The sequence below is a fragment of the Leucoraja erinacea genome, chromosome 1 (assembly GCF_028641065.1).
Source record: "Leucoraja erinacea ecotype New England chromosome 1, Leri_hhj_1, whole genome shotgun sequence".
Lineage (NCBI taxonomy): Eukaryota > Metazoa > Chordata > Chondrichthyes > Rajiformes > Rajidae > Leucoraja > Leucoraja erinaceus.
In genome coordinates, this window is record NC_073377.1 from 27,191,673 (window position 1) to 27,261,458 (window position 69,786).

Here is a 69,786-nt window from a genome sequence, read left to right on the forward strand (position 1 = left end):
GTTTGCTATGTCGCTCTTCAAGGGAGATGCTAAATGCATTTCGTTGTCTCTGTACTGTACACTGACAATGACAATTAAAATTGAATCTTAATCTTGAGCAAAGTTTTTTTGTTTCCTCTGGGTATGTGAATACTCAGGAAATGACAATAAAGATATACAATACAATACAATACAATCCATGAGATTTTGAAAGTGAATGCTTACCTGCATCTTGGAATTCATTTCATCCCTCTTTAAGAGCCTTGTAAATGCATGTTGGAATAGAAAAAAAGACACAAAGTGCTGGAGTAACTCAGTGGGTCATGCAGCGTCTCTGGGGAACATGGATAGTTCGGGTCGGGTACTTCGATGGGGTTGGGACAGAACATTTCTTCAGATCCATGTTCTCTAGAGATGCTGCCTGACACTGAGTTTCTCCAGATTTTTTTTGTAAACCAACAATCTGCTGTTCCTTGTGTCTACCTACAATGCACACTCATGCATATATATACATATAATTTCACAGAAGTGGGTGAAAAATATACATCTTTGTGGAATCCCTTTCTTTCTTTGAAACATCCATAGAATTTGCAAGAAAGCCACACACACGCACACACTCGCACACACACGCATATTGCTAGAAAGCTATATCTATATACACATATATATATATATATATATATATATATATATATATTTATATATATATATTTATATACACACATATATATTGCAAGCGATATATATATATATATATATGCACACATTATACATATATATTTTGAAAGAAAGCTATATATACATATAAAGCTATGTATACACACATTTACGCTAATCTAGCATTAAACCCATTTTCTCAACAGCTTCAGAGAACATAGAAGGTAGAGCACAGGAACAAGCCCTTCAGTTCACAGTGTCCGTGCCAATCATGATGCCAAGTTAAACACATCTCTTGAGCCATATTACTTTCCCTGCATATCTACATGCCTTTCCAAAAGTCTCTTCAATGACACTGCTGTATTTGCTTCCATCACCAACACTGGCAGCATGTTCCAGGCACTCATCACTGTGTGTTAAAAACCTTCCCTGCACATTTCTTTTAACCCTTACCCCTCTTTTAAAGCTATGCCCTTGAAGTTCAGCAGAAGGTCACTCCGACACATCACGGCCTTGCTCGACATCAGGCCTGGCTCGCCCACTGTGGAACCTGGAACTCATCCAAAGAGGGAAGTTTCCGGCCCTTGGTCAACTTGTGGAGCATAGAGGCGGGCGTTGGAGTCGGGCAGAGGACCAGGGTTAGCAGACAAACTCCAGGACACAGTACAGTGCCTGGGTGGTGGAGTGGACCGCTGGAAGCCCTGCAGCAGCCTGGGGCTCATCTGGACTGGGTGCCATTCCAAGGGGCTTCGCCCATGGACGGGACACAGCCTGTAGTGGCATGGAGCAGTAGAGCATCATTGGAGGACACCAATGGTCATGCTTGGTCAAGTCGACCCTGCAACGCACCAAGACAATGGGCCTACATGGTCAAGTTAAGAACTCTACACCTGTAACAACTGGGACGTGAAAATGAAGCTAAGTCTGGTGACTCTGTATACGGTCTCAGTGTAACCATATAACCATGTAACAATTACAGCACGGAAACAGGCCATCTCGACCCTTCTAGTCCGTGCCAAACACATAATCTCCCCTAGTCCCATATACCTGCGCTCAGACCATAACCCTCCATTCCCTTCCCGTCCATATAACTATCCAATTTATTTTTAAATGATAAAATCGAACCTGCCTCCACCACCTTTACTGGAAGCTCATTCCACACAGCCACCACTCTCTGAGTAAAGAAGTTCCCCCTCATGTTACCCCTAAACTTCAGTCCCTTAATTCTCAAGTCATGTCCCCTTGTTTGAATCTTCCCTTCTCTCAGTGGGAAAAGCTTTTCCACGTCAACTCTGTCTATCCCTCTCATCATTTTAAAAACCTCTATCAAGTCCCCCCTTAACCTTCTGCGCTCCAAAGAATAAAGCCCTAACTTGTTCAACCTTTCTCTGTAACTTAGTTGCTGAAACCCAGGCAACATTCTAGTAAATCTCCTCTGTACTCTCTCTATTTTGTTGACATCCTTCCTATAATTAGGCGACCAAAATTGTACACCATACTCCAGAATTGGCCTCACCAATGCCTTGTACAATTTTAACATTACATCCCAACTTCTATACTCAATGCTCTGATTTATAAAGGCCAGCACACCAAAAGCTTTCTTTACCACCCTATCTACATGAGATTCCACTTTCAGGGAACTGTGCACAGTTATTCCCAGATCCCTCTGTTCACCTACATTCTTGAATTCCGTACCATTTACCATGTACGTCCTATTTTGATTTGTCCTGCCAAGATGTAGCACCTCACACTTATCAGCATTAAACTCCATCTGCCATTTTTCAGCCTACTCTTCCAACTGTACTACTATTACACACATGTACTGTATCTGTGATGCTTATCTAAGAGGTATCGATGAGCTTACGCATAGTGAAACCTGTCCTAAACTGTATACAAAAATGAATTTCATCGTACCTTGGTTATCCCTCGACAAAAGCTTTTCACTGTAGCTCGGTACACGTGATGATACGGTCTTTATTCTTTGGAGCGCAGAAGGTTAAGGGGGACTTGATAGAGGTCTTTAAAATGATGAGAGGGATAGACAGAGTTGACGTGGATAAGCTTTTCCCATTGAGAGTAGGGAAGATTCAAACAAGGGGACATGACTTGAGAATTAAGGGACAGAAGTTTAGGGGTAACATGAGTGGGATCTTCTTTACTCAGAGAGTGGTAGCTGTGTGGAATGAGCTTCCAGTGGAAGTGGTGGAGGCAGGTTCGATTTTATCATTTAAAAATAAATTGGATAGGTATATGGATGGGAAAGGAATGGAGGGTTATGGTCTGAGTGCAGGTAGATGGGACTAGGGGAAAATAAGTGTTCGGCACGGACTTGTAAGGCCGAGATGGCCTGTTTCCGTGGTTATATGGTTATAAACTAAACTAAACTAAACTGAACTGAACTGTATATGTGACAAATAAACTACCATTGAACCATTGAGCAACATTGAACCATTGAACATGCAGTCTTTGATATATCCACCCTGGAAAAAAGGTTCTGATAGACTAAGCCTCTCATAATTTCACAAACTTCCATCCGATTTCCATTCAGCCTCCAACACTATAGAGAAAACAATCCAAGTTTGTTCAACCTCTCCTTACAGATAATGCCCTCTAATCCTCCACTAAAGTTTGCAATGAAGCCTGTGGAAGATCTCAGTGACTGCTCTCTTCCATAACGTGCCATTACCCAGGTTTGCCTATGCTCTAGAATGCTTCTTAGCACTACTGGAGGCTCAGTGTACCTTTCCTCTGTCAAGTGTTGACCAGCTTTACCTATTGCAGGTTGGCTTTAAGTGGCCTTTGCTGCTCACTATATTGCTCCTGGCAATTCTAAATTTCAGCAATTTAGCTCAAGGCTGCTGTCAGAGATATGTTATCCAATTCCTCAACATTGCAGAAATTGTCCCAGATTTTTTTTTTTTTTTTTGCTTTAGGTATTCTGCTGCATAAAATATGTGTGGTCAGCAATCCTTATTCAATGTTCTTTCAATAGTTTCTGCTGTGAATTATGGTTGATACTTTATCATGGCCAAATGTGCTGAAATGTACAAAATACTGTATGTAGTTTACATCCATAGACTACAAAATTAATGGGTTGGCTGCACCAAAAGGATAAGATTGATTTCAGCATCAAGACTCAAAAGTTGTGTTTTGGGAGCAGAAACACTCAATGTACAAATCCTAGCCAAACATTCATGGCTCAGCTGCAACCATCAGATAACCTCCAAATTCAGATAATAGGTTGCTTATTCTTATGCTTCTCTGAAGCATCATCCACTCTCTTACAGACGATCTCCTACAGGCTTTGGGCGTTCATAAACACTACACATCATGGTGCTGAGGAAGAGATGGTTGAGTGCATCACGTTCCTTGGTGAGAGTATCACCTGCAACCTGTCCTTGACCAACCACAACTACGGCCTAGAAAACATATCAACACCCACCTCCACTTCTGCAGAAGACTAAGGAAATTCGGCATGCTTCCAATAACACTTGCCAACATCAACTGTTGCACTGTAGATAGATACATCACTACTTAGTTTGGCAACAGCTCTGCCCAAGACAGCAAAAAATTGCCGAAGGGTGGTTGATGTAGCCCATGAAGGGTGGTTGATGTAGCCCACTCCATCACACAGCCCAGCCTACAGCCCATTGATTCTATTTACACTTCTTGTTGCCTCAAAAAAGCACCCAACATAATCTAGGACCATTTTCACCTCAGTGGGCATAAGATACAAAATTTGAAAACATGTACCACAAGATGTAGGAACAGCTTCTTCCTTCTATTATATTGCTACTGAATATACCTCTCATAAGCTAAGGTGTAGTCTCAATGTCCCTACCTACCTCATTGTAGCCCTTGCACTTTTCTTTTATCTGCACCTTCTCTGTTGCTGTAACATTGTGATACAATATTCTGCACTCAGGTATTTTTTTCGCCTTCCAATACTAGTGGTGCTTTCATATGTTTTGATTGTACTCACGGATAGTATGATTTGACTGGATAGCCTGCAAACAAAGTTTGCTGTATTTACTGTATTCACTATATTTAGGTACAAGTAACAATGATAAAACAATTCCAATGTAAATACCAATGCTGATGATACAAAAGTTAGTGGTTTTGAAGATAGTGAAGATGGTTGTGAACGATTGCAGCAGGATCTGGATCGATTGGCCAGGTGGGCGGAGGAATGGTTGATGGAATTTAATACAGAGACGTGTGAGGTGTTGCATTTTGGGACATTGAACATGGGCAGGACCTACACAGTAAATGGTAGGCCTCTGGGTAGTGTTGCAGAGCAGAGGGATCTAGGTGTACAGGTGCATGGTTCCTTGAAGGTTGAATCGCAGGTAGGTAAGGTGGTCAAAAATGCTTTTGACACTTTGGCCTTCATCAGTCAGAGTAATGAGTATAGAAGTTGGGAGGTCATGTTGCAGTTATATAAGATGCTGGCAAAACCGCATTTAGAATATTGTGTTCAGTTCTGGGCACCATGTTATAAGAAAGATATTGTCAAGCTTGAAAGGGTTCAGAAAAGATTTATGTTGCCAGGACTAGAGGGTGTGAGCTATGGGGAGGGGTTGTGTAGGCTGGGTCTCTATTCCATGGAACACTGGAGGATGAGGCGAGATCTTATAGGGGTATAATAAAATCATGAGAGGAATAGATCGCGTAGATGCAGAGTCTTTTGCCCAGAGTAGGGGAATCGAGGACCAGAGGACAAAGATTCAATGTGAAGGGGAAAGGATTTAATAGGAATCCGAGGGGTAACTTTCACACAAAGGGTGGTGGATGTATGGAACAAGCTGCCAGAGGAGGTAGTTGTGTCTGGGTTAATCGTATTGTTTAAGAAACAGTTAGACAGGTACATGGATAGGACACGTTTGGAGGGATATGGACCAAGCACAAGCAAGTTGTACTAGTGTAGCTGGGACATTGTTGGCTGATGTGGGCGAGTTGGTCCGAAGGGGCTGTTTTCACACTGTATCACTCTAGGACTCTATGACCTATTAAAGCATCAACCAGGTGATAGGCACAAAAGCTGGAGTAACTCAGCGGGACAGGCAGCATCTCTGGAGAGAAGGAATGGGTGACGTTTTGGGTCGAGACCCATCATCAGCTTTTTGTGTCTATATTCCGTTTAATCCAGCATTTGCAGTTTCTTCTTACACATCAACCAGATGACCTATTTTACACCTTACCCACAAGGCCACTCTGACCTTCCTCTTTCATAGATAGAGTAATTGAGTCATACAGCAAGGAAATAGGCCCTTCAGCCCAACTTGCCCATACAGCTAATATGCCCCATCTATGCTAGTCTGATCTGGCCTTGTTTGACCCATTTCCCTCTAAACCTTTCCTGTCCATTTACCTGTCTAAATGTCTTTCAAATTATGTTATAGTACCAGCCTCAACTATTTCCTCTGGCAGCTGTATCCATATACACAGCACCCTCTCCATGAAAAAGTTGCCAATCAGGTTCATATTAAATCTTTCCCCTCTTACTTTAAACCTATATCCTCTGGTTCCCGATTCCCCTATTCTGGTCAAAAGACATTCATCCTGTCTATTCCCATCATGATCTTGTACACCTCTATAAGATCACCCCACAACCTCCTGGCCCCAAGGAATAAAATCCTAATGACATCCTTCCAAAAGGAGGGTGACAAAAACTAAAGAGTCAAGTCAAGAGTCAAGAGTCAATTTAATTGTCATTTGGACCCCTGGAGGTCCAAACGAAATGCCGTTTCTGCAGCCATACATTACACACAAATAGACCCCAGACACAACATAATTACATTTAACATAAACATCCATCACATAACTGTGATGGAAGGCCAAAAAAACTTATCTCTCCACTGCACTCTCCCCCCCCCCGATGTCAGAGTCAAAGTCAAAGCCCCCGGCTGGCGATGGCGATTGTCCCGCGGCCATTGAAGCCACGCCGGGTGGTGCGAGGTCGCACACCGGGTCTTGGTGTTGGAGCCCCCGGTGTGTGCTCGCAAAGTCCCGCGGCCGTTCCAGCCGCGCGGGGCAATGGTGTTAGGCCCCGCTCCAGGAGCTCTTCAACCCCGCAACACGGGCGGGAGAATTCGCCGTTGCAGGAGCCCCGAAAAGCGGTCTCCCTCCAGGGAGCCGCGCGGGGTCATCCGAGCCGTCCGCAGACCCGCAGTAGCAGCCTCCGACTCAGCAGCACCAGCAGCGGCAGCGCTCCTCCACCGCTCCACCCGCTCCGGTCTCGGCCAGCTCCACGATGGCAACGGTGAGTCGGCACCAGAGTCCCCGGCTTCTTCCCGTTGGAGGCCGCTCCTCGTTGCGGCCTCAACGACACCTGAGACCCGACGAGAAAAGGTCGGGTCTCCAGTGCAGGGAGAGATTCAAAAGTTTCCCCCCCCCTCCCACCCCCACCCCCATCCCCCCACACACACACCCCAACATAAAATAACAAAAACTACATAAAAACACAGACAAAAAATAATAAAAACGCGGACAGGCTGCAGAGGCCGCTGCTGGCCAGAGCCGCGCCGCCTACCGGAGTAAACACAATAATCCAAATGCCTCCTCACCAATGACTCATAAACCATAACATAACGTCCACATTTCTATACTCAATACCCTGATGAAGGCCAATATACTAGAAGCCTTCTTGACCATCCTGTGATTCCACTTTCAGGGAGCATTGCACCTTCACTCCCAATTCTCTCTGCTCTACAACATTCTCCAGGGCCCTACCATTTACTGTCAAGGTCATCCCAAAAAGCAACATCTCACACTTATCTGCATTAAACACTATGAACCATTCCTCAAATCACTTTCCCAGCTGATTACCATCTTCATTATCTACGATACCATCCACTTTAGTATCATCTGCAAACTTAAGGGCCTGTCCCACTAACGTGTCCTTGGCACGCAAATTATGCGACCTCGTGGTAGCGTTGAGCCGCGACGGTCCTGCGAAGGTCGCTCGTGATTTCATGCGTACGCACAGCCGTCTGGAGCGCGTGACGTAATTTGAAGATGGACACAAAGCTGGAGTAACTCAGCGGGACTGGCAGCATCTCTGGAGAGAAGGAATGGGTGGCGTTTCGTGTCGAGACCCTTCTTCAGTCTGAAAAGAAGGGTCTTGACCCGAAACATCACCCATTGCTTCTCTCCAGAGATGCTGCCGGTCCCGCTGAGTTACTCCAGCATTTTGTGACCATCTTCAATTTTCTTGGCTTCGCTCTGGGAGTAGCCGTGAGTCCCAGGCCGAGTTCGGCGATCGTTTGCCTGCTTCTGCTGCTGTTGGAGGTGAGACGTTGCGTCGCGCCATGATCCTGGGCCTGTCCCCCTTTGGCCATCAGTCCCGCGACAGGCCATTGGCGCGTGAAGATTTTGTCGCTACAAAAATTTCGGAGCCCCGCACGATGTCGACACAGAACAACATACCTCTCTGCGCTTCTCCGTGGAATATAGAAACATAGAAACATAGAAATTAGGTGCAGGAGTAGGCCATTCAGCCCTTCGAGCCTGCACCGCCATTCAATATGATCATGGCTGATCATCCAACTCAGTATCCCGTACCTGCCTTCTCTCCATACCCTCTGATCCCCTTAGCCACAAGGGCCACATCTAATTCTCTCTTAAATATAGCCAATGAACTGGCCTCGACTACCCTCTGTGGCAGAGAGTTCCAGAGATTCACCACTCTCTGTGTGAAAAAAGTTCTTCTCACCTCGGTTTTAAAGGATTTCCCCCTTATCCTTAAGCTGTGACCCCTTGTCCTGGACTTCCCTAACATCGGGAACAATCTTCCTGCATCTAGCCTGTCCACCCCCTTAAGAATTTTGTAAGTTTGCCCATCAACGCGGCCACGAGGTCACGTAATTTGCGTGCCAAGGACACGTAAGTGGGACAGGCCCTTTACTTAACTTACCTTATACATTCTCATCCAAATCATTGATGTAAACCACAAAAGGCAATAGGCATAGCACTGATCCCTGAGGCACCCCACTAGTCACAGTCCTCCGAATCAAATAACCTCTTGAGTTGCTCCATCATTCAATATGATCATGGCTGTTCGACCTTGGCTTATCTTTCACTTTCTTGCTCAGTTCCAACACTCATCACCTAAATAGGGGGCGGCACGATGGCACAAAGGCAGAGTTGCTGCCTTACACCGTCAGAGACCCGGGCTCGATCCTGACTATGGGTGCTGGTCTGTACAGAGTGTGTCCGTTCTCACCATGACTTGCGTGGGTTTTCCTCCGGGATCTTCGGTTTCCGCCCACACTCCAAAGACGTACAGGTTTGTAGGTTAATTGGCTTGGTATAATTGTAAATCGTCCCTAATGTGTGAAGGATAGTGTAAGTGTGCGTGGATCGCTGATCGGCATAGACTCGGTGGGCCGAAAGGCCTGTTTACGTTCTGTATCTTTAAACTAAACTAAACTAAAACTAAGTTGAAAAATCTGTGGTCAAGTAAATCCACACACCTAGGAAGCTGGGATTCATTGGACATTGGCCAAGTGGAAGATCAAATCCACATCAAATCCCACCTTGCCAATCAATTGGTCAAACCAGGAAAAACATCTGGAATATCACAGTAAGGGAATGACTAACCCCCATCAGCAGACCAGGAACCCAGAGAAGCCACCTGCAACCAGCCACAAACAAAACAAATAATGTTTGGAACTTGGACAAGTAAATGGAATATAAGTTAACTATGAACTTTGTGTGTGAGGGTGTACATAAAGCTGTGTTTGCATGGGATCTGACTTGTGTCCTTTTATTTAACTTGAAAGTATAAAAGTCTAGGTAAAGCATACTTAACCGAGATATTGGTCCAAATGCTCAGAAAGACCAGGAACCACTAATTCATCTATCGCCACTTTCAGTAAATTCAATGACTCAGCCTCCATAGCTCTTCAGAGATTTCCAAAAAAATTTCCTCTCCCTCTGATCTTAACATCTGACCAAATAAACAGAATTGTTTGGCCCTTGTTCCAGATTCTTCCAAGAATGGAAACAGTTTCTCATCATCTCTCCTCTCAAAATTCTTTGATTTTGATAAACCTTTCCCCATACTTATAAACACCTTTTAGTATAGGCTAAATATGAACTATCATTCCCAGAAATCAACTTCTCTGAATTATCTCCAATGCTGGTACATCCATTCTTGAACAAAGAGAGAACAAATGTTTACACAAAACATTTATGTTTACACAAAGCATTTATGTTTACACCCCATCCTCTGTACTACATTGATCAAGTTGGTATGGATTATGCCCTGAAGTTCATCTGTTTCGTGTTTCTTTAAACTTGATGATCTGATAAAAAGTGTCAAAGGTTATGGGAGAAGGCAGGAGAATGGGGTTGAGAAGGAAAAATAGAGTGGCCATGATTAAATAGCGGAGCAGAATCGATGGGCGAATGTCCTAATTCTGCTCCTATGTCTTATGGTCTTATGGATATGTCACAAAATGCCCAGTGTAGTGACAGATTTTATATTGTCTCAAGGATTTAGTCCTGATAGTCACTTGAATTGATGGTCGAGGATCAGAAGGTAATCTATACGCACTCACGAACTCTCCACGACACATTCAATGCCAACAAAAGATAAATCTTCCAAAAACAGTTTCATGGTTAATAATTTCTTTATTGTAGTAGTACAAACAGTAAGATAATCATAAAGGCTTCTTCTTGTATAAGTACATTCCAATCATATGACCATGCTCGTGCATGGTCAATAACGATGTCTCTTCCCCGATCTTCTTCAAACTAAACTAAAAGCTACTAGGGAGTCTGCGCGAGAATCCCAGCCGCAAACACGCCTCAGACTATGTATAAATCCCACCCACATAATTACAGGCAGATAAAATTTAAAGGCAACTGGTTATAGTTATAACATACTGAGTTAAGCTAAATGGCTACTACACCTAGTTAAAGCTAAGATTAAAATTTGAAGGCCTGGTGAATTAATTTGTTTTTTGGCAATCCTGTACTTTCATGATTACCGGAGATTTTTGAAAAAAATTAAATCCTAGATTATTTAATTAACTGACAATAAATTACACAGGTGGTGGGATTTATACTCAGAACATTTTTGTTGTTTAATCTTCTTGACTACTAGTCAAGTAACGTAACCACTTTGCAAAGATCCTGTTTCTTTATAAACTCTGAGGTTCAGAAATTAGGCTCCATGGTACAATCATAGTGTCAATAGGAAGGTATATGAATACTTTATTGTCACATATAATTGAATTGAATAGAATGCCTTTTATTGTCATTCAAACAACTTGGCTTGAACGAAATTGCATTTCTACATGTGACCTACGGCGCTGCCCTTTTGTTCTCCCCCCAAACCCTCCCTCAGCGGTTCCCCACCCCAGGTCCCCATTGTCCTTTCCCCGCCCCCCCCCCCCCCCCCCATTGTCCATTTGTTCCCCCCCCCCCCCCCCCCCCCCCCGCCCCCGATGTCCATTGTTCTCCCCCCACCTCCTTCACGGTAGTCCCCCCACGCCGGGTCCTCCATTGTTCTTCCCCTACCCCCAGACGGTAGTCCTCCACGCTCCATCGACCGTCAACCGCGGGTCATCTTGCAAAGCATCGCTGCCATCACGAGTAAAGATACTAGCTCCTGTAGTATCTTTGGTCGCGAGGCTTCAGCATCGCTGAGGCCCCATCATCGCGAGGCTTCACCACTGCTGATACCTCACCGCCGTTGCTGTTTCACCGCCGCCGATGCCTCACCGCAGTCGACGCCCCATTTCACGCCTCCATCGTGCCGACCCGGATTCCGACCCACTAGGTCCCAGCCAGGCCCTGGCACGGGCTTCTACGCGGCGATGGGGGAGGCATCGAGATCGCTGCGCTTCGTTAAAGACCTCCGGACCAAACAGTAGTGCTATAATAGTGCTATACAGTGTGGTAACAGGTCCTTCATCCATGCCGACACACATGTCGATCAGCTTGCCTAATCAAGGGCCCCCCTTGCCTGCACTGGACCCATATTACTTCAAATCATTTCTATCCATGTACTTACCCGTAGATAGGGTGGCACAGTGGCACAGCAGTAGAGTTTCTGCCTTACAGTGGTTGCAGTGCCAGAGACCCAGGTTTGATCCCAACTACTGGTGCTGTCTGTGCGGAGTTTGTACGTTTTCCCCGTGACCGTGTGGGTTTTCTCTGAGATCTTCAGCTTCCTCCCACATTCCAAAGACATACAGGTTTTCAGGTTAATTGGTTTGGTATGAATATAAAATTGTCCCTAGTGTGTGTAACCAGATGTAGCCAGAGTGAAGTGGTCGTGGTCTAGCGCGATATCACACGATATAACGGGGGAGTAGACAAAGAGTTCCCACGGTACTCGGCATTTCTGTTATTTGTGCAAGTGACTTGTCCGTCTCCCGAGCTTTCCCGTTAAATCTTGAATGAACATTGTAAACTGTCAAGTGTAATTAAATCATCACGTGGCACAAATGACGTCACTTTTTTTTCACACACTATAAATATCCTCCCTTGGTTGAATTGGCTCATTTGGAGACATGCCTATACTAATGCCGTGACTTTACTGTAGGAAGATGCCACATTACTTAGGAGAGAGGGGGAGAGAGACAGAGAGAGAGGCACAGAGGCAGTGTGATGTACTTCGGGGTGACTGGCGGAAGAGAAAGAGCGCACATGACCTTGGTCTATCTGTGTGTGTGGGAGCGAAGAGAGACTAAGCAGAATACATCGGTCTTATTGTGTGTGGGGGGAGAAAGAGAGAGGTGGGGGAGGGGGAGAAAGAGAAAGGTGGGGGAGGGGGAGAAAGAGAAGGGTGGAGGGAGAGAGAGCAATGAGGGGAGACGTATATACACACACAAAGCAGAGTTTTACTGTGTATGTGGGAGACACAGATGGACTGAACACAGTACCTCAGTCTTACTGTGTGTGGGAGAGGGGGAGAAAGAGACGTACACTCACAGAGGCAGAATCTCTCAGCCTGTGTGAGAGGCAGGGAGGGAGAGAGAGAGAGGCACACACAAGGTGGATGTGAAATCTCACCTGCCTGTTTCAGTGACAGACACCCCCATCTGTCTCCCCCTCCTCTCCCCTCGACTCCCCCACCTTTCCCTCCCAACTCCAGTCCCGTCCCGACCCCCTGAGAAACTGAAGGGAGCAACAATCAACTGCTGCCTGCCCGCTGAGTTAAAGAGTTCCCATGGTAGTAAGACGATGTTAGTTGCGCCCAAGTTTAAAGTCAGCGCAGAATCCTTGATAATCAAAAACTGTCTGAATCAGCAAGTTAGACACAAAATGCTGGAGTAACTCAGCAGGCCAAGCAGCAGAGGCTGCTTTGTGGGGCACCGGCAGCGGCGACTTCTCCCGCCCGAATTGTGGGGTTGAAAGTGACCTGGAGGGGGGCCCTACAATGCCCGGCGCGGCCTTAATTTGCCGCGGACTAGCGCCCGCCGGGGGCTTTGACCTCGACTTCGGGAGGGAAATGGAATGCAGGGGAGAGACAAGAACTTTGCCTTCCATCACAGTGAGGAGGAGAGCCACTGTGATGGATGTTTATGTGAATAGTGTTGGTGTGTGTTTTGGTTCTTTTATTGTATGGCTGCAGAAACTACATTTCGTTTGAACCTCATGTGAGGTTCAAATGACAAATAAAGGTATTGTATTGTATTGTATTGTATTGATCTCTGGAGAAAAGGAATGGATTCCATTTTTGGTCGGGACCCTTCTTTGGGATGATTGTAGGGGGGAACTGGAAGCAAGAAAAGACCGGGACAAATCAGGGCCAACAACAGATGACCTCAGCAGGGTATTTTGAAGAGGGGTCCCGACCCGAAATGTCGCCTAACCCTTTCCTCCAGAGATGCTGCCTGACCCACTGAGTCACTCCAGCACTTTATGTCTATATTTGGTTCCCTGATAGGCCAATTGTTGGCTAGGGATAGTGTGATCCCAAGAGAGAACCATCGTTGCAAACCTTGGACTGGTTAACCAACATTTACTGCATGGGGGGGGGGGGGGGGGGGGGCAGGAGGGGGTGGGCGGGGGGGGGGAGAGAGAGAGAGAGTGTAAGTTACCTAAAATTAAATAATTCAATGTTCATAGTGAACACAGACACAAAATGTTGCAGTAACTCAATGGGTCAGGCAACATCTCTGGAGAAAATGAACAGGTGGCGTTTGTGTCTATCTTAAGTAAAAACCAGCATCCGCAGTTCCTTTCTACACAATGGATCTCAGTGTCAAGTCTCTGACTCCCATTGGCAGGCCATTCGGCCCACAGCCCGCCCAGCGATGACTAACCCATGTCACAGGGGGATGGTGTGAAGGCGGAGTTAGACAGAGCTTGATTAATGTTACGGTTGGGGAATGGGCCATAATATGGACAGGGAAACGCTGTTATTCGTGACGCCCCCTCCTCCCTTTCCCAGCTGTTCTCAATCACACCCCTGGCCACACAAAAAATTATACTTTAAGAAGGAATACACGGAACATTTAAACTGAGAACGCTTCTAACAGAGTGAGCCATGTGAGCACTTTGATCATTCTCCCTGTATTTGCTTTTGACAAAATAGTCGGAAAAAAATGTTTAAAAGTGTTCATACCTTTTGCTATGGCTAATTGGCCCTTACCTCTGCGAAAATAGTCTGATATTCGTAGGTGAAATGTCACCAACAATAATAGATTCTATTATTAATTGACTAATAATTGACTCTATTAGCGGAAAGATGCAATTCTGATCTAATATTATAAGTGCCTCTGTCTTTGGAAGCAACACCAGCAATTTATTAAATCTGACTACATGCGGCACAGTGGTAGAGTTGCTGCCTCACAGCCCCAGAGACCGGGGTTCGATCCTGACCATGGGTGCACCGGTTTCCTCTCACACTCCAGAGATTATAGGTTTGTAAGTTAATCGGCTTCAGTAACATTGTAAAATTGTCCCTGGAGTGTATAAGAATAGGTGGTCGGCGCGGACTCAGTGGGCCGAAGGGCCTGTTTCCGCGCTATATCTCTAAAATCTGAAGTTAGGTAATGTCTAAAGGAACTGCAGATGCTGGTTAATACGCACAAAAGGACACAAAATGTTGGTGTAACTCAGCAGGTAAGTCAGATCTGGGAAGAAAAACATAAAAAGCTGGAGTAAGTCAGCGTGTCAGGCAGCATCTGTGGAGAAAAAGAATAGGTGGCGATTCGAATCGGAACCCTTCTTCAGACATCCTAATCGGAATTGAGTCTGAAGATGTGTCTCGTCCCGAAACATCACCTATTTTTCTCCAGAGATGCTGCTTGACCTGCTGAGTTACTCCAGCTTTTTGTGTCTGTCTTCATTTTAAACCAGCATGTGCAGTTCACTCCTTTACACGGGTCTCTGGAGAACATTGATTGGTAGCGTTCCGGACCCTGCTTCGGAAAGGCATCGATCGCTGGTCGGCGAGGACTCCGAGCTGTATCTCTCAAAGAAGTACATGTGAAAAATTTCTCACGGACCATAAAAATGCGGGACTTTTCAGTAAAGTCCCTTTTAAAGATTAGTTATTTTCTTGAATCCCATTAACACAACTCATGAATAAGTTGATGTCCATATGCGGATGCAAATCTTTATTTTTTAAATTCAATCCCACAGAAGACAATTTTTACTCACCTTCTGTCCCCTCTGTCCAGCTTCCGGGTTCACCGTTCGCAGGAGTTCCCACGGTACACGCAAGAGTCAGTACGGATATCGCACTGGCCACTACGTGCATATAATGTTGCAATGTTCAACCACAAGTGTACAAGTCACTCTTGGAGAAATTCAAGCTTGTTTGAATTTTCTCCCGAGTCACCAAGTTACACGAGTGCCTGCCGTTAGCGCCACGGTGGTCCACGAATGCCGTACGGTTATCGCAAGAGGTTCCCACGATGTTCAACTTTGGTTACCTCTTGTGTCAAGAAAGGGGTTTAAGAATCTCTCCACGAATGTCTGCAAAACAAATAACCTTGTTATTGACTTCAAGAAGTGGATGGAATGCACACTCCAATCTGCATCAATGATGCTTCATGTCGATAGCTTCAAGTATTAAAGATGCATGCAGTCTACAGCTTTGAGTTTTTAGGTGAAAACACATCACCAACAATTAGACCCGGTTTAACAACATTGATGCTGTGGCCAAGAAAACATACCAACCCTTCTACTTCCTCAGAAGGCACCTTGTCCATGCCAATTAAGATGCCCCATTTAAGCTAGTCCCATTTGCCATGTGTGGCCTATCCCCCTCTAAACCTTTCCTCTACATGTACCTGTCCATGTACATGTATTTTAACTGCTGTTATAGTATCTGCCTCAACTACCTCCTCTGGCAACTTTGCTCCATACACCCACAGTGAAACACATACATATGAAACACCATGAAACACATATATTTCACTGTGTAAAGGTTGCTCCTCAGGTTCATTTTAAATCTTGCTCCTCTCACCTTAAACATATGTCCTCTTGTTTTTGATTTCCTCTACCCTGCACACTTCCTAAACAATCTTCTGCGCTCTTGCAATAAACATATAATTTTACTTCAACAAACAACAATCCACTTTTTGCAAGGTATTTCCATGGAGGTCTGTAAAATCGTTGGTGAAGATTTGATTCCAGAGGGTAAAGTGAGTAGAGCCTATTGTGCATTTTGGGAGTCCGGTATTACTGATTGTTTTTTAACTGACATTTGATCGTGTATTGGCATGGGAAAATTCCAATTTTATGAATGCATTTTAATCTTCTTGCTCCTTGACTTGCAAAATCAATAATACATATTTTTCATTGTTACAGCTGAAATTATAGACTTTGAAGCCTCCACACAATCTCCCAATTTTGTCAGCCTTAGGCACAACCACCATTGCCTATTCTCACTAGTAAGTTTTCCTCAGCACATCATTTTATCTTAGTTTATAAAGAGTCTCATTTTGACTCTTTAGGACATACGGAACTGGTCTGGGTCTGCAACACACCTGCTTTACAACTGGTCTGATGCAAACATACTGTGTGTTTTTCAGTGTAATTGCTTTCAAATCTATCATTATATATTTGGAAACTAAGTATCAAGGCACAACCTTATTGATGTTGAAAACTCTCTTCCAATCTAGCTTGAGTTAATTGATCTATTCCTTCCCCATTAAATATATTTTTAGCTTACTGCACTAATGAGTAGTTGGACGTTATCTGCGATGTTGCACTTTGCTCTCTATCTGCCTTAGTGAAACTTCAGCACGTAGGTTTTTAGTATGATTATACTTTTCAACTTCAGTATTTTACCCGATTAAGTGGCTTGACGCATTATCTGTGCAACAACAATTCAGCAAATCATTGCGTTGTCCATTAATCAGCAGCTTTACACAAAAATCTATACATTTCCTCTCATTACTGATATTAGTCAATAAATGTTATATACCAAGTTCATCTTTTTTTCTGAATGGACTTTCCAAGTTTGACGTTTCCATGTTTTTTGTGCGATCAATACAAACTGAAATTGTGTTTGGTTGCTTGTATTAGACTTGCAACTGTTAAAATGCATTATTTTGGTAACTAAACAATTTGGTATTCTAAACAATAGCAGCTCACTGAACAGGTCTTAATATGTTGATCTCATTGTCATATTAAATTGCCTTTCAATGGTTCGCTGACTTGGAACTGTAGTTTCACCCATGTGGTTGACTAAATTCTCTAAAATACTTGGATGCCATTTCCATTGTCAGATCAATTTCTATCTGCAAGTTTGAATGTCAAGTAATGCCTGATTAACAGCTTTGACTTAATTCTTTCACTTAACATTTCACACAGAAATCTTTTGCACAAGGCATGATTCAAAAAGGCACTAAATATTACAATGCAATAATAAGTTATTTACAGAACCATTATCCATCCATCCATCCATCCATCCATCCATCCATCCATCCATCCATCCATCCATCCATCCATCCATCCTCCATCCATCTATCCTCCATCCATCCATCCATCCATCCATCCATCCATCCATCCATCCATCCATCCATCCATCCATCCATCCATCCATCCATCCATCCATCCATCCATCCATCCATCCATCCATCCATCCATCATCCATCCATCCATCCATCCATCCATCCATCCATCCATCCATCCATCCATCCATCCATCCATCCATCCATCCTTCCATCCATCTATCCTTCTATCTATCCTATCTATCCCATTATATCCATCCATCCATCCATCCATCCATCCATCCATCCATCCATCCATCCATCCATCCATCCATCCATCCATCCATCCATCCATCCATCCATCCATACATCTATCCTTCTAGCCATCTATCCTATCTATCTATCCTTCTATCTATCTAGACTATTACTAAAACTCTCATCTTGACCACTTCCGGTCTATGTTGTAATTAAATTTGCACAAAAACTATACCCTATATCGCTAGGATGTTTCCGCCACCTGACTAACCGTTCGCCTCTGCTCCAAGCGCACCAAGTTTTGTTCCAATTGGTGGAATATTACCAAAGTTATGAAGGTTTATCAAATCGTGAGACGAGCAGATTGGTCTTCTCGCCTGTCATCACCATGAAGGGAACGCCCCTTCCGGCACCCACTGTCGGGCGATGAGAATAAAGCTGAAGTGGACTCACACCACCCCTCCCCCCCACAATGCCCCATCCCTCCAATACCCTCTGCCCCTCAAAACCACCCCCATGACCCACTCCCCCCCCCACATCACCCTCTCCCTCCCTACCACCCTCTCCCCCTCTTTTCCACACCATCCCACCCCCAAACCACCCCTCCCCACCCAAACCACCCCTCCCACACCACCCCTCCCTCTTGTATTCCACCACCCCTCCCACACACCCCCCCCCCACCACCCCACACCCCTCCCCCCTCCCACATACATTTCCTCCCTTATCCCATAACCCCACCTCCCCTACCCCACAACACCCTCCCCTACACCCCCCTCCCCCCACACCCCACCCTCCCCTACACCCTCCTCCCCTACACTCCCTCCTCCCCACACCCCCCTCCTCCCCTGCACCCCCCTCCCCTGCACACCCCCTCCCCTGCACCCCCCCCTCCCCTGCAACACCCCTCCCCGGCACCCCCCCTCCGCTGCACCCCCCTCCCTGTGCCCCCCCTCCCCTGCACTCCCTCTCCTGCACCCCCAGAGGTCCACAAGCCGTAAGTGACTGAACTGTGAGTCCACAAGCCATGAGTGACTGAACTGTGAGTCCACAAGCCGAGGCTGAATGTACTGTGAGTCCACAACCCTTGACTGACTGAACTGTGAGTCCACAAGCCGTGGCTGACTGAACTGTAAATCTACAAGCCGTGACTGACTGAAGTGTGTCGACAAGCCATGGCTGACTGAACTGTGAGTCCACAAGCCGTGGCTGACTGAACTGTGAGTCCACTATCCGTGGCTGACTGAACTGTGAGTCCACAAGCTGTGGCTGACTGAACCATGAGTCTGAAAACCATGGCTGACTGAACTGCGATTCCAGAAATCTCACCACCCCTCCCCCCACGCACACCACCCCCCCCCCCCAGTGGCAGGCCACGGCAGCAGTAGGGCACAGCAGTGCCCCCCCCCCCCCCCCCCCCCACCACTGGCGATGGCCTGAAGCCGTCCCCCTCCCCCAGCTACAGAATGCTCCCGCTGGCCCCTAGCTGAAGCCTCCCCATCTCCAGCTGCAGGACGTCCCCCCCCCACCGGCCCCAACAGCCGCCACCTGAAGCCGACCCCTTACCCCGGCTGCAGAGTGCAACAAGACACGCTGCAAGAAAGAATGGACTCAATTAATCTCCTCTTTTACATTTAAGAGTTATTCACATTTTAAGCTTTAATAAATCCCTTTTCCACTCGCCGTGCCTGTCAGTTGCACCTGTGCAGTAATACATCACAATGGAAACCCAATGGAAGGGAATGGCTGTGCCGCCGGAGAGCCGCTAAGATTGGATGGGGGATGTTTGAGGGGGATATCGAGTGAGTGCGTGGGTGGGAGGGCAAGGGGCAGAGTGGGGTGTGAGGGGAGGAGGGCGGATCAGGGGCATCCCAATGGGAACCCGTCAGCTGCACCTGCACAGTTAGGTTGGGGGACCAGCCCTCCCGTTTAAGAATGGGACCCAACGGGTCCCAATTAGTCTAGTCTATACTATTACTAAAAGTCTCAACTTCACCACATTCTGTCTACATTGTAAATAAGTTTTAGAAACAACGGTACTATATATTGCTATGGTTTTTTCGCCATCTTACTCACTGTCCTCTCCTCCAACCGCCCCGAAGTTCCCAGGTAAATAAAGCCTGAAGGCTGGACGTGAGTCAGTCACTTTGGAAGACTGTGAGTGAGAGTTGAGTCTAGAACTGTGAGTCTACGCCGTGAGTGAACTGAACTGTGAGTCTGCCCTGTGCTGGAAATATAAATGGAAATTAAATGAAATAGACAATAGACAATAGGTGCAGGAGTAGGCCATTCGGCCCTTTGAGCCAGCACTGCCATTCTATGTGATCATTGCTGATCATCCCCAATCAGTACCCCGTTCCTGCCTTCTCCCCATATCCCCTGACTCCGCTATTTTTAAGAGCCCTATCTAGCTCTCTCTTGAAAACATCAAGAGAGCCTGTTTCCACCTCCTTCTGATTCCACAGACTCACCACTCTCTATAAGAAAAAGTGTTTCCTCATCTTCGTTCTAAATAGCTTACTCCTTATTCTTAAACTGTGGTCCCGGTTCTGGACTCCCCCAACATCGGGAACATGTTTCCTGCCTCTAGCGTGTCCAAGCCCTTAGCAATCTTATATGTTTCAATGAGATGCCCTCTCATCCTTCTAAACTCCAGAGTGTACAAGCCCAGCTGCTCCATTCACTTAGCATATGACAGTTCCACCATCCCAGGAATTAACCTTGTAAACCTACGCTGCACTGCCTCAATAGCAAGAATGTCCTTCCTCAAATTAGGGGATGAAAACTGCACACGATACTCCAGGTCTGCTCTCACGAGGGCTCTGATCAACTGCAGAAGGACCTCTCTGCTTCTATATTCAATACCTCTTGTTATAAAGGTCAACATGCCATTCGCTTTCTTCACAGCCTGCTGTACCTGCATGCTTACTTTCATAGACTGATGTACAAGGACCCCCAGATCCCGTTGTACTTCCCCTTTTCCCAACTTGGCGCCATTTAGATAGTAATCAGCCTTCCTATTTTTGCTACCAAAGTGGATAACCTCACATTTATCCGCATTAAACTTCATCTGCCATGCATCTGCCCACTCCCCCAACCTGTCCAAGTCACCCTGCATTCTCATAGCATCCTCCTTACAATTCACACTGCCACCCAGCTTTGTGTCATCTGCAAATTTGCTAATGTTGCTTTGAATCCCTTCATCCAAATCATGGATGTATATTGTAAATAGCTGCGGTCCCAGCACCGAGCCTTGCGGTACCCCACTAGTCACTGCCTTCCATTCTGAAAGGGACCCGTTAATCCCTAATCTTTGTTTCCTGTCTGCCAACCATTTCTCTATCCATGCCAGCACTCTACCCCCAGTACCATGTGCCCTAATTTTGCCCACTAATCTCCTATCTGGGACCTTATCAAATGCTTTCTGAAAGTCCAGGTACACTACATCCACTAGCTCTCCCTTGTCCATTTTTCTAGTTACATCTTCAAAAAATTCCATAAATTTAGTCAAGCATGATTTCCCCTTCGTAAATCCATGCTGACTCGGACCGATCCTGTCTCTGCTATCTAAATGTTTGGCTATCTCATCTTTTATAATTGACTTCAGCATCTTCCCCACCACTGACATCAGGCTAACTGGTCTATAATTCCCTGTTTTCTCTCTCCTGCCTTTCTTAAAAAGTGGGATAACATTAGCTACACTCCAATCCACAGGATCTGATCCTGAGTCTATAGAACATTGGAAAATTATCACCAATGCATCCACAATTTCTAGAGCCACTTCCTTAAATACCCTGGGATGCAGACCATCAGGCCCTGAGGATTTATCATCCTTCCATCCCATCAGTCCATCCAACACCATTTCCTGCCTAATGTGGATTTCCTTCTGTTCCTCCGTCACCCCAGATCCTCTGGCCACTACTATATCAGGAAGATTGTTTGTGTCCTCCTTAGTGAAGACAGATCTATAGTAACTGTTCAACTCATCTGCCATTTCCTTGTTCCCCATAATAAATTCACCTTTTTCGGTCTTCAAGGGTCCAACTTTGGTCTTAACTAATTTTTTCCTCTTCACATACTTAAAGAAGCTTTTACTATTCTGCTTTATATTCTTGGCTGGCTTACCTTCGTACCTCATCTTTTCTTCCCATATTGTCTTTTTGGTTATCTTCTGTTGTTCTTTAAACATTACCCAATCCTCTTGTTTCCCGCTCATCTTTGCTATGTTGTACTTCTTCGCTTTATTTTTTATACTGTTCTTGACGTCCCTTGTCAACCATGGTCGTCCCTTTCTCCCCTTGGAATCTTTCTTCCTCCAAGGAATGAACTGATCCTGCACCTTCTGTATTATTCCTAGAAATACCTGTCATTTTTGTTCCCCTGTCATCCCACAGCATTACTTTTGCTTCATGCAAATTTAAACTCCTGATTCAACTTGCGCCCTATGTCCAGGCTACTGTTTCGAGGCCTGTAGATTAGTCCCATTAGGTCTTTTTACGCTTACAATTCCTTAGTTCTCTCCATACTGACTCCACATCTCCTGTTTCAATGTCACCCTATGCAAGGGACTGAATTTCATTCCTCACCAACAGGGCAACCCCACCCCCTCTGCCCACCTCTCTGTCTTTTCGATAGGAGGTATACCCTTGAATATTCAGTTCCCAGCCCTGGGATGTCATGACTGTCTTATGAAGAAAGACTGGATAGACTTGGTTTATACTCTCTAGAATTTAGGAGATTGAGAGGGGATCTTATAGAAACTTACAAAATTCTTAAGGGCTAGATACAGGAAGATTGTTCCCGATGTTGGGGAAGTCTAGGACAAGAGGTCACAACTTAAGGATAAGGGGGCAATCCTTTAAAACCGAGATGAGGAGAACTTTTTTTCACACAGAGAGTGGTGAATCTCTGGAACTCTCTGCCACAGAGGGTAGTTGAGGCCAGTTCATTGGCTATATTTAAGAGGGAGTCAGATGTGGCCCTTGTGGCCAAGGGGATCAGAGGGTATGGAGAGAAGGCAGGTATGGGATACTGAGTTGGATGATCAGCCATGATCATATTGAATGGCGGTGCAGTCTCGAAGGGCCGAATGGCCTACTCCTACACCTAATTTCTATGTTTCTATGTTTCTATGGTCTGGGCTGTTACTTTTTTTATTTTATTTTTTATTAATTTTTTTAATGTGTCTGTTTGTGGCTAATTAACAGTGCGATTTCTTCCCCTCTGATGATTCTTGTCTGTTCAATGTATAATAGTAAATGAGTTACTACACAGAGGCGGTCATCCGTCGGGTAGGCCCTAAATTCTATTTTTTGTCCTGCTGTTCCCGGTCTGTTCTGTTTTATTAAGTCATGGATAAGAAAATCAAATTCCCAGATGAAGTGGTTCAGTTGTCCAGCCTTAGTTTTTGTAGCGACTGGACCCTTTGTGCCGTGACCAAAGCCATCAGCATGACCATTTTCATAGTTAGTTTCTGTAGGGGCAGAGCTGTTGGTGGAGACCAGTTTCTCAACATGGTCAATACAATGCTCACGTCCCAAATTTGGGCGTACCTGGTTCTTGGGGGATTCGTGTTGAAAATGCTCCTCATGAGTTTGGTTACCAGGGGGTGAGTCCCTACAGAATGCTGCTCTGTTCCTTGCCATAGGTAGTTTGACAGAGCACTTCTGGCACAGTTGATGGCACTGTAGCTGAGCCCCTCATCGTAGACTGGCCAGAAATTCCAGAACAGACGGAATATTGTTGGATCTGTGGTTGAGGTTATTGTCGTGTCAGTACTTTCCCCATTTCTTGATGTGCGCCAAGTACTGTTTTTTGGTGGACTGTCTGTGGGCCGATGCAATCATGTCCATTGTTCGGTCCGTCAGTCCCATGTGTTGTAGAGGCGCTTTCAGACTCTACAAATTAATAAGTTGGTATGTTTATTGACAGGGGTGACTTCCCTGTGTTACTGGATGGTTGGTGATGCATGGTTCTAATACCATGTCTAGTATCACCGGAACCATGGTTGAGTAGGCCAATCGGGTACTATCAAAAATACCAGACACAGAGTCTTGTTGTATTTTCCTTAATACCCGACTCATAAGGGAGAAAGGAGGGAATGCATAAATAAACTATATCCCCCCAATGCAGTGAAAATGCATCTGTTGCTGCTGCCCCAGGGTCTGGTTGCCATGAAACATAATTTGATAATTGGTGATTGACCCTGGATGCGAAAAGATCGATATCTGGTGTTCCATACCATGCAGTAATTTCAGCAAATACATTTTTATCCAACATCCATTCAGTGTTTTCATTGAATTTGCGTGACCTGGCGTCTGCCACTAAATTTAGTTTACCTGGTAAGTAGGTAGCTGATATCCAAATATTTCTCTGGATACACCATTGCCAAATTGTGTTGGCCAGATTGTCACATGATGTTGATTTATTTCCACCCATATGGTTGATATATGCTACCACGGAAGTGTTGTCAATTTGTAGTTTAACATGCTGGTGATTTAACCCAGAACAATATGACTTAAGGTCATGGAATGCACTTAACATTTCTAGGTAGCTTATGCCCAGTGTTTTTAATAATGATGCCTCCTGTGCATTCCATCTCCCTCCACAGCTGGAGATGGAATTGGTGCACTGGCATCAGTTTGTAGTACCATAGACGGGTTGCTGATAATTTTTGGATTGGAACAATACTTGATGTTGCGTTCCCACCATTTTAGTTCCATTCTGCCCTCGGTTGGTAGCTTCATTGGTCTGTCAAAATGGCCACCATTAATTTTGAGCGCTCTTATTTTTGCTCTCTGGAAATTTTGATAGTGTAAAGGTCCGAATTGTGTGGCTGGAAATGCAGCAACTATTCCCAATATTCTAGCTACCAGTCTAATGGATGGTTTGGTGATGTCAATGATTTCGCTGCAAGCCTCTTTTAAAGCTGTAACCTTTTCTTTTGGCAAAGTCACTGACATGAGAACTGAGTTAATGGTGAACCCCAGATAATCCATTTTTTGTTGAAGGCGTTAATTTAGACTTAACTGGATGGATGATAAATCCCAGTTCTTCAAACAATTGTTTTGTTGCTGTTTTGCCAACAATAAATATGTCATCTAGATATGCCATTACCATGTGGTTTTGTTTTCGCAGTAACGCTAGGGCTGGTTTCAAATTTTTTGTGAATAACCTGGGCTTATGTTAGACCATTAGGTAGTGCCCTGTATTGTCAGCGCTAAGCCATCCAGTTGAATTTTAAAACATCTGTGGTCCCCTCTTATTGTATAGTAAGCATCTTTTAACATCGATGCTTGCCATGTAGTAGTCTTTGGAAATCAATTGCTTTGCAGTAACAAAGGTTTCCATCTTGAAATGAATATATTGTACAAAGGTATTTAAAGTAGTCAATCGATGATGATGCGGCCACCACCATCTTCTTTGTTTTTTTATAAGATATTGGACACAAATTCCTGTGATTCGTGTTGGGTTTGTTCAATTACTCCTTTTTATATAGCCGCTGTAGTTCAGCATGTGCTTTAGATTTTTCTATGCCTGTGAGCACGAACATTTGGTTTGGTACATGCTGTACTGGAGGTTATGTTTTTGTATAAATTCCATGGTATAACCCTGGTCCATGCATCCAAATAATATCGTTTCTCCACCAACTTTCATGCTTCCGTTAATTCTAAAGGAACCAGACCCACCTACCTCCACTGTTGTTGGGTTTGTGTTGAAAGGCTTGCGCATTTTCCAGGACGGCCAGTCTGGGCCATGGCCTAAAAAGACCCATGTTGGGTGTTCCTGGTTTTGCGCTTGCTCCGGTTTGTGTTGGCCGGCTGGGGTCCGTAGGGGTTCTGCTTTTATGAGCCCCAGTGTTTTCGCCTCTTCATCAAGTTCTTTGACCTGTTTTGGTAAATTCCCTCCAAATATGGTTTGGAGGTTCCAGGTTTACAGAGGCCGGCAAATTTGGGGTCTAAAGCTGGTTGGATAGCATTTCCCCTGATGTTGTTCAACTCATATTGTGAGTTGCAGAGTAAAGCCAGTGCATCTAGGTGGTCTTGGGTCATGTTTTGCTCCTTAATGTGCGTGCAAAAGCTGTAATCCCTGCCGTTAGGACTTTTAGGACTTTCTGAATTTTTAAGTCCCTGGTTCTAATAGATGCCCCTACATGTTTCCAGATGCACTGGTTTACACTGGGAACATTTAGCTACTTGCAGTTCCCTGGAGGTAAATGTCGTGCCATGGTGTCTGATAGTGCCAGTGCCTGCAGTTGGTTAAATGACAGTTGGTCAATGCTTACCGCTATTTTCGGCTCCAGGTCTTGGCCAGCTTAGCCTGGTTGGATAAACTGGGACACCATGTCCAGCATATTTTCTTTCACTCCAGGCTTACTGGGGGTATGTTGTTCACTGCCTTCTTCAGGGTCAGCCCATAGTTGATCCTCCGTGCTCTCCTCTGATGAAGGAGAGACACTGTGCAGCCCCACAAGGGGTACTGCTGTGGGGCTTATTAATTGCCCACTGTGGCTCTCGGGCACTGGCCAGCTCCCAGCTGCTCGTCATCCTGCTGCCGCTCCAACCGACCCCGGTGCTCACGGGCACTGGCCGCTCGCGGCTGCTCAAAGTCAGACTCGTCTAAGTCTGGCATTCGATCCGTCTTTTGCTTCACTTTCCCACCCGGCCGAGGAATGGATTTTGCTGGTGCGGGAGCGAAGTCGGGCACAGCTGATCCCACGTTGGGAGATTGGCGTGCCGTCGGCTGCTGCTGTTGCTGCTGGCTGCCCGCAACTCCGCAGTTCTCCCCCTCCACCTTTTCGCAGCCTTCCTTCTGGTCGCTATGTCCATTTTCCCACCTGCAAGGTAAGTTGGAAAAACACAGAGTCCCTTACCTGCTGTTGTCGACTTTTCGATTTTGCCGCTAAAGGGGTAGTCCTCCCCCTGCTGTGACTCGTTGCAATGCATGTAGCGATATGACACACATGCGTCCTAGCGTGGTTCTTCACGTAGTCACTCACGTGACTCCGAAGTAAAATAGCTATCTGCACATTCAACTCATCCACCTTATTACGAATGCATCTTGCATTGAGACACAAAGCCTTCAGGCTTGTTTTTACAACGCTCTTACCCCTTATATAATTATGTTGAAAAGTGGCCCTTTTTGATTTTTGCCCTGGATTTGTCTGCCTGCCACTTTTACTTTTCACCTTGTTACCTATTGCTTCTACCCTCATTTTACACCCCTCTGTCTCTATGCTCGCACATTTAAGAAACCCTTTCCCTTTAACTCCATCCTCAACGATCCCATCCGACACCCCTCAATTCAACGTTTCGTTCCAATCGATGGTAGATTATAAAAGTTATTAAGGATTAAAAATCTTAAAAAACCGCGAATGTGCAGTTCAGGAAGGGTTCCCATGCGCATCATTATTGCTGTCAAAAAGGGCACCCGATGGGTCATTAGCCGCGCCTGCGCTGTTGGGGCCGCAGTTTTTCCCACTTCATCACATCTCCACGGTTAAGTTTTGTTCTATTTTAATTTCCCCGCATTCCCCGCCGTCCCTGTCCCCGGCTACAGGACGCTGCCTCCACACCCCGCCTCACTTCCCCTCACTCCCCTCCTCCCCTCCCCCCACTACCCTTCTCTCCTTCCCCCACTTCCCTCCTCCCCTCCCCCCACTCCCCTCCTCCCCTCCCTCCCACACCCATCTGCTGCCTCCCCCTCACACCCCTCCTCCTCTTCCACCCACCCACACCGCACCTATGCTCCCACCACACACCTCCTCCCTACCCCCAGGCCACGGTGGGATTAGGCCACAGCAGCACTCCCCCCCCCCCCCCCCCCCACCCCCCCCCCCCATCAACCCCCGACAGGCCCAGTCTGAAGCTGTCCCCACCCATGGCTACAGAACACACCTGCCAACCCCTGGCTGAAGCCAGCCCCATCCTCAGCTGCAGTTCATTCAGTTCACAATATCAGTACTAAGCCGATAAGAGTCAATTCGGCCCACAATGTCCATACTATCCCTCCGGAATCCCGTCCCTTCGGCGCACAGCACTGTACTGGACTAATAAATGTCCATTTGGCCCATAATGTCCATGCTAGCACCAGTCTCTTCAGCCGCGAACACCTGTACTAGCCGACGAAAAGTCTGTTCCACCCACAATGTCCATGCTAGCCCTCTGGAAGCCAGTCACATTGGCCCACAACATCCGTAGTAGCCCTCCAGAAACCGGCCCCCACCTGAAGCCATCCTGTCCACAGCTGTAGGACGCACCCATCCCCCACCAGCCCCTGCCTGAAGCCTTCCCCATCCCCAGCTGCATCTCTGGTTCTATCAGCAAAAAGACTTGAGGATTGTATTGATTTAATCTATCCTGCATTTGACAATCCTGACATCTCTGGATTAGCACCAAACACCATTGGAGTTGAAAAAAAGGATCTCCGATCATGTTAATGAGAAACTTGGAACCCCCAAAGCTATGCAAAGGAACGAGGATGATTGTGAAAGAGCTACACAATAATCTGCTCGTTGTACGAATCAACATGGGAGCCTTCAAAGATGACATTGTTCCCAATCCTAGGATAATGCTCAATTTGACAGAAGGCAAAGACATTCCCCGTCAGCGGAGCCAATTCCCCATTCAGTCAAGATTTGCTATGCCGATCCATAAAGCACAAGGACAAACAATGGAGAAAGTGTTGATATACCTTGAGAAACCAGTACCTCAGCATGGACCACAATATGTGGCTCTTAGCTGAGGAAAGGTGAAGGAAAATGTCAAAGTTTTCCTGAAGGATGGAACATCAACCAAGAATGTTGTCACAAAGCGCGTGTTAGATTGAACGATGAGTTCTGAGATAAATTCTCAGATTTTCTTCAAGTTCAAGTTTGACAACTCAATGATGTCTCTGTAGTGGCCTGGTCAAGGTCAGGAAAAGACCGGACGCCAGGCGGATTCAAAAGAAGCTTTTTAATTACAACAGTTCAAGAACACACACCGACACTCTTATCTCTACCCCTGGGGAGTCGACCGGTAAACCCCGTGGCAGACCTACGCCCCTGTCCCTCAATCGTCGAGGGGGATGATCCAAGGAGTGGCCTACCCCCCAGGGACCACCACAGGACCCCCCCCCAAGTACCCGAGGTACGAAAAAGACAGGACGGCGTACACGACGGCCAGACCGGGTGCACACTACGCTCGGACCCGGAACAGGCGCCTGATCAACAAGTGCGGGGTACGAAGTAACCAAAGGAGGAGGTACCCTAGACAGAGGTCGCCCTCGCTTACGGGGCAGCGCTACCAGCGCCGGCCGATCGATATCGATATGTGCTGGCTTCAACCGCGCAACTGAAACAGTCTCCCGCCGACCCCCCATGTCCAGGACGAACGTCGACGAGCCCTGTTCCAAGACCCGGAAGGGACCTTCGTACGGCCGCTGTAGAGGTGTCCGATGTGCATCCCTGTGCAGAAAAACAAACTGGCAGTCCTCCAGAGCAGAGGGAATGTGCGGACGGAAGGACCCATGACGAGAAGTGGGCACCGGCGCCAGCTTGCCCACCGTCTGCCGAAGACGTTGCAGAGCTTCTGAAGGCTGCTCCACCTGGCCACGTGCCGGCGGGATGAACTCCCCAGGCACCGTTAACGGAGACCCATACACCAACTCAGCGGAGGAGGAGGCCAAGTCCTCCTTGGGTGCGGTGCGTATCCCCAGCAAAACCCACGGTAGAGCGTCTACCCAGTCTGGGTCAGTGAGCCGCGCCCTTAGGGCACCCTTAAGCTGTCGGTGAAACCGTTCCACTAGGCCGTTCGACTGCGGGTGGTACGCTGTCGTGTGGTGCAGACGAACACCCAGGACCACAGCTCTGACGTGAACTGAGGCCCCCGGTCGGATGTTATGTCCAGTGGAACCCCGAACCGGGCGACCCAGTGCGCCAACAATGCTCGAGCGCAGGTAGTTGTGGTGGAATTCTGTAGCGGAATGGCTTCAGGCCACCGCGTGAAGCGGTCCACAACGGTAAATATATACGTCATGCCCTGGGACGACGGCAGCGGCCCCACGATGTCCACGTGAATGTGGTCGAAACGTTTATGAGGAATGGGGAACTCCTGCAATGGCGCGTGCACGTGTCGTTGCACCTTGGCGGTCTGGCATGGGATGCAAGTGCGCGCCCAATGTCCAACCTCCTTCCGCAGCCCGTGCCACATAAAGCGGGAGGCTACCAGGGCCGTTGTTGCCCTGATGGAGGGATGCGCAAGGCCATGGAGCACCTCAAACACCCTGCGCCGCCAGGCGATCGGGACGATGGGTCGCGGAACTCCAGAGGAGACATCGCACAACAGCGTGGTACCCCCAGGACCACAGACAACGTCCTCCAACTGCAGGCCCGAAACTGCTGTACGATAGGCAGCCATCTCCTCGTCGACCAGCTGAGCAGCTGCCAGGTCGGAATAGTTGATCCCCTCACCGACTTGGAGAACCGCGTGGACTGCAGGTCTTGATAAGGCATCGGCCACCCTGTTAAATTTGCCCTCAACGAACCGGATGGAGGTGGTGTACTCGGACACATACGCCAACTGCCTCTGCTGCCGGGCAGACCACGGGTCTGATACCTTGGCGAACGCGAAGGTTAGTGGCTTGTGGTCCGTGAATGCAGTAAATGGTCTCCCCTCCAGAAAATAGCGGAAATGGCGTACGGCGAGATATAGGGCAAGGAGCTCACGGTCGAAGGCGCTGTAACGACGCTGTGGTCCACTGAGATGCCTGCTGAAGAAGGCAAGTGGCCGCCAGCAACCCTCAATGAGCTGCTCTAACACTGCCCCAACCGCAATCTCCGAAGCATCCACCGTCAAGGCGGTCGTGGCATCCTCTCGTGGGTGGACGAGCATTGTGGCCTCAGCCAGTGCCTGCTTAGCCCTCTCAAATGCCGCTGTTGCTTCCACGGACCAATCAACCTCCCTGCGATGACCAGCAATCAGGTTGAAAAGCGGACGCATGATCGCAGCCGCTGACGGCAGGAAGCGGTGATAGAAAGTGACCATTCCCACGAATTCCTGCAGGCCCCTAACTGTGGTCGGACGGGGGAACCTGCGAATAGCGTCCACCCTGGTCGGCAGAGGCACCACCCCTTGTTCAGTCACGCGGTGGCCGAGGAAGTTGATAGCCGTCACCCCGAAACAGCACTTGGACGCGTTTATAGTTAAACCGAAATCGCTGAGGCGCTGACACAGTTGACGGAGGTGGGTGCAGTGCTCCTGCCGCGAGCGACTGGCCACGAGTATGTCGTCCAGGTACACAAAAACAAAGTCCAATCCGCGGCACACGCAGTCCATAAGCCGCTGAAAGGCCCTGCGCGGCGTTCTTCAACCCAAACGGCATCCGCACAAATTCGAAAAGACCAAATGGTGTGATAATGGCCGTCTTCGGGATATCGTCGGGGCGGACTGGAATTTGATTGTACCCTCGCACGAGGTCCACCTTGGAAAATACGGATGCCCCAGCCAGATGGGCATTGAAGTCCTGAATGTGCGGGACCGGATACCTGTCGGCGACGGTCGCATCATTCAGGCGCCGGTAATCGCCACACGGGCGCCAGCCCCCGTCCTTCTTAGGGACCATGTGGAGCGGTGAGGCCCATGGGCTATCGGAGGGACGCACGATGCCCAACGCCTCCATCTGGCGGAACTCCTCCCGAGCTAGACGGAGCTTGTCTGGGGCGAGACGACGTGCCCGGGCGTGCACAGGCGCGCCAGTAGTGGGGATATGGTGCTCCACCCCATGCTTCGGGGTGGAGGAGTGGAAGTGGGGTTCGAGAATGCCAGGAAAATCTGCCAGGATACGCGCGAAAGTCGCATCCACGGATGACAGGGGGCCATCAGGGCGTACTACAGGATCACCAGTACGGAGGAAGACTGGCTCCAGCGTGACAGAGTGCATCAGGCGCCGCCGCTTGACATCCACGAGCAGTGAATGGGCTCTAAGGAAGTCTGCGCCCAGCAGCGGCTGGGAAACGTCTGCAATGACGAACCTCCACGAAAACGAGTTGCGGCCAAAGTTGAGGGGAATGGTGCGAAACCCGTAGGTGCGAATAGCACTCCCGTTTGCCGCGGTGAGGAGGGGGCCTTGTTTGCCCGCCCGGATGTCAGTGATGGAGGGAGGCAGAACACTCACTTCCGCACCAGTGTCGATGAGGAAACGTCCCCCACTGCGGCGATCCCAAGCGAAAACGCGATGAATCGTGCCGGCCGCCGAAGGAATCGCTGACGACCGGCCCTTTAGTTTCCCGAGAATGAACAGGGTGGGCAACAAAGCCTGGCTGCAGCTCCCCAGCAGCGATGATAATAACACCAACCAGCTTTGCTGGCGTCTGGTTGAACTGCAGGCTGGTTTGAGTGCCAGCGACCTCCGCTGGCGTCTGGTGAAACTGCAAGCCGATTTGGCTGGTTTGAACGCCAGCGACCTCTGCTGGCATTGGTTTGAACTGCAGGCTGGCCGTGCTGGAAGGACGTGCCTGCTGCTGAATGCGTAATGGCCGCCGGATTTTGCCGCGGGGGCCGACCGGGAGCAGTGGAGACGCGGTGGATAGCGGTCCCGACCTGCTCTGAGTCTCCAAACGCCTCGGGAAGGACGTCCACTGCTTCCAGGTTGCGATGGCGAGAATTCCACAGCTCGTCGGCATGTTCACCCAGCGCCAGCATGTCGGTAAACGGATCCCTGGCGAGCTGCATGCGAATGTCGGGAGGCAGCTGCTGCAGGTAGGCATATTTAAAGAGAAAGCACGGCTCATGGTCCCCCATTAGGGTGAGCATGTCTTCCAGGAGGGCAGACGGCTGGCGGTCGCCCAGGCCGTCCATTCTGAAAATGCGAGCTGCCCGCTGGGCATCACCCAGGCCAAACCTCCTGATTAGAAATGCTTTAAGGCCAGCATATTTGTTTGCTACCGGGGGGGCTCTGAGGAAAGGCTTAACCCGCCTCGCGGTCAGTTGGTCAAGCGAGCCAACCACGTAAAAGTACTTAGTCTCATCCTGCGTGATACCTCGCACAGCAAACTGGGCCTCTGCCTGCTGGAACCAGGTTTCGGGTTCTTCAGTCCATAGTGTTGGGAGCTTCAGCGCAACAGCGTTATTATCCATCACGACGCGTGATGAACGAAGTCGGGGTCACCAGTGTAGTGGCCTGGTCAAGGTCAGGAAAAGACCGGAAGCCAGGCGGATTCAAAAGAAGCTTTTTAATTACAACAGTTCAAGAACACACACCGACACTCTTATCTCTACCCCTGGGGAGTCGACCGGTAAACCCCGTGGCAGACCTACGCCCCTGTCCCTCAATCGTCGAGGGGGATGATCCAAGGAGTGGCCTACCCCCCAGGGACCGCCACATCTCTATATTAAAATTGAGTGTATTTTATTCATCAACAGCAAAGAGACATCGAGAAGCAGTGAGCTTCTGTATGATGCAACAAGAAAGAACTGAACTGAATAAATCTCATGTTTAATGTTTAAATTGTTGTATCTGAAGAGTTATTCACATTTTAAGCTTTAATAAATCCCTTTTCCACTTGCCGCGCCCGTCAGCTGCGCCTGCACAGTAATACCTGCGTGTTCTGACCATATGGTGCCAGCACAACAACCTAGCTCTCTATATCAGCAAAACCAAAAACCTGATTGTGGACTTTGGAAGAGGAAGGTTGAGGACCCACAAATATGCACGCCCAGGAATTTGAAGTTTTTGAGTTTCTCTTCCATCGTCCCATTGATGAAAACAAGGTTGTGGGTCCTCAACCTTGACCACTCACATGACTCCGAAGTAAAATAGTAAGATTAAACGAGAACTTACCAGTTTGAGGTTTGATCTGTATTTTATGAGGAGTTACGATGAGGGATTACATAAGGAATCTGCTCCTACCCTCAATAATATGGGTCAAACTGATAAACTGATGTCTCCTTTTCTTTACTATGTTTACTTCAATAACTGTGTCTATCTGTGATTCCACACCGCTGCTTTGAAGTATGCCGCGCATGCGTGCTGAGCGGGTTCTTCACGTAATCCCTCATCGTAACTCCTCATAAAATACAGATCAAACTTCAAACTGGTAAGTTCTCGTTTAATCTTACTATTTTAGATGATCAGCCATGAGCATATGAAATGGCAGTGCTGGCTCGAAGGGCCGAATGACCTACTACTGCACCTATTTTTCTATGTTTCCATGTTTCTACAAGTCATGCAATTAACTGTAGAGTAGAAACGAGGACCTGCAGATGCTGGTTAATACACAAAAGGATACAAATTGCTGGAGTTTCTCAGCAGGTCAGGCAGCATTACTGGAGAACATGGATGGGTGCCCTTTCGGGCCGAGACCTTTCTTCAGACTGATGGACCAATTCTTCTTCAGCCCAATTAACTATTCTAGGTGGCTACTATTGTTTCACTTTCTAATACTTCCTTGGAAATGGAAAAATACACCATTTTAAGGAAATCTAAAGTTGGAATTAAATTAAACTAAATACTTTTAAATATATAATTCCCTTACATAGGCAAAGCCCACAATCAGACCTGCATTCAGTCAGCAGTTCAACGGTATAATTATTAAAACTATTGTGATTTATGTTTGTTCTGTTTATGGATGAAAGCGTGGAGCAGCAGCTGCCGTGATAATACAAGCAATCTGACGACAAAATCATCTGATTTAATATAGTATGATTTAGTCTTTTTAGGCCTGTCATATTTGGAAACTTAATTCAAAAACAATAAAATATCACTCTGCATTCTTCTTACCATGCACTCGTCCATATAACTCCTAATCTAATTACAGTACTTTTCCAGGCAAATAAATTTCTCCTGCACATAGAACAAAATATTTAGAAACATAGAAAACATAGAAAATAGGTGCAGGAGTAGCCCATTCGGCCCTTCGAGCCTGCACCTCCATTCGATATGATCATGGCTGATCATCCAACTCAGTATCCTGTACCTGCCTTCTCTCCACAACCCCTGATCTATTTAGCCAGAAGGGCCACATCTAACTCCCTCTTAAATATAGGCAATGAACTGTGGCCTCAACTACCTTCTGTGACAGAGAATTCCACAGATTCACCACTCTCTGTGTGAATTTAATTTTAAGCGTTCATGAAGCATGAAACTGAAATACTCTTTCCATCCATTTATTTTATTGGATGTGTAATGAAAAGCTTTCATTGCATATTAATCTTAACTATACCAATTTACTGTCCATATCAGCTTCCAATTTAATACCATGTACTCGTACTCCTGCACTTATATTTCTATGTTTCTTTTTCCATGATCTAAAAAGCTTTTCACTTTATCTCGATACATGTGACAATCAACTAAACTGAACTGAAGAAGGCTCGACCCCAAACATTACATTTCCATGGGACAGGCAACATCTCTGGAGAGAAGGAATGGGTGATGTTTCGGGTCGCGACCCTTCTTGACCTGAAACGTCACCCATTCCATCTCTCCAGAAATGCTGCCTGGCCCGTTGAGCTTCTCCAGCATTTAATGTCCACCTTCGATTTAAACCAGAATCCCCAGTTCTTTCCTACACCCATGTTCTCCAGCGATGCTGCCTGACTTGCAGAGTTACAACACTTTGTGTCTTTTCCAACATATTCTGGTTTATTTCAGATTTCCATCATCTGCAGTTTAAAAAAAATCAGGGCTTCTAAGGCTGTGTTCGATAAGCTTGGCTCCTTCTCCATGCTTATTTCAGCTGCATTTCCAGACACAGTTATTACCGAATGTCTGCAGCCAGAACATGCCTTCAGTTTAAGAAGTGCACATCCTTAACATGCAGATAATTATAGACTAGCATTGATATCAAAAGCTGCCTGTAAAATTTCTCAACTTGAATGAAAAATCCTTAACTTTTAATACCTGCCCAGATATTTCTGAATGTCAAACATTAAATTCAAAAATAGTCAGAGTTCTGAAACTGTTATGCCCTCTGGTGGTAATGGATCTGGGCCAGTAACCCAGATATTAGGACATCAAATTCAATTCTAAATTAATCGTTATTAAATTGACTGATTTATGTGAAATAGTACCAGGAACAATGAACAATAAAGGCAAAAATGGGTAATAAATGTTGTCTTCCAGTGTTTGACACATTCACAAATATAAAACACATACATGCACGCACAAGGTTATATCACAAGAACCGATCAGAACATAAGAAATAAGCACAATCTGGCCCATTCAGCCCCCCATGACTGCTCTGCCATTCAATAAGAAGATGGCTGAACTACTGTACTGGAAAGGAATATACATCAGAGACCAATGACTGCATGGATGCACTGACTGCACGGGGTCAATTATTTCTCAGGCATTTATTGGGTTGTATAAAAGTTTAATGAACTCCTGCTGGAATGACACATTGATTTGTCAGACAACATATGAAGTATTGAAGATAAAGTGAAGCCTTATAGTAGTCCTGCACAGATTCACAAGATTGATTCCAGGAGTGAGTGGCTGTCATGTGAGGAGGCTCCATCAAATGGCCACATTAATTTTTGTTGATTTATTCAATCAGATGAATGTCATGTTCAGTCAAGACCATTTGTTATGTTGTTATGAACACACCAGGTGATTCAGTTTAGGAGACATGTGTCATAAAATCATTATTTTAATATTTGCACATTAAATCCATGACTTGCATCAGATTTTTGTAATATTTTAAAAGTTTTCTATGCTGCTTTTGATAAACAAAAGTTTCCCAATCTATAAGGAACTAAATATACAAAAGCTGTTTTGGTCACCCTGTTGCCAGCAATGAACACACTGCTATAGGAAGCTGGATGTTAAGCTGGAAAGAGTGCAGAGAAGATTTATGTGGATGTTTGGGCCTGAGTTATAGGGAGAGATTGGGCAGGGTAGGACTAAGGCTAGGGCAAGGACTAGAGGGTTAGAGTGCAGGAGGATGAGGGGTGATCTTGTAGAGGTGTATAAGATAGGTTAAATACACAGAGAATTTTTACCAGAGCAGGAGAATCAGGAACCAGGGGACATAGGTTTAAGGTGAGAGGGGAAAGATTTATTAAGAACCTGAGGGGAAATGTTTTTGCACAGAGGGTGATGGGCATATGAAAAAAGCCACCAGTGGAGGTGGTGGAAGCAGAAACTATAAAAATATAAAAAAGACATTTGGATAGCAAAGAAAGATTTAGACAGATATCAGTCAAACGCGGTCAGGTGGGACTAGTGTAGATGTGGCATCTTGCTCGGCATGGGGATGTTGGGCCGCAGGGTCTGTTTCCATGCTGTATGACTCTATGACTCCATGATAAAGGGCAATTCTTTACCCCGCCACTGTTACAAATGTTGTGCATGGCACAGAGCAGCAGCATGTTTTCACGGGCCTGGTGGCCTTTCTGGCTGCTGCTTTACTATCATGGTTCATCGGGTGTGTCAATAAATTTGCATTCAGCAATGAATGGAGCCATGAAAGTGGAAAGTGGTGAAATCATTGGACAAAGTCAGCATGGATTTACGAATGGTAAATCATGTCTGACGAATCTTATAGAATTTTTCGAGGATGTAACTAGTAGCGTGGATAGGGGAGAACCAGTGGATGTGGTGTATCTGGACTTCCAGAAGGCTTTCGACAAGGTCCCACATAAGAAATTAGTATACAAACTTAAAGCACAAGGCATTGGGGGTTCAGTATTGATGTGGATAGAGAACTGGCTGGCAAACAGGAAGCAAAGAGTAGGAGTAAACGGGTCCTTTTCACAATGGCAGGCAGTGACTAGTGGGGTACCCCAAGGCTCAGTACTGGGACCCCAGCTATTTACAATATATATTAATGATCTGGATGAGGGAATTGAAGGCAATATCTCCAAGTTTGCGGATGACACTAAGCTGGAGGGCAGTGTTAGCTGTGAGGAGGATGCTAGGAGACTGCAGGGTGACTTGGATAGGCTGGGTGAGTGGGCAAATGTTTGGCAGATGCAGTATAATGTGGATAAATGTGAGGTTATCCATTTTGGTGGCAAAAAACAGGAAAGCAGACTATTATCTAAATGGTGGCCGATTGGGAAAGGGGGAGATGCAGCGAGACCTGGGTGTCATGGTACACCAGTCATTGAAGGTAGGCATGCAGGTGCAGCAGGCAGTAAAGAAAGCGAATGGTATGTTAGCTTTCATTGCAAAAGGATTTGAGTATCGGAGCAGAGAGGTTCTACTGCAGTTGTACAGGGTCTTGGTGAGACCACACCTGGAGTATTGCGTACAGTTTTGGTCTCCAAATCTGAGGAAGGACATTATTGCCATAGAGGGAGTGCAGAGACGGTTCACCAGACTGATTCCTGGGATGTCAGGACTGTCTTATGAAGAAAGACTGGATAGACTTGGTTTATACTCTCTAGAATTTAGAAGATTGAGAGGGGATCTTATAGAAACTTACAAAATTCTTAAGGGGTTGGACAGGCTAGATGCAGGAAGATTGTTCCCGATGTTAGGGAAGTCCAGGACAAGGGGTCACAGCTTAAGGATAAAGGGGAAAATCCTTTAAAACCGAGATGAGAAGAACTTTTTTCACGCAGAGAGTGGTGAATCTCTGGAACTCTCTGCCACAGAGGGTAGTTGAGGCCAGTTCATTGGCTATATTTAAGAGGGAGTCAGATGTGGCCCTTGTGGCTAAGGGATCAGGGGGTATGGAGAGAAGGCAGGTACGGGATACTGAGTTGGATGATCAGCCATGATCATATTGAATGGCGGTGCAGGCTCGAAGGGCCGAATGGCCTACTCCTGCACCTAATTTCTATGTTTCTATGTTTCTATGAAGTCAAGTCAAGTCAAGTCAAGTCAAGTTTATTTGTCACATACACATACGAGATGTGCAGTGAAATGAAAGTGGCAATGCTCGCGGACTTTTGTGCAAAAGACAAACAACAAAAACAATTAAAGCAAAGAAAAACTGCAAATGCTTGAAATCTGAAACAAATACACAAATTACAGGACATATGCACAGCCGGTCTGGCAGTTTTGGTGGGATGAAAAGAAGAGTCAAATTCTCTCATCATTAACACTTTACCACAACTAGAAAAAAAGTATGTTTTAAAATCAGGACAACCTTGGTCCCGACCCTATTGCTGACATCCCTCTTGATCTCTCTACATCTAAAACCCACCTCTTCATCTAGAACACATCTTTTTCCTCACCTTTGTATTTCTGATGAAGGATTGGGCTTTAAATGTTGACTCTTTGACTCATTAGATGCTGCCTGACCTGCTGGATGCTTTCTTCTTTTATTTGAAGAGATAGATAAGAAAAGAAATGTTTTAAAATATACTCAAAATTATCTTATTTTAGTCCTTTATGCCCTGGATTTGTGGTATATTCATATATTCACACTGATATTGGTTTATTATTGTCACGTGTACCAAGATACAGTGAAGGCATTTGTGTTTGTCCTACCCAATCAAATCAGAAATACTATACATGAATAAAATGAAGCCAAACACAATACAACTGGCAGAATGAAGAGAAAAATACAAGAGTGCAGAATATTGTTATTCAGCAATGTTGCATAATAGTTCCAGAGAAAAAGTCCAATGTCTGCAATGAGGTAGGTTGAAAGTTTAGGACTACACCTAGCTTATAGAAGAACCGTTCAGGAGTGTGATAGCAGAGGGGAAGAAGCTTCCAGTGGTATGTGTTCTCAAGCTTTTGTATTTAGAGACATAGAATGATACAGTGTGGAAACAGGCCCTTTGGCCCAACTTGCCCACCCCGACCAACATGTCCCAGCTACACTAGTCCCACCTCTCTGCATTTAGTCCATATCCCTCCAAACCTGTCATAACCATGTACCTGTCTAACTGTTTCTTAAACGTTGGTGTAATGAGTCGACTCAAACACACATCAAGATACAACCCATATTTATTAAATCTACATACAGCAAGGATCTGCAGTCATCACATCTCCGAGCTGTTACTCATTCTAACTAGCGTAAGCAAGCTCTTGATAATATGAAGTACGTAGGAGGCGGAGTCAGTACTAACAAACACTATAATTGGCTGGTATTGAAATTGCCAATCTACATCCTTGTAGAAACAAAAGAAGCATCGGTGGCTAAGCAATATAGGAGGGATGTTAATAATACATTTGCAGAATTACACAAAATCGCCATATCTTACGGGGGACCTGCAAACCCTTCGGGCCCGTGTGCAGTACGAGTCCGCCTCACCTCCTTTCATTGGAGAAGAAACTGGGGAGGGAAATGGGGAAACGACCGGCGACCCGACAGGCAGGGTGGGCGACGAGATAGACGAGCTAAACGGCAGACGCCGCGGGGAGACTGCAGTGGGAACAATAGGCGGCAGTGGGGAATCGAGACCGACTGTGGGAGGGTATATGAAATACGAGACATCACGATACGGAGTCGCAGGACGCTGTTCCTTCACTGGAAGGATATGGTGACGGTTGCGTCTGGAGATGGCTCCATTCGCTTCGACCAGATAAGAGCGCGGCTCTTTGGCAGGGCTGTAGATGTGTCCCAGGCATGCATGGCCCTTGTTTGTCTGGAGACGAATCACTTATCCATGAGCAAGAGGTTTAAGTGGCTTGTTGGACTTGTCGAAGAAGTGTTTCTGCGTGTCACATTTGGATTGTAGTTGCTTCTGAACTGCAGTCGGGGAACAAACTTGTGGCTGCAAAAGCTGCTGGGACACAGGCAATGGAGCACGGGTTTGGCGAGACACCAGTCATTGGGCTGGAGAACCCAGTATGGGATCCCGCGCAATATTCCTTAAGTTGAGAAAGTCCAGGTACACGTCTGATTTGGCAAGGTATGACTGCTCCACGAGTTGTTCTGCAATCCGGACAGCGCGTTTGGCGAGTCCGTTGGACTGTGGGAATTCGGGGCTGCTGGTAATATGTAGAAAGTCCCATCGTTGTGCAAAGTTTTTTAAAGCTTGGCTTGTGAACTGTCAGTCGTTGTCAGACTGGATATGTGCAGGGGAACCGTACATGGAGAGGTGGCGCTGCAACTTTTCGATTACTGCTTCAGAAGTAGTGGTTTGAAGTAAGTCGATTTCGAACCAGCCAGAGTAAGAGTCTACAAGGACCAGATAGTGTTTCCCATGCCATTCGAAGATGTCGGTGGCTAACATGGGCCACGGGAGAGGGGGTACTGGGTGTTTTTGCTGATGTGGCATCAGGCTTGGTCATTCCGGGCCGGTAAAACATGCTTTGCGCCCTTTGGAGGGTTGCCTCTACGCCAGGGTAGCCCCTGTGGACGTCGTCAAAGTATTTGTCCCAGAGGTCTGCAGGGACCCCTGCCTTGTGGTCTTTGACAGTAATTCCATCCTGTAATACTAGTTCATCGCGAACCAGGAAGTATGGGCGTATCTCAAGCGGGGTGTTGTGTTGCTTATCCGGCCAGCCGTGCTGGATGACTGCAGACAGCAATTGTCAGGTCTCATCAGCAGCTATGTGTTTTGCCTGGCTGCTCAAACAGTCAGTTGGCACAAACGAAACTCTCATTACTGAGAATTGGTCCTGTTCAGAGAGTTGTTGTTCGTTGGTTTTACGCGGGGCTCTAGATAGCGTGTCTGCTATGTGCAAGTCTTTGCCTTTCTTGTAGCAATCAAATCGCTGTAGTTGCATCATTATTTGCTGTAGTCGTGCTGGGGCAGCGTGGATGGGTTTGTTCAAAATGGTGACCAGCGGCTGGTGGTCAGTCTCGAAAGTCACAGGCTTACCAAAGATAAAATCCTTGAATTTAGTGCAGGCGAAAACCACTGCGAGCAATTCCTTTTCGATATGTGCGTAACACTGTTCAGTGTCAGTCAGCGTACATGAGGCATACAAAACGGGCTTGAAATCACCATTGGTAGTGGTCTGTAGGCATGCTGCGCATAGCCCGTACTGGGACGCTTCGCAGGTGAGCGTTACTTGTAACTCCAAAGCAAAGTAGGCGAGAGTAGGTACGCTAGCCAGCTGCAATTTGAGTGCGTCAAAAGCTGTTTAGTGCTGCGGGTACCAGGACCACGCCGTGTCCTTGTGCGTCAGTTCTCGTAGGGGGGCAGATATGTCGCTGAAGTTGGGAATAAATTTACCCAGGTAGTTGACCATTCCGAGGAACCTTTGCAAGGTCACAACGTCAGTAGGAACAGACATTTCGTTGATAGCTGTAGTTTTTGACTGGTCTGGTTTGAGACCATCACTTGTGAACACATGTCCGATGTAAGTAACCTCTGGAACTCGAAACCTGCACTTCAGGGGATTGAGTTTGAGATGAATGTCTTTGGCACGGCCAAGTACTTTCTTCAGATTGTAGTCATGTTCAGCCAGATCGCGTCCGTAAACAACAATGTCATCAACAATGATAGTGCATGGGTAGTTGATGCCAAAGGGCATTCTCAGAAATTTGTATCGGCCAAAGGGTGTGCCGAACGTAGTGAGATTGGACGTGTCTGGGTCCAGTGGAATCTGCCAAAATGGGATCCCACTTCTGACACCATGTAATGAGTCAACTCGAACACACATCAAGATACAACACATATTTATTAAATCTACATACAGCAAGGATCTGCAGTCATCACATCTCTGAGCTGCTATTCATTCTAACTAGTGGAAGCAAGTTCTTGATAATATGAAGTACATACTAGGCGGAGACACTACTAACAAACACTATAATTGGCTAGTATGAAATAGCCAATCTACAGTTGGGATAGTCCCAGCCTTAACTACCTCCTCTGGCAGCTTGTTCCATACACCCACCACCCTTAGTGTGAAAAAGTAACCCCTTAGATTCCTATTAAATCTTTTCACCTTCACCTTGAATCTATGTCCTCTGGTCCTCGATTCATCACTCTGGGCCAGAGATTATGTGCATCTACCCCATTTATTTCTCTCATAATTTCTGCTTGATGGGAGTAAGGAGAAGAGAAAATGACCAGAGTGCAAACGTTACTTGATTATGTTGGCTGCTTTCCTGAGGCAGCATGAAGTGTAGATGAAGTCAATAGTGGGATGTCTAGTGTGTGATCGACTGGGCTGTATCTAACACTCTGCAATTTCTTGCAGTCTTAAGGCAGAGCCAAAGATATATGAATATGGCAAAGCAATGGGGCAAGAGCCTGTCCTATAGCTAATTGGCTATAATGTGATTACATGACGTGCAACTCGCATTATGTATCACATTATAGGTAAGATCCGATAGCACATGAGCGCGTGCAGAGGAGAGACAAATAAACCTAATGGACATTGATTTAGGCTAAGAGATAGGAGATTTAAAGGGGATTTGAGGGGAACTTCTTTCACTGAGAGAGTAGTGAGTATCTGGAATGCACTGCCAGAGAGTGTGGTGGAAGCAAAACCACTAACAGTATATGAGGTTGTAGGTGGGCACATATTGGCACAGAAGGCTACAGGCCATGTGCCATAGAGGTGGGTGCTCACTCTACGGCATGGACGTGGTGGGCCGAATGGCCCGTTTCCATGCTCAATGATCCTAAGACTCGATATGGCAATTCCAGTCTGCACACAGCTGTCAGTGAGTCATTTCCTTTATAAACTATTTTGGGTACGGAGATGATCATTAGAGCAATTGAAAGAACACTATAGAGATCTTGGCTTATCCCCTGTTTAATATTTCTCAGAATTACAAAATTATTAATTTTCTTACATTTCACCATATTTTCTTTATTCTTTTATGTGCATTTCTGAACTTTGTATATTAAATAATTTTATTTTTTTTAATTTATCTTACAAAGAATGCCTCCTAAGCAGCTAAAGGCAAATACTTATTGTCAAAGCAGCTATCAAGTCAGTGAGGTTACAGATGCCTCTTAGGTAAAACAATCATAATTTTCAATAGCTAATTTGCAGGAAAGAAGATTAATCGTGAATGTGTTTATGCATTAGACAATTTTATTGCTACATTCCCATCAATACACACTGTTATTTCCTATTTCCTCGTCTTTTAATTTGAATAAATCCCATTGCTCACATTTAGGAACATATTTTTTCCTGAAAGAATCTTGAGATGAAAGATTTTGTTATATATATGTATTAAAATAATATTTGACAAAGCTTGAAGGGATAATTGTCATGTTTAGGGAAGCCCTACATATGCAGCAAGAATGTTAATGGTTAGTTTAGTTTAGTTTTGAGATATAGTGCGGAAACAGGCCCTTCGGCCCACTGAGTCCACACTGACCAACGATCCCCGCACACTAACAATATCCTACCCACTCAAGGGACAATTGACATTCATACCAATTAACCTACAAACCTGTACGTCGTTTGGAGTTTGGGAGGAAACCGAACATCTCAGAGCAAACCCACGCGGTCACGGGGAGAATGTACAAACTCCGTACAGACAGTACCTGTGGTCGGGGTCGAACACGGTTCTCTGACGCTGTAAGCATTGTAAGGCAACAACTCTAGCGCTGCACCACTGTGACGCCCTAATCTTGAGATGAACGATTGTGCTATATATATTTAAAGAAGCATTGACAATGCTTGATGGGATAATTGTCAGTTTTAGGGAAGGCTTACATTTGCAGCAAGAATGTTAATGTGTGGAGTCATGTGGAAATCATTTTCTTGAATCATTTAATGCTTAAAATTGGTGATGACGAATTTATAATAAAAGGCAATAGCTGATCAGTGCCCAAGGGTAAAATCAATCAGTAATTAATGACAAACAATATTCTGTCACTGTGAGGTTTACTATTATTTACCAAAACTATTACTAGTCAGAGCAATGTTCTGAGGGCAATCATGGATGGGCAATAAATGCTGTCATTGCCATTAACAACCAGATCCAAATAGAGAGGAAACAAATATAAAAAATATAAATATAAAAAAATAACGTTCCATAATTTTCCTTACCCATCCTCTGTGCATCTGATATCATGCACATATCTGTCCAACTATGTGTAAAAGCATCCAAGGACATATGTTACACTTTTCAATGTCATTCATAATGGAGAGGAAGTGATTAAAAGGATAATGGGCAAAATGCAGTCAAATGGGACAATCCCAAAATAGCACCTTGGTCTATGTCTCTATAACTCTAGTGGTGCCCAATGCGAATGGAGTCCAATCCACCCCCAGTCCTCATCAGAACAAAATAGAAGACAGTTTCACTGTCATGATTCTAGTATGATTATCAGGTTGGCTGGGTGGCAAAAGACATAGTGGCAATAAAAGGGGCTTTTTCTGGTTGGCTGTCAGTGATTAGTGGAGTTCCACAAGAGTTGGTGCTGGGGCCGCTACTCTTCACGTTGTATATTAATGATTTGGATGTGGGGATTGAAGACTTTGTGGCAAAGTTTGCGGATGATACGAAAATAGGTGGAGGGGCAGGTAGTGTAGCGAAAGCAGAGACTCTACAGAAGGACGGACAGGTTGGGAGAGTGGGCAGAGAAGTGGCAGATGGAATATAATGTAACAAAGTGTGAAGTCATGCATTTGATAGTAGGAATAAAGGCATAGGCTATTTTCCAAATGGCGTGTGAATCCAGAAATCAGAGCAAAAGTTAATCTGCAAGTTGAATCGATAGTAAAGAAAGTAAACTCAATGCGAGCATTTATTTCAAGAAGGCTTGTAGTAAAAAAAACAGGGATGTAATGTTGAGGCTCGATAAGGCACTGGTAAAGCCACATTTGGAATATTGTGAGCAATTTTGGGCACCATGTCTGACGAAGGATGTACTGGCTCTGGAGAGGGTCCAAAGGAGGTTTACAAGAATGATCCCAGGAATGAGTTGGTTAACTTATGATGAGCGTTTGTCGGCACTGGGACTGTACTCGCTGGAGTTTACAAGAATGAGTGGGGATCTCATTGAAACATACAGAATAGTGAAAGGCTTAGATAGAGTGGATGTGGAGAGGATGTTACCACGAGTGGGAGAGTCTAGGTCTGGAGGTCATAGTCTCAGAATGAAAGGATGTTTTTTTAGGAAGATGAGGAGAAATGTATTTAGTTCGAGGATGGTGAATCTGTGGAATTCATAGCCACAGAAGGCTGTGGAGGCCGTCAGTGGATATGTTTAATGCAGAGATAGATGGATTCTTCATTAGTATGGGTGTCAGAGATTATGGGGAGAAGGCAGGAGAATCGGGTTAGGAGGGAGAATAGATTAGCCATTATTGTATGGTGGAGTAGACTTGATGGGCTGAATGGGCTAATTATACTCCTATTCCTTATGACATTATAACCTTATGACAGTTCCTAGAGTCAATCACCAATAAATTATTTTACCACCAACAGCAACTACCCCCGTCTTGACCTCCTCTTGATGAAATTACCCAAAAATTAATGGTTCGCCACCAACATCATCCCCATTCCATTCACTACAACCTGTATCTGAGACTTAACTCGTCTTCTTTGCATGTGAAGGGTAAAACCTTTATTGCCAAATTAAAGACACGATAAAATGGAGAATCTCTGCACTTGTCAGAATTGCTTAACCCTTGTCAGCTGAAATTTACAGGCTTTGGATGGCACCAGCCAGTTTAGCTCAGACTGATATGCTGGATGGTGAGGGGTCCAGGTGTTCTCCTTGTTTCTCCTAAATTGATAAAGTGTATAGCAGTTTTGCAAATGAACCCTAAATGCATCATTTCGATTGGATCGCTGCAAGGGCATTGTAAATAGTTTAAATGATGTTGCAAGACGGTCATCCTGTTGGTTGATGATTGGTTGAGCTGTTGAGCCTTGGATAAACTGTTTGAATCTCAGGGCACATGTTTCAATGTTTATTCTTGTTTGCTTCCTTTCAGAAGCTCTGTTTGAATACAATGTATTGGTTACTGTATTATTAAGTTAGGGAAATGTCTATCTTGTACCGTTTTAATTGCTATCTGTTAATGGACTGTATAGAGACCACCCCTATGTAGTTCGGCCCCCTCAATGTTCGGGGACCTATAAAAGATAGTTCCCACGAGGCCCTGTGTTGATCTTCTGGGAGAACACTTAGGACTGCATGACCTTTTGGAGTGTCTCTGCTTGCACAAGGCTAGGAGGACTTGGCCAAGCAGATACAAGAATCGAACCTGCGTTGGTTATTTATAGTAGTGGGGAACTGTTATTGTGTTTTTCCAAAATAAAGTTTAGATGCGCAAGTGCTTGACTCAGTATTTTATTGACTGAAACTAGACTGGGGGGAAGCTTAAGACAAGCTATTTACAATTCCTTTGCCTCTCATTCATTGATCCTTGCAAATCATTGTCCATGCACCAAAGCTCATGGTGCTTTTGCCCTTTATTCCCTAAGAAGTGAGTTAGACGTTACTTTCAAATAAGCTCAGTGGGCCAATGGTGACCATTACTATTACTTTGGATCTAGGCATGAGGAGCCGAAGTAACCCAGCAGGACAGGCAGCATCTCTGCAGAAGAACAATGGGGGAAATTTTGGGTCGGGATCTTTCTTCAGTCTCAAGAAGGATCCCGACCCGAAATGTCACCCATCCTTTTTCTCCAGAGATGCTTCCTGACCCGCTGAGTTACTCCAGGGCTTTGTGTCTATCTTCAGTATCAACCAGCATCTGCAGTTCCCTTCTACATGCTATTACTTTTGAAGCTGATATTGACAGTAAATTGTTGTTGTTTGGAAGATTAATATGCGATACAGATAGAAGCTTTTCATTACACATCCAATAAAATACATAGATGGAGAGTGTGTTGCTCTTTCATGCTTCATGAATACTTAAAATTAAATATGTTGTTCTATGTGCAGTAGAAATGTATTTGCCTGGAAAAGTACAGTAATTAGATTTGGAGTTAACATGGTAAGAAAAATGAAAAGTGATATTTTATTGTTTTTTAATTAAGTTTCCTTAGATGATAGGCCTAAAAAGATTAAATCATACTATATTAAATCAGTTGTTTTTGTCAGCCTTTTCATTTCAGATTGCTTGTATCAACACAACAGCTGCTGTTCAACGCTTTCATCCATAAACAGAACAAACATAATCACAATATTTTTAATGATTATACCATTGAAGGGCCAACTTCATGAACATTGCTCAGAATTAAAATTCGAAATCTTCCAGCCATTTATTCTGCTTAATTTAGTAAACAGCGCTGGCATCTTTTTGCCAAATTCTGTCAAAATTTCATAGAACACTAGACCAAGTGGGACCCGTTTGGTCCCGTCCCCACAACGCACGGTTGTGGGGGGAGGGGCGGCCTGTGGCGTTACAGTCAAACTAACCAACCCCTCACACACACACACTAACCACCCCCATTGATATTAATTAAGATTATTAATTCACTCCTTTTACCCCAATCACCACCCATCCCATTCCACTCACGCATAGCCCCCAACTTGCAGGCATGGCTAGAGAAGGAGGGGGGATAGAGAGAGAGAGGGGGATAGAGGCACAGGGAGGGGCACAGAGGCACAGAGAGGGACACAGAGGCACACAGAAGGACACTGAGGCACATAGAGAAACCTACCTTCAGCGGTGCTGCAGATCTACCATTGGCTGTGTGTGCACCTTTGAGGGAGGGGGGGGGGGGGGGGGCGGGAGGGGATTAAAATGCAGGTTTGTATCGCTTATCGGAGAGGGATATTCTTGGGCTGTTAGTCAATGAAGTAAAACCGAACGGACTTCCGTTCCCTTTTTTTTTAATTGTTGGACAATTTAATAGTTGGATTAAAGTAAAAAGTGATTTCTATCACCCTCAACGCCTTCAATGTGACGGATCGTGATATCAGGACAAACTAAAGGGTAAGTCGTCTATTTCACATATAATCTTGCTTCTTGTAGTGGCTTTAATCTAATTTAACGCGAAAATGTTATTTAGTCCCCAAAAGATTCGGCCATGTCTTTGCCTGCCGAAATGGGGTTAAAATTTATGGCAATGGCAACGTTCGAATCAATCGCTTTCCAGAAACACACACTCACAAGATGATTCAAATTCTCCTTTTTTTTGGACAATCATGTCATAAATCATCTATATTTTGTGTAATTGTCTATCCATAATCAATATTTTTATACTAAATATCCACAACAGTTTTAGCCACATGTATTGTGCAAAAAATAATAATTTTGATTATATTGAGAGTGGATGTTTCTAGATTAATTTATGGGAATTAAACATAAAATTCCTTCCATGTGGCATATAGGTTCATGACAGTGAGATATAAAAATCATGTTATATTGTGAATTCTTGTGTGAATGGGATTAGTTTGTTATTTGGATAATTAGGTTTTTTTTTTTTTAATTGCCTTTTCTTAAGAAATAGATAGATGTTTAGATCTAGTAATTGAATTTAGATGAATTTGATGAAACTGATGAATATGAATTTTTTGTTGGGTATTTACTATTTGTTTTAGCGTGTAACTTTATCATTTCTCCATTTTACCTAAAACTGCAAATAATAACTTGTTTCTGTTAATGCTGTTCAGTGTTTTTTTTTTTCCTTTACATTTTAAACAGATGTCTCTGAAGAAGAATTGCACAATTGTCAATCCAAATGCCCTGCAAAAAGAGACTGATTTAGACAGCATTCACAGAGATTATCCGAATTTGGACTACTCCAAATGTGATGATCTACAGGACATTGTTAATGGGAATGTAGTGGGCAGAAAGGCATGTCATGCATGGTTTGAGGAGCAAAATCTTGTAGTTTACAATGCCAACATTGAAAAGTTGAGGAAAAACAAGGTGTACATAGTTGCTTATTGGTTACAATCTGAGGAGTATGATGATGCTACTGATTATGATATGCCAATGTACCAGCTAGCAACTGATCATCTCCATAAAGACTTGGTCTATTGCTAGAAATAGTAATTTATTTACCTACCTGTTATGAACTTACAGCATATAATACAATAATATTAAAGTTCTGATCTTGAGAACATCACATTATTGAATTTTCAAGGCATTGTGGGTGTTTATTACTATTTCCGTCACAACGGTCAATTTTGAAATTAGCTACAATTAGGTAACTAACTAATTTTACTTCGGAGTCACGTGAGTGACTTCGTGAAGAACCCCGCTTCCACGCATGCGTGTCATATCGCTACACGCATTCGAACTCGTCATCGCTGGAGGAAGGACGTTCCTCCCAATCGGCAGGGGAACCTGCAACAGGTAAGGGAACTTTGTTTTTCCTTACTTACCCTTGTTTATCAAGAAGGCTGATGAAGCTGGCTGGGGAGAGTCTGCAGATCTGCAGGCAGCCAGCAGCGGCCGGGGCCCGTTAATTTATTTTTAAATAGAAACGGAACCGACTTTAGCTCCAGGACAACGGTCACTGGAGCAAAGAGTTTTCCCAACAATTCGGAAACAGCCCCACTAGTCATTTAATGGAGGGGCTGGAAGGTGCGGAACTGGCGCGTTATCGGGGGTTCCGCAGGTCTAAAAATAGCGGCGAGCGGTCAGTGCCCGAGATCACTGACTACGCGTTGGACCCGCTGGACCGCGCTGGAGCACCGCAAAGGCAGGGGGGGGGGGGGGGGTACAGACAGCAGGAACAGGCTGAACTCCCGTAATCAGAATAACTGTGCCAGACTTACCCCCCCCCCCCCCCCGCCCGACTTTTGCTCCAGTTTTTTCCTCCCGAATTTTGCTCCCAACTTCGCTCCGCGCCGACCACGGCTGGTCGGGAGAGGAAGGCACAGAGTCGTTGAATTCGAGGAGAAAATTGAAAGTCGGGAACAGCAGGTAAGAGACTCTGCGTTCCTTCCACTTACCCTTTAGGTGCAGACATGGACCGGGTCCAGTGCAGACATGGACCGGGTCCATGTCAGCTGCAGGAAGCCGGCGGGAGAACCGCGCAGTGCAGGCAGCCGGCAGGAGAGCAGCAACGGCAGCCGGCAGCGGCAGGAGCAGCAGCAGCGGCAGGAGCAGCGGCAGGAGCAGCGGCAGGAGCAGCGGCAGCGGCAGGAGCAGCGGCAGGAGCAGCGGCAGCGGCACATCGTTTCCCAGAGAGGGAAAACACCTGTGCCCGACTTCGCTCCCGCACCAGGAGAAAAATTCATTTTCTCGACCATTATGCCAGTCTCGCTTTGGAAGCGAGTCTGGCTTCAAGCAGCGCTACCGGCCAGCGCCGAGGCCAAGGACATAGCAGTGGACTTGACTGGCTGCAATCGACCGTGAGGGATCAGTACTGTGAGTACCGGGGTCGGTCCCAGCGGGTTCTTTAGTTACAGAGATCGCTTCCTGGCCTTTTGGCTAAGATCAAGTATAGTATCTGTTTATTATCAGTTTTAATATCTAATACATCCCTTATCTAAGGACCATATAAACAGGAATGCCCAGAACTGAGGGCATTGGATTGGGGTGGACCGGCTGCAACGAACGCGAGGGACCAGTACCGTCAGTACGGGGGTCGGTCCCAGCGGTCTGAGATAAAGGAGCAGCCAGGAGCGCTGAGAGCATTGGAGCCGGGTCAAAGAAAATGGGCTAGATGGAATCAGCTGTGCCAGATGTCCTCCACACCGGCCATATCCACTCCACGGAAGGAAGGACAAAGCTGGAGAAGGAGGACCGTGGAACAGCGGGCAGCCAGCAGCAGCCAGCGGCACTTGGATCAACCGTAGTGGGATCAGCTGTGCCCGATGTCGGCCCCGCACCGGCCAGATCCATGCGGCCGAGCGGTAAGGCTAGACACAAATCAAACAAAGTAGTGGACTCAGAAGGGTCCGACTTTGCATAAAACCGCCGGCAACCAGCGCCCGAGAGGGCTGGAGCGGGAAGAAGCGGTGTATGGAGCCTTGCTCCAACGTGATAAACCCACAGCAGTACCTCTTAGAGGGCTGCACAATGCTTCTACCCCATCAGAGGGGAGCACTGTGGGTCAGTTCTGGGTTGACTTGCAAGAGGGGTCCGCAGAACAAAAGACAAGTGGGCAGCAGTTAAGCCCCACATGGGTACCCCGTGCGGGACCCTAGAGATCTCTAACTCTATAAAAAAGAGTAGGCAGGACCCTGATGGGCCAGAGCCTGGTAATACAGCGTCCCATGATCCTAACACAGCAGGGACTCTGCTGGACATGGTGGCTGATTACTTTAGCCAAGTCAAACATGGGTAGACTTGGATCCAGGATGGCAATAGTATTACTATATGTCTGGCCACAAACTCCAACAAGAAAAATTTACAAACACTGGCCAGACATCTGCCACCTGGCAACGGTGAGGCATTACAGGTGCCCAGTGTAAACCAATGCATTTGGCAGCATATGGACGAACATCAGGAACCAGGACCTCAAGATCCAGAGAACCTTAAAGGGATTGACGGAAGGCATCATAGCATACACCCGCACCCTGGACTAAACGTAGGTAACCAAAGACCATCAAGACGCACTAGCTCTGTTTAATAATATGCAATATGACCTGAACTACACGTGGAAGGCGGCCATTCGGCCAGCACTAGGACCCCAAAAACGCTACCATTAGCAAACAAAGAACCGTGTGTGGACTAAGCCAAGACACTGGGGCTCATCAAGGCCAGCGCAAGGGCCTATTTTGGAGCATGATACCAGCCACAGGCAAGGCCATAAAAAATGTGGCTCATACCAGTGGCAGTGTCAGAAATCAATATAACCCGCAGGATCCGTTTTTAGGGTATGGCCAGGGCGGCCACCCTGGAAGATGCGGAAGCCTCAACCTCCCACACAACCCCGAACAAGAAATATCAAACCAGAACCTTATTTTCAAAAAACCAAGGAAATAACACAACCACCGGTACCATGGAGGTAGGTGGGTGGGGTTTCTTCTGTTAAAATAGGGACCTACGATGGTAGGGGAGGTTGCAACACTACAGTTATGTATGGTATATAATCACTACAGATTCATATAATCTCAGCAGTATTCAGGGTTATCTGATAGGTTTTACTCATCCCAATAACCACAGTACAACATACACCAGAAGGGCATTTTGTCCTTACATAAACCAAACAATCTAAAACCCACATGGTGCTACAAAAAAATGTACACATAAGGTGGGATTAAGCATACTTTTCATGGAACATTAGAATTGTATCAAACATATTTATTAAAAATAAAATAGAGTAGGGTTGCAGGATTATCATTGATTTTAACCCTAAACACATTTGTTCTAGATATTCATTTTAAGATGGATGCTCTTATTATTGATAAAGACTTGGTGTCAGTTGCGGGTTTCTATATGGCAGGCAATATAGAGCTTACAAAAGGGGCAATCATTAGCCCAATATTATGTACTAAAATTCTAAAACCAGCTTGGCATTGTTATGTAAATAGCCATAGGGTGATGTTTCCCCCATTCGGACCCATCAATGGGGTACTAGGGGAAATTCAACTACACTCGGCGTCTGGAATTTTCAGAGTACCCGACTGACCTTCTAAATCATGGTATTCAGTCATACAGGGGATGGTGTTAGAACCATGTTCCCTAATGAACCTAGCCAAAAATTATTGATTTATCCAGTGACTGGAGGCAGTCATCCATGCCATAAGACTATGGATTTATTGATTTGTAGAGTTTTAAAGACCCACTACACGGCATTGGGCGGTCAGACAGGACGATGAATCTCATCTCATCTGCACTAAGACTGTCAACACGGAAGCAGTACCTTGGACACATCAAGAAGTGGGGCATATTCTGCTTGGACAACAACCTCGACCAAAAGGCCAAGAACATTCTGGCTGTATTGGAATTTTAACAAGCCTCCATTATGATAATCGATGGAGCTACAGTGCCATCAATAGTGCCACAAGTGCACTCTCCAATTACCTATCACAAGGAACGGAGCGGCACGCGGTGGGAACGCACCCCTGGTAAGAAAACCAGGTACTCCGAAATCTGGGACGTGGGTGTCGTTTCTCAACATGCTGAGGAGCTTGTAGCTCATACAGCGTTGTCACCTCAGTAACAGACCAGGAAGATGGTTATGCTCATGGTGTTATTTACTGCACAACAAGTCCAGCCATTAAGCAAACTGCGCCTGGACTCCCTGATCATCTCACCGAGAAACTGGTGTTGTCATACAGGATTTAATAAAAGAAAACTGATCGGGTTCCTCCGGTCTAGGGTTTGATTTTATGGTACACCCATATGGCAAACGACTGTGTATAACAAGACACATCTAACAATACATAGAATATACTCAGAACATTCGAGGTCAGAGTATGGAGTTGTTTATCTCTTACAAGAAACTGCATGATAGGGTCACGACTCAAACTATATCAAGGTGGCTCAAATAGGTCCTAAAAATGGCAGGAATAGACACTAATGTTTTAACTCTCATTCCACCAGGACTACAGCAACATCCGCAGCAATAATTGTACAGGTACCCACAGACCAAATCCTCAGAATGGCAGGATGGTCATACAAAAAGGGTTTTTCCACAGGTTTTATAATAAACCAGTTATTTTTTGGAGCCATCATTGTATTAAGAAAACATTTTATGTTCAACAAAATAATTTGCCCGAAAGGTTACGGGGTTATGATTCTCAAATTTTAAAAAATGTTATATATTTTTTCGTTATACCACACAACTCTTTGTATAATTGTGTTTTAAAATTACTAATGATGCTCTCTCCCAATACCCAAGGCAGTTGTGAAGCATGGACTCGTTCCACGGCATGAGGTCACAGAGCTTTGAAATCTTCACGAAGTCACTCACGTGACTCCGAAGTAAAATAGTAAGATTAAACGAGAACTTACCAGTTTGAAGTTTGATCTGTATTTTATGAGGAGTTACGATGAGGGATTTCGTGCCCTCCGCTCCCACCCTCTTATGATCATATCAAAAACTGGTATCTCTTTGATAATCTTACTATGTTAGATCATTATAGGTTCCTGTGACCTCACACCGCTGCTTTGAAGAATGACACGCATGCGTGGAAGCGGGGTTCTTCACGAAATCCCTCATCGTAACTCCTCATAAAATACAGATCAAACTTCAAACTGGTAAGTTCTCGTTTAATCTTACTATTATATGCTATAATTTCAGGTCATCCAAGTAAGATGTTTCATATTTGTTACAGAATGCTTCAATCAATAATAACTGAAAATTTCATTCAGTTCTCTTAATTTTTAAGAAAGTCATGGGCTTTTGACTGTCCTCGATCACAGCTTTTGTGTTAAGTCAATGGAAAAGCAAAAGGGAACAAGATACTAATCTCCGAGTTTGAAAATGGCCATAATTTTTTTAATACTGAAGATATGAAAGTAAATTAGGTATCAAATTCAACTTCTTTTTATGCTTTATCTGATGGGATAAATTGCAGACTTGATTTTTAAAATCTCAAAAAATTGTAACATTGCTACACAGAAGGACACAGGTGCACAGAGAGAGACACAGAGGCACAGAGAGGGACACAGAGGCACAGAGAGGGACACAGAGGCACAGAGAGGGACACAGAGGCACAGAGAGGGACACAGAGGCACAGAGAGGGGCACAGAGGCACAGAGAGGGACAGAGAGGAAATGAGAGGCATAGAGAGGGACACAGAGGTGCAGAGAGGGAGGGGGAGGAAGGGGTGGGGGGAGGAAGGGAGGGCAAGAGTGAGTATGAGGGGGAGGAGGGGGGAGCAGGGGGGGGGGGGGAGGGAGGGAGGGGGTAGAGTTTGAGGGATGGGGTGGATACGTCGTCAGAGGTGAAGGCTGCTTCCCGAACGCAATAATCCCTCGCTTCCTCACTCCCGGCTTCAAAACGCACCTGTCCCCTAACCGTTGTGGGGGGGGGTGTGAGCAAGGCAGAGAGGGAGGGGTTTGGGGGGCGCATTGTTGGAGGGGATGGCTGGTACCCGAAACCCGCTCCCAGCTTCAGGCTGCAGGCTGCTGTCAGGGCCCGAGAATGGGTGGTCGGGGGAGGGGTGACGTCACTCGCAGTTTTTTTCAAAGGTCTTGCGAGCGTTCTTAGGGAGGAGTCGATTTGCGAAATCGTAAGTTAAATCGCTACCGAAATATGTAAAAATCTCAGCGTATTTGTGTCTGGTTTTCAAGAAAATACTTTTCAAAGGCAAAATGCCATACATCCACAACCACACACACACACACACACATGGGGGAGAGAAGGTGGAGAGGGAATTCAAACAAGAGGACATGACTTCAGAATTAAGGGACAGAAGTTTAGGGGTAACATGAGGGGGAACTTCTTTACTCAGAGAGTGGTAGCGGTGTGGAATGAGCTTCCAGTGGAAGTGGTGTCGGCAGGTTCGTTGGTATCATTTAAAAATAAATTGGATAGGCATATGGATGAGAAGGGAATGGAGGGTTATGGTATGAGTGCAGGCAGGTGGGATTAAGGGAAAAAAGTTGTTCGGCACGGACTTGTAGGGCCGAGATGGCCTGTTTCCGTGCTGTTATTGTTATATGGTTATATGGTTATATGGAAGGGGGGGGGGGGGAGGGAGAGACGGAATGGGGGGGGGAGGAGGAGGAGGGAGGAGAAGAGGGAGAGGGGTGAGGAGAGGGAGATGGAGAGGGGGGGAGGAGAGAGGAGTGGTGAGGGAGTGCAGGAGAGAGGGGAGGGGGGAGAGGCGTGGGGGAGAGGGGAGGGAGGCGAGGGAGGGAGATGAGGTAGGGGGGTAGAGGGGGAATAGTGTGGATGGAGGAGGAAGAGTGGTGAGGGGGAAGTGGGGTGGGGGAGAGAGAGAAGGGAGTGGGGGACAGAAGGGGAGTGGCAGAAGAGTGGGAAGGAAGGAGTGGGAAGTGGGTGGGGGAGAGAAGGAAAAGTAGGGGGGAGGGAAGGGGGTGGGGGGAGGGGGGTGAGGAAGAGAGGGAAGGGGGGGGAGGAGGAGAGAGGGAGGGGGGGGGAGGTGGAGGGCGAGGAGAGGGAGAGAGGGTGAGGAGAGGGAGATGAAGGGGTGGAGAGAGGGATGAGGGAGGGGGAGAGAAGTGTGGGGGGAGGGGGGGACGAGGGAGATGGGGGGGTAGGGGAGGGAGGGGGAGGGGGGGGGGGGAGAGAGAGGGGAAATAGGGGGGGGAGGGAGAGTGTAAGGGGGAGGGGTAGGGACAGTCCATCTGTTCCCCATTCCCTATCACCCCCAATCCTCTTTCTCTATTCCCACACACGTGATGACGCGCTTCGACACAGGCTGCGGGGGGAAGGGGCTGGTGCAAAGGCATATGTAAATGGATCCATTCCAATTGGACATCTGTGAGCATTGGGCATTGTGACTTCACACGATGGAACATTGCATTGTGACATCACACGATGGAACGTTCACCAACATGTTATGGGTGAGAGCTGTTTTATTTTTAATTTAATCAGGAGTGGATACTTGGAATGAAAAGTGAAATCTCCACCGAAATGAAAAAAATCTGGGCGTTTCTGCGTCTGATGTTGGCGTGGCAACAAATCAAAGGCTGGCAGCCACGTCAGAAACACACCCGGCCACACAGTTTTAATACATTACTAGGCCAAGTGCAGACCCGTTGGGTCTGTTTCCCCAACGCGCGTTTGCGGGGGGGGGGGGGGCTGCGGCGTCACACTCACACTAACCACCCCCCAAACACACAGGCGGGGCGGGAGGGAAGAGGGAGATGGGGTGGGGAGAGGGTGAGAAGAGGGGAGGGAGGGGAGAGGGGGAGGAGGAAGGGGGAGGAGAGAGGGAGAGATTTGGGAGGGAGAGAAGAGGGGGGGTAGGGGTAGAGAGAGGGGGGGATGGGAAGGGGAGGAGAGGGGGGAGTGGGAGGAGAGCGGGGGAGGGCAGGCAGGGAGGGAGATGGGTAGGGCGGTGGGAGAGGGACAGCGGGGGGAGTTGTGCAAGAGAGAGGGGAAGGGGGTGGGGGGGAGATGGGGCTGAAGAAGAGTGGGGGAGGGGGTGGGAGGGGGAGGAGGGAGAGGGATGAGAGAGGGTAGGGGGAGGGGGGAAAGAGGGTGGGGGTTGGAGAGGCTAGATGCAGGAAGATTGTTCCCGATGTTGGGGAAGTCCAGGACAAGGGGTCACAGCTTAAGGATAAGGGGGAAATCCTTTAGAAACCGAGATGAGAAAAACTTTTTTTCACACAGAGAGTGGTGAATCTCTGGAACTCTCTGCCACAGAGGGTAGTTGAGGGCAGTTCATGGGCTATATTTAAGAGGGAGTTAGATGTGGCCCTTGTGGCTAAGGGGATCAGAAGGTATGGAGAGAAGGCAGGTACGGGATACTGAGTTGGATGATCAGCCATGATCATATTGAATGGCGGTGAAGGCTCGAAGGGCCGAATGGCCTACTCCTGCACATAATTTCTATGTTTCTATGAGAGGAGAGAGGGAGCGGAGGATGGAGAGGAGGGAGGAGGGAGAGGGGGAAGAGTGTGGAGGGAGGGGGGGGGGGGGAGAGGGAGATTGGGAGGTAGAGAGGTAGGGGGGGAGGGAGGGGGGGAGAGGGAGAGAGAGGGGTGGGGGGAATGGGGGGGCAGATAAGTAAAGGAATGGGGAGGGATGGTGAACGGTTGTAGGGGGGAGTGGTGGAAGTGGGATGGGGGGGAGGGAAGGGAGGGAAGGAGGAGGTGGGGAGGAGAGGGAGAGGGAGGGAGGGGGATGGGGGCAGGGAGGGAGGAGAAGGAGGGGGGTGAGGAGAGGGAGATGAAGAGGGAGGAGGAGAGAGGGGGGGGGGAGGGGAGGAGGGAGGAGAGAGGAGGGGGGAGGGAGTTGTGGGGGAGGGGAGGAGGGGAGGGGTGGAATGAGATGGGGTGGGGGAGAGATGGGGAAGTGTGTAGAGGGGGGGCGAAAGAGTGGGGAGGGAGAAGAGGGGGAGGGAGGGAGAAGGGGGATGGAGGAGAGTGGGATGGGGTGAGAGGAGGGGAGGAGAGAGGGAGAGGGGAGAGGGGGGGAGAGAGGAGGGGAGGGGGGGAGCGATGTGTGGGGGAGGGGGAGGGAGAGGGAGCTGGGGTAGGGGAGGAGAGAGGGGGAAGAGTGTGGAGGGAAGGAGAAGGGCGGTGGGGGAGAGAGGAATGGGGGTGGGAGGAGGAGGGGAGGAGAGGGGAAGGGGTGAGGAGAGGGAGAGGGAGAGGGGAGGAGAGAGGGGTGGGGGATGGGATGGGGGGAGGGGAGAGAGGGTGGGGGGAGGGAGGAGTAGAGTGGGGGAGGGAGGGAGTAGAGTGTGGAGGGAGGGGGAGTGGGGGGGGGGAGAGAGAGGGGAAAGAGTGGGGGGGAGAGGAGGTGGGAGGGGGAGGGGTGGGAAAGTGGAAGTGGGGAGGTAGGGGGAGTGGTGGAAGAGGGTCAGAGAGGTAGGGGGCAGAGGTGGGGGGAGACAGGGGGGAGCGAGAGGAAAGGGAGGGGGAGAGGGAGGGATAGGGAGGGAGAGAGGGGTGGGTTTAAGGGGGAGAGAAGAGTGGGGAGGGAGGGGTAGGGGGAGTGGTGGAAGAGGGACAGAGTAGTAGGGGGAATGGGGCGGGGGGGAAGAGGGAAGGGGGTAGGATAGAGAGGGAAGGGAGTGGGGAGAGAGGGATAGGGTGGGAGGAGGAGGGGGAGGAGAGGGAGAGGGGTGAGGAGAGGGAAACATAGAAACATAGAAATTAGGTGCAGAAGTAGGCCATTCGAGCCTGCACCACCATTCAATACGATCATGGCTGATCATCCAACTCAGTATCCTGTACCTGCCTTCTCTCCATACCCCCTGATCCTTTTAGCCACAAGGGCCAGATCTAACTCCCTCTCAAATATAGCCAATGAACTGGCCTCAACTACCTTCTGTGGCAGTGAATTCCCGAGATTCACCACTCTCTGTGTGAAAAATGTTTTTCTCATCTCGGTCCTAAAAGATTTCCCCCTTCTCCTTAAACTGTGACCCCTTGTTCTGGACTTCCCCAACATCGGGAACGATCTTCCTGCATCTAGCCTGTCCAACCCCTTAAGAATTTTGTAAGTTTCTATAAGATCCCCCCTCAATCTTCTAAATTCTAGCGAGTTCAATCCGAGTCTGTCCAGTCTTTCTTCATATGAAAGTTCTGACATCCCAGGAATCAGTCTGGTTAACCTTCTCTGTACTCCCTCTATGGCAAGAATGTCTTTGTCAAAGGAGATGGAGAGGGGGGAGAGGGGAAGAGAGAGGAGAGGGGGAGAGAGGTGTGGGTGAGGGGGAGGGGAGGAGGGAGGGAGATGAGGCAGGGAGACGCGAGGGGAAGAGTGGGGGGGGGAGAAGGGGGGTGTGGGAGAGAGGGGATGGGGGTGGGAGGAGGAGGAGTGGTGAGGGAGGGAGGGAGAAGGGGAGGAGAGAGGGGATGGGAGGGGAGGAGAGAGGGATGGAGGAGGGGAGAGAGAGGATGGGGAGGGGGGGAGAGAGGGAGGGGGAGGGGGAGAGAGGGGGCTGGGAGGGGAGGGGAGAGAGAGAGGTGTGGGGGAGGGGGAGAGAGAGGTGTGGGGGAGGGGGAGAAAGGTGTGGGGGAGGGGGAGAGAGGAGGGGGGGGAGGGGGGAGAGATGTGTGGAGGAGGGGGGAGGAGGGAGAGATGGTGTGGGGAGGGAGGGGGGGAAAGAGTGTGGAGGGTGGGTGAGAGAGGGGAAATAGTGGGGAGGGAGAGTGGAAGGGGGAGGGGGAGGGACAGTCCATCTGTTCCCCGTTCCCTATCACCCCTAATCCTCTTTCTCTATTCCCACACACGTGATGACGTGCTTCGACACAGGCTGCGGGGGTGGGGGGGACTGGCTGTAGGGAGGCTGGCAAAGGCATATGTAAATGGATCCATTCCGATTGGACATCTGTGAGCATTGGGCATATGACATCGCACGATGGAACGTTCACCAACATTCTATGGGTGAGAAGCAGTTTTTAGGGGAAATTTTGGGTGGGGGGAGAGAAGGATTTTATTAAAAATGTGTACATAAACACAACAAAATTTAATCAGGAGTGGATACTTGGAATGAAAAGTGAAATCTCTACCGAAATGGAAAAAATCTCGGCGATTCTGCGTCTGGTGTTGGCGTAGCAACGAATTAAAGGCTGGCACCCACACGTCAGGCAGACACACACACACACACACACACACACACACACACAGTTTTACACGCAGATAGACACAGATAGATAGAGATTTATATAAAAGATAGATAGATAGATAGATAGATAGATAGATAGATAGATAGATAGATAGATAGATAGATAGATAGATAGATAGATAGATAGATAGATAGATAGATAGATAGATAGATAGATAGATAGATAGATAGATAGATAGATAGATAGATAGATAGATAGATAGATAGATAGATAGATAGATAGATAGATAGATAGATAGATAGACAGATAGACAGACTAGACCAACTGCAGACCCGTTGGGCCCGTTCCCCCAATTGTGGTTGGGGGAGGGCGGGGGGGGGGGGGGGGGGGGGGGGCTGGGGGTGGTGGCATGCGGCAGCACACACACTAACTACCCCCCCCCCTCCCCGCACACCCGCTAACTACCCCCTTGATATATTAATAATATTAATTTGCTCCTTTAAACCCATAACCGCCCTATCCATTGACGCATAGCCCCCAATTCGCAGGCGCATCTAGAGAGGGAGGAGGAGGGGGGTAGAGAGAGAGAGAGGGCAGAGAGAGAATGGGGAGAGACAGAGAGAAAGGGGCAGAGACAGAAGGGCAAGAGACAGAGGGAGAGAGGGGGTGAGAAAGTGACATAGAGAGATAGAGAGAGAGTAAAAGGGAGAGAGAAAGAGAGAGAGATAGAGAGAGAGGGGATAGGGAGGTAGAGAGATATAGGGGAGAGAGGGGTAGAGAGAGAATGGGGTCGATAGAAGGGAGAGGGAAGGGGTGTAAAGAGAATGAGAGAAAGGAGAGAGAGAGGGAGAGAGAGGGGGGAGAGAGAGAGAGAGGGGGAGAGAGAGAGAGACAGGGGGAGAGAGAGAGAGAGAGAGAGAGGAGAGAGAGGGAGAGAGAGGGAGAGGGGGGGAGAGAGAGAGAGAGAGACAGATGGGGAGAGAGAGACAGTGGGAGAGGTACAGAGAGAGAGGGGGAGAGGCAGAGAGAACGAAATGCAACCATGCGTCACGCATTCAGAATATTCTGCAAATGAAGCGTGCATGCCTCATGCACGAAAACTGTCGACAGCTCTATGGAATTCAGGGGAGCAGCCTGCTGCGTCTCACACACACACTAACCACCCCGTCCCCCCTTCCCTCTCTCCCTCCCTCCCCCTCCACACACACACACACACAGCGGGTCCGATCTAAGCTATCAATGAAGACAACAAATTTATTTGAAAAAAACTGTCTTTGAAATTAAAAGTTAATATTAAGAATTAGTGATGTTAAGTGACAAATAATTCAATTCAATGAAAACCAATGGAATCTACAACCTGGCAGACTGGGGGGCAGGGCCGGGCGGGGCCAAGAAGCAGTTGGGCCAGGTGCAAAGGCATTGTGAGGGCCAAGGAATCAAAGGCCAAATCTGACATATACACACACACACACAGAGTTTTAATAGTATACTAGACCAAGTGCAGACCCGTTGGGTCTGCTCCCCCAATGGTGTGATCCCCCAACCCAATATTCCACCATGCACCCGTCTCCTCCAATGGAACTGAAGCCGTTCTCAAAAGTAAGATTCCAGCACTGCCCTGCCTCTTTAAAAAAAATCCCTGCCTGCTGCAGCAGTGAAAAGTTCAGTGTTCCTGTCTTGCAACATTGTTTCGAAGTGTGTTGGAAGCTGAGGAAGGAGCAGCCGTCAACGAATCTAAAGGCAGGAAGGGATCCGTACTGCAGGCGGACTGATTTGAGTTTTATATATATATAGATAGATATGATATGATATGATATGATATGATATGATATGATATGATATGATATAGTAAGTATGCAGATGATACCAAGATAGGGGGTGTTGTGGATAATGAAGAGGATTTCCAAAGTCTACAGAGTGATTTAGGCCATTTGGAAAAATGGGCTGAAAGATGGCAGATGGAGTTTAATGCTGATAAATGTGAGGTGCTACACCTTGGCAGAACAAATCAAAATAGGACGTACATGGTAAATGGTAGGGAATTGAAGAATACAATTGAACAGAGGGATCTGGGTATAACCGTGCATAGTTCCTTGAAGGTGGTATCTCATACAGATAGGGTGGTAAAAAGAAAGCTTTTGGTATGCTAGCCTTTATAAATCAGAGCATTGAGTATAGAAGCTGGGATGTAATGTTAAAATTGTACAAGGCATTGGTGAGACCAAATCTGGAGTATGGTGTACAATTTTGGTCGCCCAATTATAGGAAGGATGTCAACAAAATAGAGAGAGTACAGAGGAGATTTACTAGAATGTTGCCTGGGTTTCAACAACTAAGTTACAGAGATAGGTTGAATAAGTTAGGTCTTTATTCTCTGGAGCGCAGAAGGTTAAGGGGGGACTTGATAGAGGTCTTTAAAATGATGAGAGGGATAGACAGAGTTGATGTGGACAAGCTTTTCCCTTTGAGAATAGGGAAGATTCAAACAAGAGGACATGACTTCAGAATTAGGGGACAGGAGTTTAGGGGTAATATGAGGGGGAACTTCTTTACTCAGACAGTGGTAGCGGTGTGGAATGAGCTTCCAGTGGAAGTGGTGGAGGCAGGTTCATTGGTATCATTTAAAAATAAATTGGATAGGCATATGGATGAGAAGGGAATGGAGGGTTATGGTATGAGTGCAGGCAGGTGGGACTAAGGGGGGAAAAAAAGGAGAAAATAAATAAATAAATAAATTGTTCGGCACGGACTTGTAGGGCCGAGATGGCCTGTTTCCGTGCTGTAATTGTTATATGGTTATATGGTTATATATGATATGATGATAGATAGATAGAACATTATAGCACAAGAATGGCCCACAATGTCTGTGTCAAACATAATGTCAAGACCATCACTTATCTATCTGCACAAAACCCATATCCTTCCATTCCCTGAATATCCATACGCCTATCCTAAATAATTTTAAATGTCACTAACGTACCTGCTTCAGCCAATGTCCCTGGCAAGTGCATACCAGGCACTGACCACCCTCTGTGTAAACAAAGTTGCCCTGCACATCTTCTTTAAACTTTGCCTCTCTCACCTTAAAGCCATACCCTCTAGTATTTGATTTTTTTCCATCCTGGAAAAAAAGATACCAATTGTCTATCATGACTGTGCTTCACATAATTGTATATACTTTTATCCTCCACAACCCCTGGCGTTCCAGAGAAAACAATCCAAGTCTCTCCAAATTCTCCCTGTAGCTAATACCCCTAATCCAGGCATCATTCTGGTAAACCTTCTCTGCATCCTTTCCAAAGCCTCCACATCATTACTGTAATGGGGCACCAGAACTGCACGTAATGCTCCAAATGCAAGTCCTATCAAGCTACATCATGACCTTCTGACTCTTATACTCAATGCCCTGACCACTCTATTTGCTTGTGCTGCCATATTTTCCCCTTTCAGGGATGGTATGGACTGTGGACCCCAGTCCTTCAGATCCCTGTGGTACATCAAAGCTTTTCCTCAAAGGTATGGATGATTGACTCAATATTTTGGTCTGAAGAAGAATTGGTCCATCAATCTGAGAGCACCCGAAACTGCACCCAATGCTCTCATACTTGAAACTCCAGCACCCCTTTTAGATGTGAAAAACATATGGTGAGCATTCTCTGCCACAGAAGCAGGTCATTGGCTATATTAAGAGGTAGTTAGATGTGGCCCTTGTGGCTAAAGGGATCAGGGGGTATGGAGAGAAGGCAGGTACAGGATACTGAGTTGGATGATCAGCCATGATCATATAGAATGGCGGTGCAGGCTCGAAGGGCCGAATGGCCTACTCCTGCACCTATTTTCTATGTTTCTATGTTTTGTGTATTAATCAGCATCTGCAGGTCCTCGTTTCTACTCTAGAGTTAATTGCATGACTTGTAGAAACATTGAAACATAGAAACATAGGTGCAGGAGTAGGTCATTTGGCCCTTTGAGCCAGCACCACCATTGAATATGATCATGGCTGATCATCTAAAATCAGTCTCCCATTCCTGCTTTTTCCCCATAACCCTTGATTCCTTGTGGCACCAGAGAATATAAATATTGCTTCTGTTGATGCACTGACCACTAAGTGCAGTGTGGAATTTAGAGGGCTAGGACTATGGCAAGGGCATTGGCAAGGGCACTGCAGCTTAATATTAAATATTATGGAAATGTTGACATTAATATTATATGAAAATTAAAAAAATAATAATATTAAAACAAATCAAATATATTAAATTATTCTGATTTATGTTCAGTGAACTAATCTATCCAGAGAAATGCAGGGCAGAGCTAGTCTGAATTTTTTTTATCCACATTCTGTGCTGTGTGGTTGCTTCAGGATGCATGTGTTCTGGACAACCACAGGAAGAGGAAATGTTGCCAGATGGAGGAGCTCGAGTTGTGTGTTTTGGAGTTTGATCAACTATAGATGTCACTATGGTCCATCCACGAGGCTGAGTGTTTTACGGTCAGTGTCTTTCAGGAGGTGTTACCCCTTAACCTGATGGATTCCAGATGGAGAGGGATAAGGTGAGAACTAGATTGACAGGAAACCACAAGCAGGTCATTCAGCGCACCCCTGAAGGAATCGTGCTTTCTAACTAGTGGTCGGTTTTCCATACTGATGAGAGAGTGAGCTGTCCTGGGATTGTAGCCAGAGTTAAGGCTACAGCATGACGAGTGCATCAATTTGGAGGGAATGAAATGATCATGAGCATTACAGTTATGGGAGTAGGTAGCTATAGAGTCATAGAGCATGGAAAAAGGCACGTCGGCCCAACTTGCCCACACCGACAAACATGTCCCATCTAAACTAGTCCCACCTGCCTGCATTTGGCCCATATCCCTCCAAATGTGTCCTATCCATGTACCTGTCTAATTGTTTCTTAAAGTTTGCAATGGTCCCTGCCTCAACTGCCTCCTCTGGCAGCTCATTCCATACACCCACCACCCTTTGTGTAAAATGTTAGCCCTCAGATTCCTATTAAATCTTTTCCCCTTCACCTTAAAATGTCCTCAGGTTCTCGGCTCCCCTACTCTGGGCAAGAGACTGTGTGTATACCCGATCTAATCCTCTCATGATTTAATGCACTTCTTTAAGATTACCCCTCATTCTCCTGTGTTCCAAGCCTGCTCAACCTTTCCCTATAGCTCAAACTCTCAAGTCCTGGTAACATCCCAGTAAAGTTACTGCTGTACATGCAGTTGTAACTTCAAGTTGGAATGTTGTCTCCCTAGTGACATGATCAAGGCTATCAATGAAGGCGTTGGAGCAGACTCTAGACAGGGAGAAAAAACAACCAAAGATCCTACTCCATATTGGTAACAAGGACATGGGCATACCACACATGAGTCAATGGTCCCTGCACATGTGGCCCATTATTTGAGGCCACTAATGCATTAGGATGCAAATAAACAGTGTATTTGAAAGATTGGATTTTCTGGGCTGTGAAATTTATACCAAATCATTTTTTGTAATTGGTTTTACAAAGCAATTCTGTCATGTAGTTCACATAAATGTTGTGCTTAATAATGGAATATCTTGACCTTAATGGCTATAATTTGCAAGCTAAGCTAGAAGTCTGTATTATTAGCTTCAAATTAGTCACTACTATTCCTTGGATGGACATTGCTGTCCCCATTATTGTTCCTTGGTCAAAGTTTCTGAACTTCCAACAATGTGAACATGACATCAGTAAATTTGGAAAACATCACAAAAATTCAATTAAAGCAAACTTCAAAGTGCGGAGAAATTGACCTACAGCAATCTGGACCCAATTGTTAATGCATGAGAGCACTGCATTAACTTTCTGCGACTCAGCATGAGTCATTCTGTCAACTTTAGAATCAAAGTGGTGTATAATTAATACTCGGGAGCCCGAGAACACAACACCTTAGAATATCAATATTCAATATGCAGTTTATGTGAATCTATGATTCAGTTGAGATGCTTCACTGTTATATCAATATGTGAAGTGCTCGTGAAGAAATGAAACGAATAGGAAAAAAATATTGTGAAAAGTCGCACCTATCGACTGTACTTTTAAAAGTAACTAGACCAAGTGCAGACCCGTTGGGTGCGTTTCCCCAACGGCGCTTGCGGGGGGGTGAGAAGAGGGGAGGAGGAGAAACGGGATAGATTTGGGAGGGAAAGGAGAGAGCGCGGTAGGGGGTGAGAGAGGGGGAGAGAGATGTGGGGGGAGGGGGGATGGGGAGGAGGGAGGGATGGGGAGAGGTGTGGGGGGAAAGAGGGAGAGGATGAGTCGGGATGAGGGAGAGTGGAGGGGAAGGGGGAGAGAAGTGGAAGTGTGGGGAGGGAGGTGGAGAGGGGTAGCGGGAGAGGGATGATGGAAGAGGGACAGAGGGATAGGGGGAAAGGGGGTGGGGGGAGAGAGGGAAGGGGGTGGGGTAGACAGGGAAGGGGGGGGGGGGGAGAGAGGGATGGGAGAGGGGTGAGGAGAGGGGGAGGAGAGAGTGGGAGAGAAGTGAAAGAGTGGCAGAGAAGTGAAAGAGTGGGGGGAGGGAGGGAGGGTTAGAGGGGTAGCGGGAGGGGAGTGGTAGAAGAGGGACGGGGGAGTGGTGGAAGAGTTGACAGAGGGGTAGGGGATGAGGCGGGGGAGAGAGGGGAAGGGAGGGGAATAGAGAGGGGTGGGGTTGGGAGAGGCGTGGGGTAAGGGGGATAGAAGTGGAAGAGTGGGGAGGGAGGGGTAGGGGGAGTGATGAAAGAGGGACAGAGGGGTAGGGGGAAGGGGGGGTGGCGGGGTAGCGAGGGGAAGGGGGGTGGGGGGAGAGAGAGGGAGATGGGTGGGAGAGTGAGGGGGGGTGGGGAGAGGGAAACATAGAAATTAAGTGCAGGAGTAGGCCATTCGGCCCTTTGAGCCTGCACCACCATTCAATATGATCATGGCTGATAATCCAACTCAGTATCCTGTACCTGCCTTCTCTCCATACCCCCTGATCCCTTTAGCCACAAGGGCCACATCTATCTCCCTCTTAAATATAGCCAATGAACTGGCCTCAACTACCTTCTGTGGCAGAGAGTTCCAGAGACTCACCACTATCTGGTGAAAAATGTTTTCCTCATATCTCAGTACTAAAGGATTTCACCTTTATCCTTAAACTGTGTCCCGCTTGTCCTGGACTTCCCCAACATCGGGAACAATCTTCCTGCATCAGACAAATGCAATTCAGGACTTTTCTCTTCACAAGCAAAGTCAGAATGACGGTTAGTGAAGAATTCGAAAAATCGCTGAACGTTCAGATGCTGTGCGCGCCTCCTGCACCAAAGGGGGGGGGGGGGGGGGGGGGAGCGTGTGTCGTCACGCACAAAGATATTGTAGCGGTGAGCTCCACTATAAGATCTTTGGTCACACACTGAGCTCACGCCTCCACAAACAGATGGGCGTCTTCTTGAATGGAGAGCGCGTGGCTGCCTCCACAAACAGTCACACGCACTGTGGACCCGCCCCCACAAAAAATATTGTGTGGAAGGGGAGGAGGAGGGTGGAGAGGGGGAGGGGGAGGGGGAGGGGGAGGAGAAGAAGAGGGGGAGGAGAGGATGGGGGAGAGAGGTGGGGGGGAGGGGTTGGAGCGAATGTGCATGAGTCGAGAGAAGATTCAGATCAGATTCAGATTCAGATTCAATTCAATTAAATTGTCATTGTCAGTGTACAGTACAAGAGAAGAGAGAAGGGCAGAGAGTGAGAGAGAGAGAGAGAGAGTGGCTGGATACAAGAAGCAAAAAAGCTGGATAAACTCAGCGGGTGCCTTCTTCCGAGTTTCGGCCAACGGTGGCCTTTCAATTCGCTCCATAGCTGCTGCCGCACCCGCTGTGTTTATCCAGCTTTTTTTATGTCGACCATCAATTTTCCAGCATATGTAGTTCCTTCTTAAAGGCAGAGACTGTGCACGGTAAAGGGAATGAGGAGGGAGAGGGGGAAGAGTGTGGAGGGAGGGGGAGAGTGGGATGGGTGGGGGAGAGGGGTGGGGGGAGAGAGGGGAAAGAGTGTGGGGGGGGGGGAGGGGGGGGAGAGAAGAGAGAGGGAAGAGTGGGGAGGGGAGGGGAGAGAGGGGGAGAGGGGGGGGGTAGCAGGAATGGTGGAAGAGGGACAGGGGGAGTAGTGGAAGAGGGACAGAGGGGTAGGGGAAGGGGTGGGGAGAGAGAGGGGGAAGGGAGGGGGAGACAGGGGTGGAGGAGGGAGAGGGGTGGGTAAAGGGGGAGAGAAGTGGGAGAGGGAGGGGAAGGGGGTGGTGGAAGAGGGACAGAGGGGAAGGGTGCGGGGGAGGAGAAGGAAGGGGGTGGGGTAGAGAGGGGAAGGGGGTGGGGGAGAGAGAGAGTGATGGGTGTGGGGTGAGGAGAGGGAGAGGGGGAGGAGAGAAGGAGGAGAGAAGTGGAAGAGTGGGCAGGGAGGGAGGGGTAGTGGGAGTGGTGGAAGAGGGACGGGGGAATGGTGGAAGAGGGACAGGGGTAGGGGAAGGGGTGTGACAGGGAAGGGTAGAAAGGAGGGGTGAGGGAGGGAGAGGGGTGGTGTAAGAGGAGGAGAGAAGTGGGAGAGTGGGGAGGAAGGGATAGAGAGACTGGTGGAAGAGGGACAGGGTGGTAGGGGAAGGGGGTGGGGTAGAGAGGGAAGGGGGGTGGGAGAGAGAGAGATGGGTGGCAGAGGGAGAGGGGTGAGGAGAGGGACACAGAGAAACATAGAAATTAAGTGCCGGAGTAGGCCATTCGGCCCTTCGAGTCTGCACCGCCATTCAATATGATCACGGCTGATCATCCAACTCAGTATCCCGTACATGCCTTCTCTCCATACCCCCTGATCCCTTTAGCCACAAGGGCCACATCTAACTCCCTCTTAAATATAGCCAATGAACTGGCCTCAACGATCTTCTTTGGCAGAGAATTCGACAGATTCACCACTCTCTGTGTGAAAAATGTTTTCCTCATCTCAGTACTAAAGGATTTCCCCTTGATCATTAAACTGTGTCCTGCTTGTCCTGGACTTCCCCAACATCTGGAACAATCTTCCTGCATCAGGCAAATGCAATTCAGGACTTTTCTCTTCACAAGCAAAGTCAGAATGACAGTTAGTGAAGAATTTGAATAATCGCTGAGCGTTCTCTATGGCAACAATGTATTTGAGCATTGGGCATT

General features: G+C 46.9%; 1 protein-coding gene and 1 pseudogene across 1 annotated transcript; one reads left to right on the forward strand and one right to left on the reverse strand.

The window, feature by feature from the left end:
• Window positions 1–28,117: 28,117 nt before the first annotated feature.
• Window positions 28,118–42,158, reverse strand: LOC129695737 (uncharacterized). The gene is given in 6 exon segments (XM_055633383.1): window positions 28,118–29,635; window positions 29,638–31,126; window positions 31,128–32,243; window positions 32,375–32,839; window positions 40,908–41,194; window positions 41,858–42,158. Coding segments are annotated over 6 exon segments (4,539 nt in total). The 3' UTR covers window positions 28,118–28,754.
• Window positions 42,159–50,919: 8,761 nt separating this feature from the next.
• On the forward strand, window positions 50,920–51,024 carry LOC129704721 (U2 spliceosomal RNA; annotated as a pseudogene).
• The last annotated feature ends 18,762 nt before the right edge of the window (window positions 51,025–69,786 follow it).